The sequence below is a fragment of the Monodelphis domestica genome, chromosome 8 (assembly GCF_027887165.1).
Source record: "Monodelphis domestica isolate mMonDom1 chromosome 8, mMonDom1.pri, whole genome shotgun sequence".
NCBI lineage: Eukaryota > Metazoa > Chordata > Mammalia > Didelphimorphia > Didelphidae > Monodelphis > Monodelphis domestica.
The window spans coordinates 193,948,601-194,010,059 of record NC_077234.1 but is presented as its reverse complement, the minus strand read 5'-3'; the positions used below and the strand labels follow the sequence as shown (position 1 = coordinate 194,010,059).

Below are 61,459 nucleotides of genomic sequence, written 5' to 3'. Positions count from 1 at the left end.
ACTCGCTGCATTTTTCTCAGCTCTGCCTTAGGCGAGTCAGTGCGCCCCCTGCTGGCCAGAAGTGCCACAGCGGAACACTTCAAAAGTTTATTTTGTTCAGTAAGCCGTGTCATATAAAATTAACGACAACCAATAAAATTAGCTTATATGTTTCAACTGTAAAAGTCCAAAACAAAATAAAGCTAGTTTTAGTGGAGCTAGAAAGCTCTGGTTTGGCTTCTTCTCTTTGGCTGAACTAGGGTCCTTTTATCTAAAGCCCAGTGCACAAACATATAGCTTAATGTGACTAGTGTTCTTCCTTTTATTTCTTTCTCTATGGCAACCAATATGTTCTGCTCAGAAATGTTCCCCATCAAGGAAACAAATGATCTTCAGGGAGCAGCTCTATACGGCATCTGTTCCAATGGAGCACACAGAGTTAACCCCAGTCAAAAGAGACGCTGCCGAGCACGTCCACAAGAAAGTGGGAAAACAGCAATTCTTCTCTCCTAAAACTGAACCCTCCACCCTTCCACTTTTACAAGCCATTTTATTGATTTGGACATTGACTGTTTCTGAAGAAGTAACTAATTCTATTAAATTGCAATATGTTTCATGTCCCAAAGGGCAATGGAATATCACTCCCTCCACTCCCCCACCTCGTTCCCCACTCCCATTCCTTAAAATATAGGAACACACTGGCCCGCCAAAGCCTAAAAATTACCTTCTGGCTGTTTTCACTCAGGCCAGGAGTTCACGTGGCATATTTAGCCTACTGATTTCCTTGCATCTTATTTATGGAATTAACTTGAGTCGATAACAGTTTTAAGCCATCAGCTTGTACCTCTCAATTAAAAGGAATTGGGGGTTGAGGGAGAGAGATACGGAAGGCTGTCAAAAATGAAAACAAAGTGAAATCTGGTTTGTAATTCTGAAGCTCCAATCTCCTTTGAGAATAAAATGAAGGGATGTCCTGGTTAGTTTTGATGGATTATACTCTTTCTGATGGACTTTCACTACAGAGCTATAGATGTTATGCTTAACTGTCTGTTCCCTAGATACAGTATTAACCCCATGTGTGCACTGTAGTGCTCTCCTCCTCTTCCTCTTCTCTGTATCCCCCCATAGCCCTTTCTCTCCTGCTATCCCCTCCCCCTCCCCCTACTCTTCTCCCCCTCCAAGACTTAAGCTGCCTCATTTCACTCCCCAGCTCCCAGCAGGAGTCCAGCCCTCCCCTCCTTGCTTTCTAGCTTGGTCACACTATTGCAGTTTACCACCCCAATGCTGGCTAAAGCTGTGATTTCTTCCCCTCTCACACTCATAAGAGATTTTTTCTTATTTCGGAAGAATCGTTTGAAAATAAGAAATATTACCATTTTCCCCACACTTTGAAATCTCTACTATTTTCTGATGCCTTTTCTAAAAAGCCACAATAATGCACAGTGCCCAGAAAAGTAAAGTACTGTACTCAGACTTTCTACCAGGAAAGGGTCCTTTTCTGCCTTGAGCTTTGGAATGAATCCATCCTTTTTATGTAATATTTCACTAAGGTTGTTTCCCACACACACATACACACAGAGACTAGGCCCACTTGTCTTCCAAATAGCTTCTAAAGCATTCCGTCTTTTCCTAAGCAAAGGAAATAATTTCCAAAGACTTGTAAAGGAAATAAATAATTAAAAATAGAAGAAAATTTAAAACACTTACCTAGCAAACTTCTGGGTTAGAATTTTAAGTAGCTTTATTTTAGGTTTTAATAAGGTGACAGGGAAAAAGCATTCTGAACTCCAACGAAACCATCCATCCTTAGACTTTCCTTTACACTGACTCCACTAAGCCTAGCTCTCCACTAGTCTATTATTTTCACCAAAATATATGAAAATTTATGCAAATGAAAATCAGCACTAACTGTTCTCCCCTTGTTATATACTTTGGATTTTTTTCCAGACAAAACAATCACACTCCTCAAAGGGAGGGGGTGGGTGGGGTGGGGGTAGGGTGTATGGGGTGGGGGGAGTTAGGAAGTAAGTAAAAAGAAAGGGATGGGGGGATTCTAACTTAGTATCTTTTTGTTATCTATGAGCACAGCATTTTTAGGGTCACCCTCCCCATACACACACCCTCCTTTATAGGAAAAAAAAAAGGAAAAAAGAAAGAAAAAGAAAGTAGATCTGTTTGCCGAGGCACTATCACGTTTCATCAGGCCACCTGAGACGGCTTTTGAAAGCGTGTACTGTGAAATTCATAGCAGTAATTTAGACAAAATCCTCACTGTATATTAATGAAAGGCGGCCCCATGGCACCGTTCCTATCCTCCCCATTCAGTGTAAACAAAACCACGAGACTCACTCGGTTTTTGAGCCTGATCCAAGCAAAATCGGCTGGAAAGGAAAACATGGGGTTCTGGCACTGACTTATTCAAACGTCTGCACCTGGAGATCTCAGATTTATTCAATGAAATCTGTGTTAGATCTTTCCTATAGACATACATACACACATATATAAAAGGAACCTTTGGAGGACGCGAGGGGATAAAAAAAAAAATCGTTCTGTTTAGGGTTGAGTTACCACTACCCTTCAGATCTGTGTACTTCACATTAATGGTTTAGCTAAACCTACCTAAGATGGTATCTTTCCCGATGGAGCTGGAGCTGGACTAAATTCTACCGGTCTACAGTTATATATCTTCAATCACGAACACTTGCTGTTGGGGTGTAGCTTGTGCTGTAAACTGAGTTCACCTAGCTGTATTCTGCAGCGAAATCATGACGAGGGAGAGAAGGGCACCATGGTTCACATTGTAATGGGAATACACATATGGATTTCTACCTACCTCCAAGCAGCACAGGCACGCACTGTGCACATTTGCCTGCAAAGGAACAGATAGGTCTTGAAGAACACAGAGCACATATTAACATGCCTGGAGTCTGCACCTATGCCCACTATATGGGAGCATGTGGGCATATTCTATGTAGCCCTGGGTATATAGGACGCACCCCATATATACAATCATTAGCAAAGACGTATTCTGTGAATGTCCAAATTGTGTTATTTCATTGGAAATCCCTGAGGAGTGTTCAATTTGCCCTTGTTTTGGTTGCCACTTTCTCTTTTTTCTTGGTTCGCTGAGGTTGACTCTGTGCAGCGTTTCCGCTTGGTCGCACCTCACCCTCTCCTCGACTCTTCTCCCTCCTCCCCTACGCACTCCCCCTCCCATCCCCCTTAACTCTTTCAGCCAGGCTAGGAAATAATAAAACATTAGATCAGACCATTCACACACACACATACACACACATACACCCCCTCCAACTCCAACCACACGTAAAATTGGTTGTGAGGGGTGGAATATTATTCGTGTTGCTAGAAACGATAACCCTAATAATTACAAATATATTCGCCACAAAGTAGAGATTCCTGCTTTTTTGGCTCCATTCCTGTTGGATCGGCAATTTCCGAAGGCCAGTCGAGTTTGATGCACTTACTACTAGTACCTGGGGAAGGTTGGGCTGATTTGGTTTTCAAATACAGTGTATGGTTCACATACGACCCCTCAAAGTTAGAAGAGTAAAATCAACACTCTTTCCCATTCCGGAGGAAGATTTCAGGGAAGAAGAAGGGAGAGAAAGGGAGGGGGGGAGAGGGGGAGAGAGAGAGAGAGACAGACAGACAGAGAGACAGACAGACAGAGAGACAGAGACAGAGACAGAGACAGAGACAGAGACAGAGACAGAGAGACTAGTTGTATAGGCTTCTCTCTTACACAAGCCGGCACATTACTACTACTGAGTAGTAGATTTCCCAAGTCGATGGCAACGGAGAACTAAAACAAAGGGGGTTGCAGACTGCGTGAAGGGGATTGCGGAAAGTTGCAGTGTTTTGATCAGAGAGAAGTGCCATGACCAATGCTTTCGAAAATGCTTACTCCCCAGCCTAAAGGAGGGAGGGTGTGTGTATGGGCTTGGTGAATGGATAGCAAAACTTTGAAACAGCCGAGGATATCTCTCTATAGGTATTTTATATTTCAATGTTGCATACCAAGCAACGCGTTTTACAAATAGCCAGAATTGTACCGACAGAATGGATTATTAAATAGTGTGGGTCACTATTTTTTATTATTTATTTTTCTCACCGTGTTTCCCTCTGCTTCTTCCTCTGAATCACATGCCTTACTCCCTCCTCCATTCCATTCTACTGTCTCCAGATCCTATTCTCGGGTCTCTGCGTTTAAGGAACTCAAACGTGTTTGCTGGACACTAAGAGTTAAGATGTTGTGGACCGGGCGGGCGGGGAGGTGTGGGGGGAGCTTTCAGGAGAAGGGAGGAGAAAGATGGGAGAAGGAGGGAGAATGGTGGGGGAACGACAGATTTCCAGCTTCTACGACACTTTGCCTAAATTAAAAAGCAACCAATCGGAACGGCCGGAAGGGGGGCCGCGCGTCCTAAGCCAGTCATTCTAGGGTTGTCAATCACACAGCGGGTAGCCAATCAGCGGGGGCCCTTGCGCTCGACTTCCTTGTATTTGGGAAAGTGTGGTGGTGGGTGCGCGCTCTCGGCGGAGGGTAAACATTCGGCAGTCCCTGCTCTGTGAGGGAGGGACAGAGGGAGAACTGTCAGATCGGAAAGAGAGAAAAAGGGAGTGAAGGGGAAGAGAGAAAAAGAGAGAGAGAAAGAAAAGATAGTGTGAGAAAGAGAGAGAGAGAGAGAGGAAAGAGAGAGAAAGAGAAACGAGGAGAGAGAGCAAGAGAAAGAGAGGGCGCAAAGCTGCTGCTACAACTCTCCAGCACCACTACCACCACCACCAACAACCACCACCAGTGCACTCAGCAAGCCTTGCAACAACTTCCCCACTGGAGTTACTGTGTATCAAGGATACCCTATATGCACACACACACCTACACCTCTACCAATGCACTCTTCCTCCTCCTTCTCCAGGCAACTGCTGGGATAAAAAATAAAACACCAAACCAAACCATCATCAACAAGGTAACAGAACAACTCAACCTCTTTTTTTTCTCCGCTTCATTTTTTTTCTTGTTACATTTGTTTCCTAATTTCTGCCCAAAAGGAAAGATGTCTCACCAGACTGTGACTGTTGCGAGGAGGATGAAAAAGGACTCTTGTTTCAAAGGCAACAAAGTGCTCCAGCAATAGCAACTTTGAAGAAATGCATCATCGCAGGAAGTTTTCGTAGGACAGCAACAAAACTTGTAAAGAGGAGAAAAAGAGAGAGGACAAGAGGGGGAGACCAGGAGCCACCCTCCCCTCCCCCTAAACCACCAGCAACCAACAGCATCATCCTCACGCCTTAAAGGAAATAAAGTTTTACTATAAGAGGAAAAGAAGTGAAATGAGCTCCTAAAGGAGGGGAAAAAGTGGACAAGTAAAAGAAGAAGGGTTTTTTGTTGAGTTTATACATACATATATATCTATAGATTTTTTTTTTTTAAGGAAGAAAAGAAAACCCTTTTTCTTTGTTGTTTTCTTCGAAGCCGTCACTTAACAGGTGAACTGAGACCACCCGAGCCGGGGCAGAGTTCGCCCTCACCCCCTGGAAAGGGAAAAAGAGGGAGAGAGAGAGAGCCCGCGCAAAAGCCAAGGACCGACGCCGGGCCCCCTCCCCAAGAAAACACTACAGCTGGCGCTAGGAGGGTTTAGGGGGGTGGGGGGGAAAACACGACCATCCCCGAAGGAGGGCAAGGAGTGCGCCCTGATAGCCGAGCCCCTCTCCCTAGGGCGCTGTTGCTGTTGTTGCTGCTGCTGCTGTTGACCAAGGCCCGGCGGCGACCCCCGCACCCTGCGGATCGGCGTTGCAGCTGCAGCCGGGGGCGGCGGCGGCGGAGGCGGAGGAGGAGGAGGAGGAGGAGGAGGAGAAGGCGGCGGGGCCGGCGGGGGCCCGGGGCGGGGGAGGGGGAGGAGGGGGGGGAGGAGGAGGAGGAGGAGGAGGGAGGAGGAGGGGAGGGGGAGAGGCGGCGGCGGCTGCGGCGGCGGCTGCGGCAGCGGCTGCGGCCGCGGCTGCTGCGGCGGCGGCGGTGGTGGCGGCGGTGGGGTGGCGGGAGCGGAGCGGCATGGCTACGGCGGCTTCTAACCCGTACCTCCCCGGGAACAGCCTCCTGTCGGCCGGCTCCATAGTACACTCGGACGCCTCGGGCGGCGGGGGTGGCGGCGGGGGCGGGGGCGGCGGCGGGGGCGGCGGCGGAGGCATGCAGCCCGGGAGCGCCGCTGTGACCTCGGGTGCCTACCGGGGGGACCCGTCCTCTGTCAAGATGGTCCAGAGCGACTTCATGCAAGGGGCCATGGCCGCCAGCAACGGCGGCCATATGCTGAGCCACGCTCACCAGTGGGTCACGGCCCTGCCCCACGCCGCCGCCGCCGCCGCCGCTGCCGCCGCCGCCGCCGTGGAAGCGGGATCGCCCTGGTCCAGCAGCGCCGTGGGCATGGCCGGCAGTCCCCAGCAGCCGCCGCCACCGCCACCACCGCCGCCTCCGCAGGGCCCCGACGTGAAAGGTGGCGCCGGGCGAGACGACCTGCATTCGGGCACAGCGCTGCATCACCGGGGGCCGCCCCACCTCGGTCCCCCGCCGCCGCCGCCCCCCCACCAGGGCCACCCGGGCGGCTGGGGCGCCGCCGCCGCCGCCGCTGCCGCCGCCGCCGCCGCCGCTGCCGCCGCGCACCTCCCGTCCATGGCCGGGGGCCAGCAGCCGCCACCGCAGTCTCTGCTTTACTCGCAGCCCGGGGTTTCACGGTGAACGGGATGCTAAGCGCCCCCCCGGGGCCCGGAGGGGGCGGTGGGGGAGGAGGCGGCGGCCAGAGCCTGGTGCACCCGGGGCTGGTGCGAGGGGACACGCCGGAACTGAGTGAGCACCACCACCACCACCACCACCACCCACACCCGCCGCACCCGTCGCACCCGCACCACCCGCAGGGACCCCCTCACCACGGCGGGGGCGGAGGCGGCGGGGGAGGCCCAGGACTGAACAGCCACGACCCACATTCGGACGAGGACACGCCGACCTCGGACGACCTGGAACAGTTCGCCAAGCAGTTCAAACAGCGGCGGATCAAACTGGGCTTCACACAGGCAGACGTGGGGCTGGCCTTGGGCACCCTATACGGGAACGTGTTCTCGCAGACCACCATCTGCCGCTTCGAGGCCCTTCAGCTGAGCTTCAAAAATATGTGCAAGCTGAAGCCTCTGCTGAACAAGTGGCTGGAGGAGGCCGACTCGTCCACAGGCAGTCCCACCAGCATCGACAAGATCGCCGCCCAGGGCAGAAAGAGGAAGAAACGGACCTCCATCGAGGTGAGCGTCAAAGGGGCCCTGGAGAGCCACTTCCTCAAGTGCCCCAAGCCTTCGGCACAAGAGATCACCAACCTCGCCGACAGTCTGCAGCTAGAGAAGGAGGTGGTGAGGGTCTGGTTCTGCAACCGGCGGCAGAAGGAGAAGAGAATGACACCCCCGGGGATCCAGCAGCAGACGCCCGACGATGTCTACTCGCAGGTCGGCAACGTGAACGCGGACACGCCACCCCCACATCACGGTCTGCAGACGAGCGTGCAGTGAAGATGGAGAGAATGAGAGACGGAGAGAAAGAGAAAGAGGCACCAGCCACCGCAGCAGCCGCCGCCGCCGTCGCCTCCGCAGCTGCTGCCAGCCACCGCCAGCCGCCACCACCACCGCCAGCCACCGCTGCCGCCGCCGCCGCCGCCGCCACAACAGAAAATCAGCAGCAACAACAGCGAGAGGAGAAAACATCCATCCCCCTCTTGCCCCCCACTTCCTCTGCCCCCCATACCTACATATGTGCACACACTTTTGTAAAAATGGAAAAAAAAAAGACAAGAGGATGGAGGAGGAAAACACCAAAATCAAAGAAAATGGGGGCAAAGCAAAAAAGAAGCTTAATAAACACCCAGACTGTTTAGACTGGTTTATATATATACGTATATATACATATATACATATATAAATAATGAAAAAACGTTTGGAGAAAAAAGGGGGAATGATCAAAGAGATCGCGTTTATGCTGTGGTGGTTTTTCATTTTTTATTTAGGGGGTGGAGATGCATACTGCACCAGAACTACAGATATGGGGTTTCTCCCTAAATTATCCCCTGTTGAAGCGGTGGACAAGACAGCACCCACCTCGACACTTCTCTCCTTCTCTCCTCCTTAAAAATATGCCCCCCCTCCCCACTTTGCTCTCCCTCCAAAGGGCTGTCTAATGTGATTCACGGAAACTTTTCCTTTCTTTCACGGGAGCAGTCCAGAAAGGAAGAAGTAAAGGCATCTGGTTTGATCAGAGGATGCCTACCTGCATTCCAAGACCCTGGGCTTTTTTTTTTTTTTTGGGCCATATTCACATAATTCTGGGGCAAACAGACATCTACTCTGAAATGAAAAATATCAGTGCACTTCAGAAAAGGAAGTATGCATACAGCACTAAAATAAGCAGACTGAATAACTGAAGTAAAAAGAAAGAAAATACCCTTAAAGTTGACCCCAAAAGAAAAAGATGGGTGGGGGAGGGGAAGAGGGACAAACACCGGAGAAGAGGGGGAAGAGGAGAGACTCCCAATCCCTGAAAGTTCGAGGTTCTAGGAGGACTTTGCATGAATCAAGGGCAACAGCAAGAGAGAAATGGGAAATAAGTCAAGCCTGTCAAAGTCGTGGTTTTGACGGCCGCCACTCAGCGTGGAAGATTCATAAAAATCCACCGCTAATATTTTTTTTATTAATATTTTTATTTTTATTTCTGGACTGATTCAGATAAAGGGATTTAGAAAGACTGAGTATCTGCAGCTGCACTTATCTGAACTTCTCCTCTCCTAAATACGTTGCCAACTTTGATTGAATGGGTGCTGTGGATGTGATTATATAATACTGCCATTTCCAAGCAGTGTTTTTGGTAGGTTTTAATAAACAGACTTTTCAAAAGACGGCAATATAGAATTGTTAGATCCGTTGTTGATCTAAAAATATTTGCTTTATATTTTCATTAAATGACTTCTTTTAATATTTTATTCAGAATACCTATGAACTGCTGCAAAACGGTAATTTATTTTTCCCCAGATCTTGTATTACGTGTTTTTTTCAGACGAGCACAAATCAAAAATGAAATGAAAATATGGACAGTTGTTAGGTAATAAGGGTATCTTTTGATGTGATAATTTGATTGTAATTTAATTTGAGTAGTGATTCCGTAAGAGCTGATTGAGAAAATAAATTTGTTAGAATGAAATAGTCTGTGTCTGATGCGTAAACATTGTGTCGAAAAAAAAAAAAGTACTCAAAATCTTTTTAGACAATGCAAATCCTTAAGTGATAGAATTAATGAACTATAACCTAAACCACTTAAGGTTCTTGGAAATGCAGAATAAAAGGAAAGGCTTATTCATGCTGTTAGCGTTTTAGGATAGTATTCAGTCTTCATAAATTCATTAACTTCCTAATATTCCTCTCCCTCAATTTCAGTGAACTTTTTTTTAAGGAGAAAGTGGAATAATGTAGCTAGTAAATAACCCTCTTCTTGGAGATACCTGTATTCTTTTAACCTAAGACTACAGTGCCTCACTAAATGTACCAACTGATCATTAATGGTTCATATAGAATGCTCCAAAAAGTTTAGCCTCTCTTTCCCCTTTCCTTCCTACTTCCTCCTCTCTGTATTTCTCTGTCTGGTCTCTTTTCTCAAAACTAACAAATAGTGGAGGATAGTTTTTTAAGCTATAAATGATTTTATACAATGTAATATCTAAATGATGATTGCATTTATCTTTTAAATTTCAATGTATTTTAATGGAATAATATACTTCCAAAATTCTAGTTACAGTCTGTGTAATTGTTGTCTCAGGCTCTTGGTACTCAGTGTTAAGTACTCCAATGTTTTCTTCATTCCCAGCAGTTTCTACTCTTCTTTTTACAAGGGGGTATATTAGTTTGTCAGAGATGCCTTTAGATACATCAGAAAGGATTGTCATACTTATCAACTGAATATATTAATATTTACACATGTATGAAAGTGAAAGTTTTCAATATTTACGGTTGTAAGAACTAGATAAGCAAAAGTATCAGTAGAGTGAAATCCCTAATTAGTATACTTTTCAGAAAATACTTTTTTTGTGATAAAGTTTAAGTGTTCTATAGTCTGATTTTCTACCCCCTTCACTTTCTTTCGGTCACTCTCTTCATCCCTCCCCCATATTTGCCTTCTGTCTCTGTCTCTTTCTGTGTCTCTGTCTCTCTCCTTCCCCTCCCCCCCACTTTCTCTTTCTCTGATTGAAACTGGGGTTAAAAACTGGGGAAATTGTTAGAGAAACAAGAAAGAGTTGTTTCTTTTGGATAGGTCTGGTGTCACTTTCATAAATCAAGGCCAACTAGATAGGCCTATGTTAAGATGCTTTATTTTTAAATGCCATCTTCCGCTAAAAGTAACAATCTTGAATTTATGAAATTTGGGGAGGACCATTACCTAAAAGAAAAAGAGAAGAATATCAAATGAAGGAACCATAATTTTAATTGTTTCTACTGTGTTGTTTTCTTTTCTTTTCTTTTGGTTCAGTAATAGGTGTCCAGCAATTTTATAAACTGGAAGGGAATGGGAATATAGGAGGGAGGGAGAGAAGGACTTCATCAGTTTTACCATCTTCAGGGGATTCAAAGAATGACCATCTAATGTGAAGGTAGAGGGTTGGGTTGGGTTTGTGTTTATGTGGTGGATACTATTAACACGTGAGGTGGAATCCTGTTTTTCACACAGGAAGAGTAGTGGCTGATTAGACAAGGAACAGGTCTATTTCAATTTCTTAGAGGTATTTGGTTACTGGATTTGGATGACAACAAAGGCTAACATTAGGTTTCACACTGTTTTCTATTAAAAGGCAACCTTTGCCGGTTTCTGAGGAAGAAAGGCTGATTTTAGGGTAGCAGAATAACCTTTAGGTTGAAAGACTGGCTAAAATGTGCCCATTTGTGTAATTATTTTGCATAGTGCAGTGAGGTCATTTTGTCCCATAATAATAATAATAGCATTATTATTATTAAACAATCCTTTGAATGTATTTGGAAACTTCAGGGTTGCAAGCACATGGATAACAAAGTGATGGATAGCTATAATGGAGAGGTTTTTGCTAAGGGTTATATTGTTACACATGTAAATAATGAAAATATTGTTATATATCACCAGATCTTTTAATGAATTTAGGCATTGTTTTCATTTACACCATCAGTGTCTCTTGTGCTTAGCAAATGAGTCTCCACTTTTCCTCCATTTTTTGTCCACTCCCAACCCCACCCCACCCTGTTTCGCTACCTAGACTAAAGGAAAGCCAAATGTTTAACAGAGTTATATTTAATCAGTCTGAGTAATCCCAAGATGTGATTATTTAGTTTACAGTTTCTTGTTCCTAAGCCTCAGTCCTCTCACTGACCTCCCGTCCTTTCTCTACAAGCCTATGTGAGAAATCATTTCAAGGTCTATTTAAAATAGTCACCTCACTGTTGTTGATCTACCTTTTCCTCTTTTTTTAGAATTTAGCACAGATCTACTTCTTTGTTTCCAAATACAACCATTCCTAATTGACCTTTAGAGATACCTTATGCTTTTCTGTAGTATCTGGTGTTTGCACATGGCAATGTTCATGACTTGTTCTGTATGAATGGTTTTCAATGGAACGTTCAGAGAATAATTGGTTCTAATATGAAATGCAGTATATACTATTGATAGTTTTATCAATAAGTGTAATATTTTAAATAATTTTAACAATTAAATTTGTTTTTTAAATTATATATTTGTAAAATATTTATCCTGTTGAAAGCAACAATATATTGTTGTATTTATTCGTTTTATTTTTGTAATAAATGATCAACCTCTTCAAGTTAAAGCAAAAATGATACTTTTATATACTTATGCATAAATACATTTTAAGAGATGGATATACTTGCACCAATTTGTATGGTAAACAAATGAGATCCATCAATAAGTTGTTTTCAGAGCTAAATTGTAGGGGAGAAACATTCTCTCCACATGGAGTTTAGTCTGCCTAAGTTCTAGGGTAATTAATCAAACTCTAAAATGGATGCAACAAGTATTGGCACTGGATACAGAGTTGAAATTAATTATTTAGGACCCAGACCTCCCCCCCCCCCCGCAGGCAAGAAGATAGAAATTCTTAGGGAATTTTCTTATTTTGTGGAATACACGTGGCTAGCTAGAAAAAGGAAAATAGATGTAATGTACTCGTGAAAACTCCAATTATTTTCTACTTCAGTTGGAGATACTTAGTTATGTTCAGTCTTGGGGAGAGGAAATGGAGAGTTGAGGAGTTGGGGATACTGGTGAGCCCTAAACAAGATGCTCTAGGGCTGTCTTTCGCTATTTTGAAGGGGGGGGGGAAACAGAACAAAACAATTTAAGGACGTTCAGATGGATACCGAAGAATAGCATATTTTTCTTCCCATCCATTTATTGACAAAAATAAACAAACAATAAAGAGCGATGAGGGGCTGATAACGGATAAAAATGGTTGTTTGGTCTTGACTACCTAGCTCTAACTTTATGCCTGTGGGACACTTGCTTATCCCAGCTCCTTACCTTTCATCTGGAGGTCACTCACGTGATATCGGGATTGCTAATGCTGCACCAAGGCTTGACCTTGACTTCCATAAGGAAATCAGTGGGCTCAGTGTTTTACTCTTTAACTTGCTCTACCTCATAGAAAGAAATACGTGGGGAAGTTAAAGAACTTGGGTGGGGGGAGGAAGAGGGATCTGGTGAGGAGAGGTAGTGGAAGAGAACTATTTAATCATATACTTGGTTTTATTAGATCAGATCATGACCTATTAATTAGATTATTCTTTTTCCTTCTTGGTTTAACATCCGTGCTTGTTCCTGTAGCTTAAAATATGAGTGTGAATGTGGAAAGCATGGACCTATGATGTAACTCTATTTCAGCTACAGGAGACTGGTCTTCTGGCAGACTGGGTGGCTTAATTTCTTTTATGAGTCCGGTTTTCCTAAAGGAAAAATCAGCTCTGGAAGTGACCTCAGATGGGTCTGTGAGCACAGTTAACAGACCGTGCTAATGGCAAAATAGTGGGTGAGTGGATGTGCCTGGTGTTTCTGTTTATTTGTTTGTTTGGAAGTGGGGGAGGACTTGGAGAGTGAGGATGCGGAGCGAATCAGACTCCAGAAGTTTAGGGATGCAGTTGATTTCAGGTGTAGGGATATGACTCAGGTATAAATAGGAGACCCTTTAATAAACAGTCAGGTGAAGTGGACAGGTATGGAATAAAAGGGCGGGTGTGTGTATGTTCGTAAGAAAAGCAACTGAGTGCTGATAGGTGGCAAGTTTTTGTTTATTAGTAGTATTGTTATCTCTACTGTTGTTATTGCCGGACGGACGGCCGTCTCTAACCTGCTTTTTGCTCGTGGGCAATAGGAGACCTGCAGGGAGGGAGCCTCCTGCCCAGGCCCTCCGCCGTAGCCAGCCTGTGCAACTCACCAGTGGCAGCTGCTACGGATCCCACAAGTTGTTTTCCTCGTGGCGACCATTCAGCAAAACGCACGATCCTTTCTCAAAGATTTAAATTTCGCGGATGAATTACCATACACCGGTTGCTTAGCAACTAAATTCAAGCAGGGCTAAGAATATGCAAGCTTTTTGTATTCTCATTAATAAAAATGCCACTCTGACACAGCAACCTGACTTTGGATCACTGCAACTTCTGTTAGAGCCATAGGAGAATACAACCCGTCTCCTCCATTTAATTACAGATCAGAATAGCTTGAAATGTGATGTTTTGTTAATCTATCTTCCTAAAAGCGATGTAAAAAATAACGGCTTTTCAAGAGCAGTATAAAACTCTCTCTCTCTCTCTCTCTCTCTCTCTCTCTCTCTCTCTCTCTCTCTCTCTCTCTCTCTCTCTCTCTTAAATGGAGCTGTCTGTCGATGTTAGTGATAGCTGTAAACCGAAACCTTTTGAAACACATAGTTTTTGCTTCTTTCTTCTCCTATTCCCCACCCCAATTCAATCTAAAAATATCACTGTACTGGGAGCTACAGAGATTAAACTACAGTGGAGTTAAACTAAGAGGAAAGTAGTGGCCACTGGAGAAAACAGGCTACAAGAGAAGAGAAAGTTATTAAAGTTGTTGGAGGAGACTGTTCGGTGGGAGTAAGGAAGGTGCTTGCGAATGCTCGAAAGGCCCTGACCGTGGTGGTTTTGTAGAGAAAGAGAGAAGGGGTGTCTATCTTACTTAGCTCACATCCACTTTTACTGAATTTTTCGTCCCCGAACGGTGGTAGGTATTTCTGTGGGGTTTTTGAGGCTGCAGGGGCTAATGTCTCAGACTTGCCTTCTCTGCTCTCGCTCTCTCTCTGCTTCCAAATGTACTCCCTCTAGTTCAGACTCTCATCAGAGAGAAGCTCCTAAATCGAACGATTGCCGAGGCCACAGCCTCAGTGGTCCCCCTTCTCTGAAAGTGTGATGCAAAATCCAGGGAACAAACAGGATGCTCTGAGTAATAGAAGCTTAAAAAAAACAAACACCTAGTGCTGCAGAAGTTGTTTGAGAGTGAAATGCTTGGGGGCGGAGGAGGGGGGAGGTTGAGCTTTAAATGTAACAATGGGAATAGAAGTTGATTACTCTGGAGAAACATTGTTAAGAAACAAGTGAAGGTTGTTTAGAAAGGTAATACTGTGAAAGATTTGGATAAGGGGCAGTTTCGGTGAAAAGCTGGGCCAGCCTCTGGTTGTTGAATTAAAGGTTTGGTAGTTTTCTGTTGGGTTCAAGGCACTTTCTTAGATATACTGGTTGTGCGCGCGAGTCTCTATGTATGCGCGTGTGTGCGTGTGCGCGCGCGCAGAAGGGAAGAGAGTTTTACTCCCCCAGACTCGATTTCTACTGAATTTAAAATAAAAGCATGTTGCAAACATTTAAATAAGAAAGGCAGAGAAGGGAGTAGCTGCCACGGTGTGAGGACTAGAGCTGATTAAGTTCAACACCACCCAAAATCTTAGCCCCCTGCTTTCTACGGTGATAATGAGATGGATATCAGAGCATAGCTGAGCAGTGGCAAATAAGCAGAAGCTAGGGAGAGGTATGGATAGCTGTGCTACATTCACGCACTTACACACTTTTCCTGGATGCTTAAAGGCTCCCAAATTCAAGCTGTTTTCTTTCTTTCTTTCTTTTTTTAATTAAAAAACTTAGAAGTTGGAAGCTACAGAGATCCTGGTAGCACAGCGGCAGCTGTAAGTATGTCCTAAGTTAAGCAAATGTGTAAGCTAAAAAGAACGTGTCTATTGGTGCCCTTAACTAGTTGAGGAAGCCCAATTTTTACTACTAGATATTGTAATGTTACCTATTTTCATTGGAGAGAGATGAGTGTATAAGGGGTATTGTGAGATCGGGTCTGAGATGGAAGCTTTTCTGTGTTGCTGTGTCACTAGGCTTCATAGTTTTTCAGTGTAAAGTACATAATAAGCAGGAAACCACTTATTTACAAATAAAATTATCCTGGACCAAGCCAGCATTCCATGTATGTAATTAATTAATAGAATTCATTCTTTCTCCTCCCTCTTTGGAAACAGAAATGTTGGACTTTAAAAATAGCTGTATTGTTGAGTTCGGAGGGAGGGAATCATAGCCATGGAAGACATTGGCTATATTAAGTTATTAAGAGAGAGAGAGAGAGAGAGAGAGGAGAGAGAGAGAGAGAGAGAGAGAGAGAGAGAGAGAGAGAGAGAGAGAGAGGGGGGGGGGCATATATACTATTTCTAGTCAATGAGGGTTTTTTTTTTTTAATGTGTGGTACTAGTCTTTTGAGAGAGAACTTATAATATTCACTATTCTGAAGGTAAAACATTGTTTATGTAATTGGGTCCTATCTTTCCTATAGGATTATTAGAAAGTAGATCTATTAGCGTGTATATGTACATGAACATCAAGCTGAAATTTAACCATCTTAAGGTAGTTAGGGATATAAGACTTATAAGTGCAATTGCACACACATGCACACACATTTTTTAGAGTCATTGTAGTTAAGAAATATCTGTTAAAACCTTTCTACCAACCTTCTTCAGTTTTTTCAGCATACAGTTTAATATATAACATAGCACAAAATGAAGATTTTGCTCCACAATCCATAACTTCATATGGAGCTAAAATATTAGAGCTTTCTTTGCCCATATCCCAGAACAGGGTCACTGTCATTCAGAGAGTTTTCTTTAACCTGGGATTCTTTAAATAGAAGAGTGGTCAAAGGGATTGGGTCCAACAGGGTGTGGGAGAAATTGAGTCTGGAACTCATTCTAAGAATTCTGGTGCTAAAGTCAGTATCAAAGATGCAGAAACTCCTTTAAGGTAAATTTGGTGCCTTTGAAGCTCTAAACATTAACATGTTTACAAAGGACATAAAGATCAACTGCTGTCAATTTTGCTAAATCAGAATTACAGAGTTCCGGGCAGAAAAATCAAGCAGGAACATAATTTTACAAATAATTTTTGAGGTGGGGGTGGGTCAAGGCAGATGAAAAACCATGCTGGGAGGCCACAGGTCTGTTTTCTCTTCTGGGACTTTCAGGGAAAGGCTAGCTCATTTAGTTACCTGGGACCTGACTCACTGCAGTCAAATAGATATTCATTTCAAAGAGCTCTCAGTGAGCCAGAGTTGCAATGGGAGATGCCAAACTTGTTCTCTGTCACCCTCATTCAACTCAGGTTGTTACAGGACAGTCTCCGTGTTGGCAAATGCTCTTTTAGATTCTTCTATTCTATAAATCATCTAATATAACTTCCAGTCTTTTGTATACCATGTCTCTATATCTTCTTTCTCCCTCAGATCCCACTGCTGAATCCCTCTGCTTGGTTGTCTGGGCAAGAAGAGGAGGAATGAAAGGGGAGAGAGAGAAATTAAATAAAACATACTCTAATCAGGAATCTTCAAAAAGTACCACTAACACAGTAACAAAGTGAAAATAAATCTATGAATTTTTAGTTCTCCATTTACTCTAGTTTTCAGATTTCCAAGCCAAAGAAGCTTATTTTTTTTCTCAACTTTACAACAACTTTTCAAAGCTCTCTGGTTATGCAGAATTACTATTTAAGATTTCTTCTTAACTGAGTGTTTTTTTTTTTTCAATCATCCTGAAACAAAAGTTGTAACAAGTACTAGAGATGTCCCTGAAGGTTTTTAAAAAGAAGAGAGGGAGAATGGAGTTATCCAGCTTCTCATACATAATCGCAGAGACTGGAGGGCCCTGGTCCTAAGCTTTGCTCAGTGAATAAATGGACCTTAAATCTACCTGGAGAAAGAGCTTTGTTTTTTTGTTTTTATTTCTGAGGTTTGGCTGACTTGAGGTCAGAATTATTTACATATGCAGATGTTCCCCTTAGCTTTCCTTTGGCAGATTCCCTTTATTAATCTGAGGGGGTGGGGGAACAAAGAAGGATATCAATTACCTTTCTCTTTTGTTTCTCAGCCTTGAACTGAAGCTTCTAGGGGAGGAAAAAGCTTAGGAGAGGAGGTACCTACTTGTATTTGTCACCCTGGCATGTCTAACCAAAAACTCTGTTATATAATAATTTTGAGACAAATGAGAAGAAATGACTACAAGGAGACATATTTGTCTGTGTATGTGGCAAATGTAATAGAATGGGGGGTAGGGAGAGAGAGAGACAGAGAGACAGAGAGACAGAGAGAGAGACAGAGAGAGACAGAGAGACAGAGAGAGACAGAGAGAGAGAGACTAAGAGAAAAAGATGGATATTACAGTATTACATATGTCCTCCCATATATCACTGGTAAGGAATGGCCTAAAAATGATTAAAGGAAAGTCAAATAGATTGATATTATCTCAGAGGGTATGGAAAATTGTATATATAATATCTAGTCAATATAAATATATATTTACTTCGTAGTTCACCCATTTTTGAAGTTCCAGAGCGTATCTTAAAGTTATCCTAACCATCTTTGCTCCCCGATCCCACGTGTGTCATATTATAATCCACACTTAAACTTCTGGAAGAATAAAACTTAGATAAGAACAGAGAATTGATTGGTCAGTGGTTAGTAGATGCTAAACTTCTAAAATCAAGCTAGTTTATCGTGCCTTTCTAAATCAGTTTATTTCTAATGTTTGTATGGTATGAGAGTGAGGGGAGGAAAGAAATGTTCAGAAGCAGCACTCAATTGCTGGAGGTTAAATTCATAAACCAAATATGTCAAGGAAAAGCCAACTATTCACATCTAAGAGGTTGAGAGTTAAAATCCAGCTTATTTGCAAGAAGCAACAAAAAGGGAAGACTGTGGTGCATAGTGTACAACTTTCCCATGAAATGTATTTAAAGGAAAACTTCAAAACAACTCAGCCAGGCATTGCTAGAAATGGCAGTTTTGGGGAGAAGAAAAGGATAGGTGGGGGTGGGAGTTGGGGGTTTTGAATACAAGCGAGCTGACAAAGCTGTAACAAAGCCTGCATGCCAAACTAGTAACATGGATCTTTAAAGGATCACACACCTTACAGGCGTGTACCCAATTCCTGAGACACTGAATCCAGTCAATTGTTCCCTTGGGCTCCTAAAACGTGTCTAGGTTTTAAATGGCACTCTGGTGTGACTGTTGGTCGTTAAGAATCTATCCATTTTGGTGAGGCTGTTGGGATATAGGGCCCAGGGTCTGGGCCCTGCTGTTTCCAAATTGACCAAAAGACATGAGGTGGTGACTGGTGGTGGCTTGGCTTGGCTTTCAAGCTAGTTCGAGCAAAGACTTGTTGGATTTGTTTGTTTGTTTGTTTTTTGAGTTAGGCTAGGGGCAGTGGTAGTGCTGTGAGAAGCAACAGGAGCTGAGTTCAATCAGGTAGATGGTTTGGACTTGTTTTAGGTCACAGGCAGGAATATGCCTTCTAGGGACAGCGGTGCCAGACAGAGTGCTTCAGGGATCCCTGACTATCCTAACTGGCCCTGGTACTTTCTTGCCCTACTGAGACTCTTTCACGTCCTGTTTAACTACTTCTAATGACCATGGGTATGGAAAGAGAACAAGAAAGAGAAAGATGGATATGTTAATAATCAAGCCTTGAGGAAGGGGAATGGGTGGTGATGTTTAATTTACAGTGGTCTTTACAAATTAAATAGGCAGGATGCTTTAAATGAGAAATGTGGCCCCAGCTTTCTTCACTAAACGCCCACATGCCCTCAAACATCTGAAGCAGATTCAATAGGGAACCATCTCCTTTTCCCCTCTTCCTGACATCCTGAGGATCCCAAGTTCTCTTTGCAACTTTTTTTTTTAAATTCGAACCTTTTCCTTCTATCTTAAAATCAATATTAATTGATTCCAAGGCAAAAGAGCAGTAAGGGCTAAGCAATGGAAGTTATGACTTGTTCAGGATTACACAACTAGGAAGATTTGAACAGAAGACCTCCTGTCTCTAGGCCTGGCTCTCAATCCATTAAGCCACCTAGCTACCTCCTTTCTTTGCAACTTCTAACCTCCATTATATTTCCCACCCACAATCCAACCTATTTCTACCACTTTAGAAAACAACACAAATATGAGGAACAAGGACAGAGGAGTACTTTTGGCCATGATTTAAATTCCTTTCGTCCCTTAACCCCATATTAGGCTGGTGAGAGAAACAGTGGAATCTCTTAAAAGAAATGCTTGGCTTTACCCTCAAAGATTTTTTTAAGAAACACAAAAGTCTGTCATCTCCTAACTGTCCTTCCAATTTCAGTGCCTTCAGGATTTACAATCCGTTGCCCACCTTTCGATGCAAGAAACCTCACATCCTTATTTTCAGGACTTCCCACTTCTTCTCTGTCTTTTTTTTTTTCCTGAGAAAGTAGGAAAAGTACTTTGAGAATTGGGTCTCAGGTAATAGACTTCTGATAAAGAGAAGAGATAGATTAAGGATAGATTTCAGGAATAGAATTGAAGCCCCAGACAAGGACTGGAGGGTCAACCCTGACCTCCATCTCAAGATCATTCTTTATGAGCTCTAGGGCAAAGTAGGACAGAAGGGGGAGTGTGTTATATCAAGATGTACTGAACAACAAGAACCCATTGATATAAAATTCTTGCCCTTAAGTATATAAAAATCTTTTTTTAATTTAAACTAACAAGTGAAAATATTTCCTACTTTCTAGGGATTTAAAGCTGGATTGCTTTGTATTACCCTTGTCTAACACCCCAAAATTCTCCTAGGAAATGTTTTGGGAACAAGCCTAGAATGAAGTCCTAACACTAGAAGAGTGCCTGGTCAGGGACATCTGCTCAGACCTAAATTATACTGTACTTTCTGAAATCTAAGACAGCTTTTAAAGTGAGTCACCCTCTTCCCTACTCTTCTACTGGGAAAGGGAAGCTAGGTTTCTAAGAGATACTAACTAAATACAATTGTAAATAAGAAGGACTTTTGACTGCTCTCTCCATTGTATTTTGAGCAGCATAATGAAGTATCTATGTCTTGTCAAATTTCTTTGGCCCAAAGAGGGGGAGTAATTTCCTCCCAAACTCTCTAACTAAAATGTCACATTAAGGGAAGTGGTAGGAAGAGTTGCTGGTATAAATTGCATCACACAGTATCCTTTAAAATCCTACCAGCTAGGTAAGTTGGTGTCAGGAAGATCTGAGTTCCAGTCCTGCCTTGGCTACAGACTACCTGTGTGAACCAAGGCAAGTCACATAATCTTACACACAGGCCTTTTTGCTCAACTATAGAATAAGAGATAATAACTGCACCTATCTTGCAGGGTTGTTGTGAGAATTAAATGAGATAACACATGGAAAGCACATTACAGGCCTTAAATTATCATACAAATGCTAGCTATCTTATTAGATACCTTAACTTTTTTTTTAATTGTGAGAAAGGGAGGATACTGAAAAGAATTTCATGAAACTAGACATTAATTCTAGCATAGACAATTTAAGGTTGGAATAAATCTCTTCCTGTCTAGAAATAAACATATGTAAATGTATATATGAAGAATTTATTCCAGAGATGATCTATAGTCATCTTTCAACTAAGTCATTCTTTTTTTTTCTTTATTATCCCCCAAACTGTAATTGATATGTATCAGCTATGTGTCTCAGAAATCGTGGGAGGTTAGAGCTATAGGTATTCTTAAAAGAGATAGTAGAGTCTTTATGTGGAGTTATTATGAGCCAGTTATTAGCTCTCAAATGTAGAATGGAGAGCTTTGCTTACTGTTTATATGCCAATAAAAAAAAAGTTGTAAGATAAGAAAAAAGGCATCTTCAACTCTTGGAAAATGTCAGCACTCAGTTTCTCTGCAAACAGGTCTGTTGAAAACTCCCCAGCTACTGAGCTTGACTCTGTCTGAAGGTTCCTGAGGAAAATTCTGGGCAAGAGTAGCTTTGTAAAAATGACTTGCTAAGGCCTGCGGGAATGGGGATTGGGGGGAGATGCATATCATTGATTAAAGTGATCCCCCCCCCAGTTTCCAATGCTTATATAATTAATAAGAGAGCATTTCAGGTGAAAGAACAAAACAGAAACACAACAAAACCAGACCAAAAGAATATTCTTCCCTCTTTTCCTCTTTGGATATATTCTATTTAGTCAATCTAAGGCTGATTGAAAGAGGGAAAAAATGTATAAAATTTTCCCATGCCTGATTTTAGCAAGTTCATCCCTCTCTCTCCACCTTCTGTGTCCAGGAGTACCCCGAGCTACTCTGAGCTGCATGACATTATAGAGGTGCAAGCTCTGATCCAACTAAAATATGTTTGTGATGATTTTGTGTATTTGAACCAGGTTATCAGATTCTTGTGGCTGTCATCCTGCTTTTGGCTTTATTTGTTGCTTTTTTTTTTTTTAACAGAATGAAGCTATCTTGTTGGGCTTACACTCTGAGGATGAGGTGGCTATACTGTTGAAAGACATAATAATTTTAATTTTCTGATTGGTTATCTCACTTATAGGTATATAAGTAAGGCATAGGCAATAAGTGCATGATCTGGGAGTTCCTGAATACAGAATGCAAATATTCCTTCTTTCCAGGAAGTTTTTTTTTTCCTTTTACCTAACCATCCAATTGTTTGATTGATATCAATATCGGTCCCATTTTCCGAAGAGGGTCTCTTCACTGCCATAATTCTTGGCTTATCTGAACCTAGAAATCCTTTTTTCCTCATTGTTCCAGAACAATTACTAGGCTACACTCAGCAGCCCCATAATATTAAGTTGTACCTTTTTACCATGGAAATGGGGTTACTACTCAGGGCTCTGAAACCGTCAAAACTTTTATACTGCTTGGCAAAAGAGTGCACTTCTTGCAAGCCGTTCATGTTTCTGCCATCTCAGCCTAGGCACTTCCATACCAGCATGGAAATGCATCAGAACCAGATGTCTCCTGCCTTAGCTCCACCAGGCAAGCTGATATGCAGGGGAAGTTGTCTAAAATAAGATAGAATGTAAGTTCATCTCTTTACACACTCAGTGGCCTAAAAGGCTGCCAACAATGGGCTGAGATATGAAGTAAAGAGCAGAGGTGACCTCCACCCTATTGACCCCAGCTTTCTCTGAACGCCCAATTGCCCACAGCCTGCTTCATGGTGACTGGCTGCAGGCCAAGGAAAAAACTGCCCCCTCCCTTCTGGCTCTGGATTCCAGCAGCAATCTATTCTCTCTCTCTCTCTCTCTCTCTCTCTCTCTCTCTCTCTCTCTCTCTCTCTCTCTCTCTCTCTCTCTCTCTCTCTCTCTCTCTCTCTCTCCTCCCTCCCTCCCTCTCTTTCCTCCTCCTCCTCCTCCTCCTCCTCCTCCTCTTTTCCTCTTTTCTTTACCTCTATCTCATTTATCCCCCCCCCCCAACTCAACACAGAGAACTGATTTGGATTTTGGATAAAAATCGGTGTATCACAAAGAACCACCGATATAGAAAAAGGAAAGAGTTAAGAGGGTGACCCACATCATCCTCCAACGGTAGTAAGAGGAAGAATGATGGCAACCACACAAAACATTAAAATATCAGCCTACACACACACACACACACACACACACACACACACACACACACACACACACACACACACACCTTTTTTTGTTTGGTTTTGTTTGAGAGTATTTGCCTTTCAAACAGCTGCAGGGTTTGTGACAGGCCAAATCCATTTTAAGCCATGGAGTAGGGTGAGGTGGAGAGTAAGGGGGCAGCAAGCACTTTTTTCTCCTCTTCTATTCTTTCCTTCCTTTTCCCCACCTCCCAATCTTTCCTAGATTAATTGCTACATTTGAAGCCTTTAATGCTCCTTCATTCCAATCTTCCTAGTTTCCTATGTTACCAAAGGGATAAGAAAGAAGATTCCCCTTGCTTTACCATCCACGGAAGGGATGTTGTAACTTACATCGTCAATTACACGTTTGCGTAACCCGACACTCCAAGGAACTAAGTTTCCATTATTTACACGAAGTAGCAATAAACTTTACCGAAAGTAATAAATCCGGCACTGACCGTGACTGCTGACTGGGGGAAAATGTAAAAACATTCTCCATCATTTATTTCTTTTTGGAAGGGGGAACAAGGGGGTAGATTTGTTTCAATTTCTAGTAACTGTTTAAAAACAAGAACTAACTCTTCTACATGATGTAGTGAATAAAGCATTGGGTTTTTTGAGTCAGAAAAATAAAAATAAAAACAAGAGCTAAAAAAAGTACTTGATTATTCTGGGAAAGTTTAGATTCCTTAACTGTAATTATTGGTAATAAACTCATTAATAGTTATAATTGGCATTTAATTGCTAGATCTGATTGGTGTTTTTTGTATGACCTGATTTAGTTCCACTGCAAAGTACAGGTGGTGTAGAGTTGGTAAAATGATTCCATTTGCATACAACTTTTTTTAAGCATAAGGGAAAGTACTTTTGTTATATTTGCAGACATGTGTCTCACACATTTTTCGCTTTTTGTAAACTATCTAAGAATAAACATTACAGATCTGGGTTTTAATTTCTCCAGATGGAATCATAAAGCACCTAGTGGATTTTTTTTTATATACTATAGAATTGAGGACACATGTCTGCTGTTCACACTGAAAAGTAACTTAATGTGAAAGTAGAAGTTCCAAGCCGCATTTGGAATCAGGCAACAGAGAAAGTTAACTTTATTCATTCGCAGGAAAGGGGTTGGTTAAGGCGCAGCGAAAGTTTCTCCCTCCCATTTGAAGATCCTCTGGGCAAGAAGGCTTCTGACACTCTCCCTCTCCCTCTTCTCTTCTGCGAAGGGTCACTAGATCATTCATAACCGTCTCAATAGTCACGAGGACCCAGCCCCACTTATTTATTAAACTCGGTTTATTTCATAGTCATTTGCGTCCTCTTGGTCTAGGAGTGATCTGGAAGTTTGATACCCTTCTGCCTCATCTCCTCCCTTCTCTCTCCCCCACCCCCATCCCTCCTTCCCCCACTCCCTTCCTTAGCCGCCTAACCCAAGCTTTCGACTTACCCTTGCGGTGTTCTTCCATTCGATACACAGACAGGAAACCGGTCTCATTTTGAGCAAAATATGAAACCACATTTTATCTACACAATCAAAGACAAGAAAGAGTACACACTTAGAGCTCTGAGCTCGGGAGTCTGTTTCTTGCAGAAAAGGGGGATGTTGGGGCAAGAAATCCTGCTTCCAACTGTGATTTCAGCTTTCTTATGGAAATGAACAAAATATCTTACTCATTCCTAAGCTTGGGTTCCCCTGCCCCAGCCCCTTTCCCTTCAACCTCTTCCTCTTTTTAATCCCCCTTCCCCCTCCTCTTTCTTCCTCTCCCAATCTTTTCTTTTCTCTCGTTTGGAATACGTATGTTTAATAGCATTAGCAACTGGATGCCACCAGAACTCATTGCTGTGGGTGCGTTTAGAGGGTGCTGATTTACTCCACTATAATTCAGGACCTGTATGTGAGGCAGGCTCCAGTCGCGTCATCTGGATGCTTCAGACAAACAGCATTAAATATTCATAGGGAACAGTTCATTTCTTAAAGGAGAACTTACCAGAAGGAAAAGTTCACAGCCAAAAGAGAAGGGACAACCCCCCCCCCCCCCCGCCCTATGTTGGGTGCACATTTTTCTAGGTTGGAATCCGTAAATCCAGACGGCCAGAGACGGAACTTTAGGGGTAGATTCCGGTTGTTGAAGAAGTTTAAGGACGTGGCTTGGATCCATGGGTGTGCTGGGGACACTCTTTACAAAACTGCTAAATATTTAGTTTATTTTGCACCGATTTCCCCTCATACCTCGCAGATCTAGGAGGAAAACCTGGAAAGCGGTTTCAGTTCACGGAGATGTCATTACTTTTGTCTCTGTAGCATTGCAGGGTCCTGAATAACTTGAATACACTCCCAGAATACACAGGCGCTTAAAATAAAGAACACTAGCAAAGCAAACTTTTGAAATACACAAAGAAACTAAACTAGTATGTGACACCTGCCCTTTCAAAAATATTTTCTTGAAAAGTCAGTCAGGAGGAGAAAGGCTTTCATGTATTATTGAGATTTGAATTTAAATGGAAGTTCCAGTTCTTTTCCTAGCACTAACCTCTCTTCTCTTTCCCTCCAGAGTTTCTTCCCCTTAACATTAACAGTTAGATGAAGGTAGACTTTCTGAAAACTGCCACTCTGATAGGGCTGGTGTCTCTTAGTGACATTCTTGGGGACATCCGTTTATATATCATTTATTTTTGCTTTGGACAATAGAATTTAGAGTAGGAAAGTTACTCTTTTCTAGGCCTGGCAAGCCCTGATTGCTCCAGTCTTTTACATAGAGTCTCCCTACTCTCTTCCAGGCTTAGAAGAGGAACCAGTCTATAACAATGAGGGGAGTGGGGAACAGGGAGAAAAGAAGGAAGAGAAGGAGAGAGGAAGCAAAGGGAAGAGAGAAAGGAGGAAGGTAAGAAGCAAGAAAAGAAGGAGGGAGAGAGAAAAGAGGGGAGGGGGGTGAGAAAGGAACAGAGCAGAAGAAAGAAAAAGTTATATAACAAACTGAATATGGGCCTTCTCTTGCTTGAGGGCTTCTTTTCTTCCCATACCACTTTAATCATGCTTTTCACAGACAATTTATTGCTATTAATCTTACATGTATGTAGTATGCACCCTCTCCCCCACCCCCTTACCCCCACTTCCTTTCTCCCTTTGTATGCAATTTCTTTTTGTTTCGGACAATAACACATTTTACAAGTAGTTGCAAAGTCTTTAGCGCCATCTAATGGAAGCAGCAAAAAGTCCTTATGCTCCATAGAGGATATGACTAATTAGTAGAAGGGTTATCTCTCTGTTTCCTCCTTTCTTCCCTTCTTCTTTATACTGGCCCTTTCTAAATCATCCTCTGGTGCTCTGGAGTCATCAGAGTGTAGATATTTGTACAATATGAAAATATCCTAGTGGAGTCCTTTTGGAAACTATCTCAAGATCAACTCTGGGACTTTCTCAGTTGTTAACCCTTCTTCTTTTCCCTAAAAAAACACCTGCTTCTACTTTCAGAGCTATCTGAAAATAGAAGATTAACAACAACCTTGCACCTTCTAGAGGAAAATGGGATCAAGTCTTAATGGGATCCTGATGTTAATATGGTTGACTGGGTTGGGATGAAAAATAAACTCTTAACTTTCTGGGTGCATCAGTGTTCCAAAATCTAGCCCGGGCGGGTACATTTTGAAGCTGCTCTTGATATTATCTAATTAATTGTACCCTTTATTACACAAAGGAGAGGGAAATAGAAGGAGGGGAAAGAAGAGACAGAGACAGCAAATTTCATAATTTAATAAAACAAAGATGCCATAGTCTCAGGTAAAGAAAATATAATATGCTTAAGGTTTACAAAAATAATTTTCTCAAATTGCTCTTGTAAAGTAGATACTTCAGATATTATTATCACTACCCCCATTATACAGGTAAAACACTTGAAATAAATAAGTCTTAGATAACTTGTCCAATTTCACAAAGCTAGGAAACATCTGGATCAGGACTCAAATCTAAGTCTCCTTATGTCCAGTTCAGGGTTCTTTCCACAGCAACTCCAATCCCCTCTCTGAAATCCTGAGGACTCTGAGTTCTATCAAACTTGACTATGGCCCTACTGTTTGAAAAAGATTCCAAAATAAAATCCAGAGATTGTGTGGGGTGGTACTAGAATGGAGGTAGGAAGGTAGTCATATGAGTTCAGGAAGCCTAGATTTTTCTTACACCAACCATTTTCTCCTACCTATTTAACTCAGAGAATCATAGAAGGGGGGGTGGGGAGGAAGATGATTTTTTCCCTGAGAGTTTTTGGGTCATTGTGTTTATGGATCATTTTATTTTAGTAAGCTTAAAATCTTGGAGATTTCTTGGCAATTCAGATTTGGTTCATTTTGGTGTCTGGAAAGGAAGACACAGATGCCCCAAGAAAAAAACAAAAGAACTAAAGGAGAAAAAAAAAATTATTCTATCTCAATCCTGGACTCCTGGCCTGCAACCTCCCCATCCTTCCCTTGGTAGGCACTGAAGTTAAAGGGAATGGGGTAATTATGTTGTCCATACTGAGGTTATAGCAGGAAGGAGTTCTTTCCATTGCAATTACTTGTAGAAATTTTACCTGATTGGATAAATTGGTGGTACAGATAGATTCTTTGAAACTATGAGTTTGGATTGTCACAGACAGTAGTAGGTGTCTGTTCCAACTTCTGGTGAATTTTATTCCATTCCTAAGAGCCCAGGACAGGATCAGAAGGAGTTTTGTGCAATTTGGCAGGTGACTAAGCAAATCCTGTAATCTCAGAGCCATTCCTTTTCCTCATCTATAGAATAAGAATAGCAACATTATTTCTATCTACTTCACAGAGTTGTTCTGAGGATCAGATGGAATAATAAACATCAAAGTGCTATAAAACATATATATGGTATAAAAGTGCTACTAAGTCCTTGAGAACTTTAAGGATCTGGAATTTCAAAGAACTCTGCTAGGTGGCACCCTGGTTATGGTTATTCCCTCCACTGATGCTAATGGCAGCCCTTTGTAACTTTGTAGATAATCTTCAAAGCTGATATGACCCCCTCCCCCCAAAAAAACCACCCTTGGATATTGGTAATACAATCAGTCACTGGTCAGTACCCCAAACCTTTTCGTACTGAAAGTCTTGCCAGGAATTGATCTAAATGCACAGTGTGAAAGAATCCTTCCTTGATGCCATCAGTTATTGCATCTTCCTTCCTCATACTTATTTATGTTTTCTTCTTCCCTAACCCACTACTCCTCATATGTTTCTTGAGGACAGGGACCATTTCCTTTTTTGTCTTTATTTACATTCTGTGTGTGTGTGTGTGTGTGTGTGTGTGTGTGTGTGTGTGTGTGTGTGTGATAGTTCAGAGTTGACTCATAGCCAAGAAGCATCTGAGTAGTACTTTAGTGGGGGAGTTATAGAAAGACAGAAAAAGAATAGTATTAATATCCTGTATTATGATAGGCCTTAAAAATGTTCTTGACCCATATATAAACAAGAAGTGAAGGCTTTCTTCTCAATTTATACACTATTTAAGTTCTCCATTCTACTTTGCCTTTGTTGTCCCAATCAAACAATTTGATAATGATTTAAAGTTCGAATGGCATGAGATTTTATAGCAGAACTTCAGGATGAAGATGATAAACGTAGAGTTTAGTGGTTTCTGACTTTAATTTAGAGCTCTTGTTTATAAAAGTTCTTCTTCCTCATGGTGTCAATGGAGAGAGAATTTTCTCAGCTCTACCCTTCCCCAATATTTATCCAGAAAAATACTAGATTTATAAAAAAGTGGGAAACCTGATACAAATAGATAAAGAAATCATATACCCTATGAGACCCTGTCCAATTTGGGCCCAGAGACAAACCCATCAAGAGTGGAGTGTTCCAGTTTTTATTGACCTGGTGATAATAGGTGCATGAGAATTTTCCACTCTCCTCTCAAAGTAGTGTAAGGAAAACAGATCTTCAGAGAGAATTTACAACTACCTTCCTTTACAAAGTAGCTGCTACTTTTCTTAAGGAAAGGAAGGAGGAAGGAAAGAAAGAGAGAGTAGAAAGAGGGGGTGGATTACGAGGGAGAGAAGGAAAAGAGAATGGGAGAGGACAGGAGGGGAGGGAAGGAATGTGTAATCGTCTCTTCTCATTTTTTGCTGGCATAGTACTCAGGTGTTTCTGTTGCCATCAAGTTGTGTGTACAGTGACACCTTGTCAAACGCATAGTTAGGATTCACCTGCATGTAGGTGAGATGCCTTAAGCCCTCTTTTGTAACCTGAAATCTTCAGGTGTTTCCCAGAATTGGAGGGGATGTGGCCTACGGGGTTGGTGGAGGTGAGAAGGTTGATGAGCCACTCTCTGGCTAGGCTAGTTCGACCTGCCCTTCTATATGGCGGGGAGTAGAAAACAGATAGGAAACAGGAACTTCCTCTGCCTTTAATAATAGCAAACCAGGCTCTCTGGGCAGAGACTGAGGAGCGGGAAAGCTGGCAAAGTACAGCGATATGACAAGATCCTCTCTATCAATCCTATCCTCCTCCTCCTCCTCCTCCTTCTCCTCCTCCTCCTCCTGCTGCTGATGCTGCTGCTGAGCCGCCTCCTCCTCCTCTTCCTCCTTAATCCTACCCCTGCACTCAATTCAGTTTTCTCCCTCTCTTCCCAAGCCTCCGCACTTCCGACTTCTCCCGTCCTGCCCCCTCCCCGCCCCGTCTGCCTAGCCCCATTCACGGCTCCCACCACGCACACACAGACACACAGCAACACAGACATAGACTGTACTTCTGACTACTCTGCCCAGCTGGGTCTAGGTCTTTTGCTTTTCGCCTATAGAAAGCATCCAAAATGCCAGGAGGGGGCGAATGGAAAGGGGAGCATGTTTGCAGCTGGGGTATAGCTGTGTATCCCAGAAGAATCTATTTCTGCTTGTGGGCTGGATGTAGCATGGCTTGACATAACATTCTGTGACATCCTAGAGATAGACTGCAATGGAGATAGGAAGTAATTGACTAGACAAGGATATATTTATTATTCCCTAATCAGTGGGGAAATAAATATCATCCTTTAGCCATAGAAACCTATACTACCTGTCTTCAAAGCTCCAAGGGCTAGCCTCCCTTCTCAAAAGGGATATTGGAGGTGAGGGGAGTGTAGGGATGACAAAGATGAAGGTGGAGTGATATTTTTCAGTCTTATCATGAGCAGCATCAAGAACAACTGTCCTCTCCTCTAGGTATCCTTGAGGTCAGGTAAACTGAATCTGATAGTAAGGCCCACCAGGATCCCCATGCAGCTGGAGATCAAAGTGGGAGGCTTGGAACCAGGGAGATTAGGGATACTAGCTGCCAACATCCAAGAGAAGTATCTGCCTCTTTTTCTGCCCCCTGGATAGATAGACTGTTGTTTCCTTAATAATTAATAATAATAATTCCTATTTCCTTGAGTCAATTCTCTCTTCCTTAGGGTTTTGTGGTTCTGCTGCATTTTGAGGCTTCGGAAGCCACACTTTTATGCCCTGTTTGAGTTTGCTGCCTGTTGGTGGAGGTGGGAGGAAAGGTGTGTGTGTTGGGGAGTGGGGGACATGCTTCTTTTATCTTAACAAATTGTATGGATTTAAATTTCTGGTTTTGCCACATTTGGGGTTTAAAACAAAGAAATTGGCAGGTGAAACTGGAAACTTGTTTTGTTATTGATAGTCATGTAATCCTTTAAGATTCAGCAACCAGAATTTGTCTTTGATCCAAAAGACAGGGGACTGTTTTATTTTTTTTTAAACCCTTACCTTCCATCTTGGAGTCAATACCATGTATTGGCTCCAATGCAGAAGAGTGGTAAGGGTAGGCAATGGGGGTCAAGTGACTTGCCCAGGGTCACACAGCTGGGAAGTGTCTGAGGCCAGATTTGAACCTAGGACCTCCCATCTCTAGGCCTGGCTCTCAATCCACTGAGCTACACAGCTGCCCCCATGGGGACTGTTTTTAAGTATGGGTACCTCTTAAAATTACAGAATTATAGAATGTCAGAACTGGAAAGAAGGAATCTTAGATATTACTGTGGGCAATTTTGTCATCTTACAGAGAGATTCATCTCTGGGCCTTCTGTTTCTACTCTGTAAAATAAGGGGCTTGGATCAGAAGATAGCTAAGGGCCCTTCTAGTTTTCAATCAAGTCATCATTTCAAGATGACTTGACCAAGAGCTATGTAGCAGCTGAACACAAGCTAGAATCAAAGTCTTGTGACTGAGTTGGACACTAAAGCCCAGCTGATACCTGCCTCATCAAATATTGGGACAAACGCCTGTTGCTAAGTAGGACCTGGAAATGTCTTTAGGCCTCCTGAGGGCTATAAGATTACCATCTAGTTACAGAGGAAAGAAAACTCCATTTTTCTGCAGTTGGATTCTCTCCATACAAACTTATGCTTGGCAGAAAGGGAGAAGAGCTCCCCAGATGTGGGTAGTCAAGGTGGTTGCTGGAAAAGGAGCTTTTTATGGTGTGTTAAAAGTAAAGTAACAAAATCCCTTCCCTTGGGATTAAGGGGCAAGCAGTAACCAGCATGCAGGTGGGAAGGCTACAGCAATGCCTCAGGCATGCTTTGACCACTCTCTGTTTTAAGTGGTCAGAGAGCCTTGCTGTCCCCCACCCCACAGTCCAATCTCCCTACTGAGTAACACAGAGCAAATTTCATGCTAGCTGCAGTTAGTAGTTCCCTATTCTTTTTTCAGTGTGCTTTATTGTCACTTTGGCTAGCCATTCCTTGCTGTTACCTGGGCAGATGAATTGGTATTGTTATTCCCACTTTTCTGAGGAATGTACTGAAATACAGAAGCGTTAGTAAAAGGTGCAAAGTTACAAATAAGTATTCTACCTAACCAATAGCACAGTGGTATCAAAGCCCTGGTTAGAATTCTTAGTCCTGAATTTGTTACAGAGCCCACCAAACCACACTATTCCTTTCATCTCAAAGAAGAACTGGCATGAAACCAAGTCAAAATGAGAAAATCCAAAGCAACTAGTCTTGGCAGAGACTGTGACTATCCTCCTATGACAAGGCCAGCTTTGCCACTCACTAAAACATTGAAGCCCTCTGGTAGTTCAAATCCTTAGAGCTAAATACAGACAGGGGGAAGTGGATTGAAGAGCTCTTTGGGGAGGATGTTTTTGGACCTGATATCCAGCAGCTCAGCTAAGGGTGGGCTTTGCCTTCCCGTTTAATTTTTGGGTCTGTTTCAACTTAATTCCACGCCATTCAACATTTGTTAAGTTCCTATCATAAGTAAGACATTGTGTTAGGTGGTAGAGATCGAATGATAGAATGATGGATGCCCCATAGACTTTGTGCTCAAGGAGTTTCACATCTAATGGGAAAAATATGGTGGGCTCATCAATAACTGTGATACAGGGTAGACTATGCTAAGGGCAAAGGAGGAGCCTAAACAAAATATATAATAACTTGGGAATTGGAGAGAGCAAAGCATAATAAATTATTCAAAGTGTTTGAGTCTGGGCGACTGAGAAGGTGGTAGTGATATTTAAAAACTGCAATAGAGAAATTGGGAAGAAGTATGGGTTTGGAGGGGAAGGTGATGAGTTCAGTTTTGGACATAATAAATTTGAACTACTGTTGACATATCCCAGTGAAATATCTAGCAAGGCAATGATAATGTTTCTAAGAAAGAAGGCTACATCATGTATGAGAATCCTTATAGCTCAATGGTTCTTTTCTGCTTTAACATTTCTCCCTCCTTCAAAAATATGTATCACTAGCATAATATAAACACAAATACTCTCTCTATTTGGTGCTTATTCCGTGTAAAAGGAGGAAGAGCAAAATTGGCAGTATGCACACATACCTGTGTGTATATTTATATACACATATGTATTCATATACATATGTATTTATGTATATATGCATACATGTATAATGCTTGGATACAAGCCATTTATTCCTGGAGAATATTACTTGAAGGTAGGAGTTTGCTTTTCCATCTGTAATGGCTTATTAAGTATACGCATCACACTTCTCTCTGTTTACTAAGTGATTAGTTCTCCCTCAGAATGACCCTGTCATGGGTTGTAGCCAAAGAATGTACTTACACAGTTAGCCTGTAAAATGTCTTTCAGATAAACACATAGTTCTCAGATTAATTTTGTTACTCATTTGAATTGTTTACAATTTGACTCATCACCTGATGATAAAGGTTACTTACAAACAGATCCCTCATTTATACAGCCTTACATTATACAATGTGCATAGAGAAAAATAAAATTTGGGTTAAACCAAGGTGAATGAAGCTATCATCCTCTGTGGAGATGCTCCACAAAGTCATAGCGACTTAAACAACATAGAGTTGTGAAAAATAGTATCAGAAACCTGGGTTCCAGTCCTGGCTAAGCTATTAATTTCATATTTGAAAACTCACACACAGATGTGATCTCATCAATGTGGATCTTCCCTTCAGTGATACAGATGACAACTCATCAATTCCTGCCAAGTCTTTATCACTCTTTTCTATGTCTTCCCATAAGTTTGCCACAGGGATTTTTGACTCTACAGCTGGGGGCCTTTCTTACTTTCTCGTGATACTGGGAGAATGCAATGGAGCATTTTGGCTCTCCATTTGACATCTCTTACCTTTGCCATGTGACCGTCTCATCTTCTCTTCAATCATACAATTATTTGGTGACATCTTTTACATTTGTTCTTCTTTAGAGTTCCTCATTGGTTATATGTTTCAACCTGTTCCTATTGCCCTCTGTTAATGATGTTAATTTTAATCTTCAAAGACTTTTGTATTCCATGACACTTTGCCTTACAGATCATTGCTATTAAGTAGAAATTAAAATTCAGACAAATCACCTCTCTAGACCTCAGTTTTCACTTCATCCTAAATATACCTTAGTTTCTACATCAGTAAAATAAAAAGGTTGAACTCAGTGTCTTCCAGAAGAATAATTTAATGACAGGACAGGCCCACACTATACCCTGTTTCTCTTCAAGTTCACAAGATGACCTTTTCCTCATAAGAAGTATCCTTTGTCCCCTAAAATACGGCCTTTACTGCCTTGGAATGACCAAGACTAAGAGAAGCCATATTTTCAAGGGAAAATTGACTTCCAGTGCTCAGATGGAGATAGTTTCAGAAAAGATGGCAACTGTTGACCATTAACTAGTTAGTATGTGGTTAGTAATCAGGTGTTTGATCAATTGACTTCATATTATTTGGTGGATCCAAAGGACTGACCAGCTTTATAGGTGGATATAGTCACAATAGACTTGATTCAAAAGGTCAGTAAACATGATTCAATCTAGTCAAACAAATCTGAGTCAAAACAAAAATGTATTGTTGGATTTGCTTTGGCCAGTAAGATCTCTTGAAATAACTATTTGTTTTTACCACCTATTTTTCCATCCATTTCTACCCATGACCTTGTCCTAAGATTAAATCCCTGAAGATGTTTATTCAGACCTGATACATGTAAGTATGTATAATGAGGTATGGCTACTTCATCTTCTTATAATCAGTGGTATCATCTATTTGTTGTACAATGCTACTCATTTTACTTGTGCCTTGCCCCCCCCCCCCCCCCCGGCCCCACACTCTTTTTCCAGTCTAGGACAATAAATTTTACTGCAGTTCTTCCTCCATAAGCATAGGACTCTTTGTTCTCCTGGAAACAGAACAAGTATTGCCTGTTCTGTCAGAGCCTTGTCTCCAGCCTGGAGAGACTGCAACAATGTCAAGTTTTCCTGCATATTCCTTCCTTCAGCTGCCTTCCAAATGAGAGTCTCAGCTTGAACTGAGGTGCTCTCCACCTTGGAAGAGAATCACTCAGCTGTGGCTGGCAGGAGTAGACTATAAAAGTCCATTCGAAACCTGACATTGAGGTACAGGAGCAGTTGGGTGATCCACTGAGTAATGGTGCATGCAGTCCCCCAAGTTCCTTTCTCCTATGATCCCAAAGCAGGTTGTATAGCCACGTCTGCATTTCTTCCTGTGTCATTATGTTCTTCCCTGCTCTGGGTTTACTCTAGCCTATGTTCACTGACCTTTAGGTTGGTAGGTCAAGCTTATTCTGATTGCTTCTCCCTTAGGAAGTACTCCAGTGTGCAGAGGATAGGTGAACTCCATTTCCTCTGCTTGCACATTTCTCCTAAAGTTCAGCTTATGTTCTCCCCATACCAGAAACATAAGGGACAATTTAACAAGGATAAGTGAAAAGTTATGATTCCAAAAATCAATGGCAATCCATGAAGAAAAAATACAGAGAAGTTTTAAGACATTCTAAGATCAATATGAACCAATATGATGATAGAGGACTCCAAAAAAGGAAGTGAAGTTTTAGGCTATCCAAAATGGAAATAAACTGCTTCAGGACATAATGAGCTCCCCATCTCTGGGAGTCTTCAATTGGTGACAGAGTGACAATTTCATGGAGAAGAGAAGTTGACAGGCTGAACTAGATGACTACCAAGATCCCATCCAACTCTGTGATACTATGGTACCCATTCAATGCTTTGGGAGTACAGGACTATGCTTAGCATTTTCCAAAGTGGCAAACCTTACCAATTCTGAGGTCTGTACTGAAAGGAATCATTTTCTTCCTCATCACAGAAATAACAACATATCCAATATGGCCTTGGTTTCACTTTTGGATGGGTGTTATACAGCCAGGCTGTCCAGTTGAAGTTGAGAAAATCAATGCTCAGTCAAATGCTTCATGAGGCATGATTCCAGAGTCTGTACAGCTCCACCCACATGCAAAGCATAAAGCATCTCTGGGCAGAGTAACCCCAGGACCACTTTAATTCCTAGCCTTTTTTTTTCTTGAGGAGCCCTTGTTTCAAAATCCGTGCTTTGGAAGATTGCAACTTCAAGCAATTGAAAGTAGGATTAACCCATGCTATATCTGTGTTTGCAGGATATCTTATCTTATACTTACTTAGAGCTCTACAAGCTGGTCTCCAGTGTTGCCTTTTACAAAGTTCAGAAACACAGTAACAAGAAACCATCTTGTTACGGTGTCCATCACAATCTAGTCTCCTTAATAATGTACAAACGCTCCTTATCTTTCTTGAAATCTCTCACTCAGGGATGTTTCTTATAGTCACATCATATATATGGTACAAACACACAATAATATGAATATGAAATAATATTAAACAGTGTGATTTATGAATAACATGAAACAATACTAAGAGCGGCATAGAAAGTAGTAGAAGAGTAGTTGGCGACTACTGTCTTATTCCCAGTAGAATGCTTACATGGACACAAGACTGCTTATGCTTGTGCCCAGGGTAGGATCCTGGGGGCAGTATGACCACATTTGTTTCGATTTCTTTGCAGATCTGATCTAGTGCATCTCACATTCCTAATTTCATTGTGTAAACCTATAGAAATTTGACTTCAGCTTTGATACATTGTTGGAGATTTTGACTCACTTCTTGCAACAATCTAATTGGGCAAAATAGAGAAAGCAAAGGCTATATTCGTAGCTGGAAAAAAACTTGTCAAGTGTGTATGTTTGTGTGTGTGTGTGTGTGTGTGTGAGAGAGAGAGTTCATTAAACTCATTATATGGCATCAATAGAGTGAAAAAATGACTGAAAAGTTTGTCACTTTTCAACTCGTGTTGGCATTGTATAGGTATAACCTTGAATATGTCCCATTCATATGAGCTGTTTTGATTGAGTTCATTAGATTAAAATAACTAATAAATGTACAAAATAAATTTTCTGATATTTAAGAATTGAGTGTTTCACAAATGAAATAATAGCCACCCCCAAATATAAGAGTAGCTAAATGATTACCACTAACCAGTCTGATGCAGTGTACTTCTTTTGAGCCAACTGGTTCAATGGAATATAAGCAAAGTGACTTTGTGAACCTATGGCAATGTAAAGATGCCCTGGAGATCCCTTCCTTTAGACTCCTCCCTAATGGAATTCACCTCTTGATAATTGTCTGGGCACATGAAGAGAAATCACTTATGTAAGGTCATATAGTAAGCTGCAACAATAGTTTCCTCACCTAAAATTACTTGGATTATATGTTTCCCAAGGTCCATCCCACCTAGCAATTTCAATGGTTGGCCCTAAGTCAGTGTAAGTTTCAAAATGATTTCATGCCTAGCAAGTCCCTTATGGATTTTAACTAGCTGAACAATTGAATTCAATGAAAGGTAATGATGGGTGAATGCATTGTCCTATAGGTATCTCAAATTCAACATTTCCAAAATAGAACTCATTATCTTTCTCCCCCAAATCCATCCTTTCCTACTTCTGTTCAAGATATAAAAGGCCTCGTGTAGAAGGATGCATTTGAATTGAGTCTTAACTGAAGCAAGGATTCTGGGAAGCAAAGGTGAGAAGGAAAGAATTCAAGGCATGAGGGAGAGCCAATGGAAAGAAAAACAGACAGGAGATAGGTCACAGGTGTGGGAAATAAATTGGTTAGTATGATGAGACTGGAAAGTTCATGGAATAGAAGAATATGTGAGAAGAGTGAAAATATAATATAGGGACTAGTTATGAATAGCTTTAAATGCTAAAAACAGAGTTTACAGTGAATCCTTCAGGCAAAAGGAAGCTGCTGAGTAGCAGTCTGAAATGATCTGTCTTCAGCTTGAAAAAAAATCAGTTTTGTAGATGTATGGTGGATAAACTGGAATGAGGAGAGATTTGATACAGAGTGACCAATAAGGACACTACTGTAATCTCCAGACCTACTATATCTCCCCTTAGGATTTCAGAAAGGTGTCCTGAAGGATCAAGGTATGTCTTCTCTACTGCCATCTACTTCAGCCTCTATTGGCTGTGTTCCCTTTCCCACCATTATTAGTGGCCTCTGAATAGCCCCCTACATCCATTTAACCATTTAATGTTAAGTACCTTTTACAAATGGATATTTACTTCACAGTTAGCACAAATAAATGTAAACACATTTCCCTAATACTTCTGAGGGTATACTCTTCCCTATACCACCTCAGTGTCTTGGGAAAAGAGTTCAAAACTTACCTTTTTGTTTCTACATAACATCAGCCCCACCAAGTTCTTATTTAGAGTTATAATTGCTGCTGGATGAGTCCAAATTTCATCCAGCACTGGCTTGAGTCCAGAATGTTATCCTTGGGGACTTGGAGCTTCATTTGATCTGGCTATAAAATCTGACATGGAACCCATGTTCTGAAATGTTGGGATGCCAGAGCACCCTCATAATGACCTTTCAAATTCACTACATCATGAAGCTTCAATCCCTTTCATTTAGAAAGGAAAATAACAAATAAAAGCCCAAGAGCTAAGGCCTTTTTCTCAGAGTCACATTGTCTGATAGGGAAGAAGTCCTCAAGGCTCCTTCTCTTACATCATGGTCTCTCACTGGATGCTATCGATGAAGGAGTTGCTAAATGAAGTGGAGAAGCAAAAAAGAAATCACTAAAGCAGATAGCCTTTTTTTGTTGATGCCTCCAAAGCCAATCAAAGAGCTTCCCATTCATTATCTGGTAAGTGATAGTCCAATTATGGGCTATCTATGGATCTTCCATAGTTTCTTCTTTACTTGTCATCACAGTTTCCCCAGACACAAATTCCTCTATCACCCTCCATATGGAAAGGTTATATCTGTTAGCCCAGTAGATGAAGTCTACACATGCACATGTTCTAGACCATCACTACATATATACATGCCATCTCCCTTCTCAGAATGTAAACTCCTTAAGGTCAAGGACTCCTATTTTTTCTCTGTACCCTGAAGTTCACCATAGTGTCTGTCACACAGTGAGTACTTCATAAATTGACTTGATTATTTAAGTTCAAGTTGTAATGTCTGCAGTGAAATAACTCAGGACTCACATCTTTGTCCTTTTCATCTTAATATTATTGAATGACTTGGATGAAGACATGAATGATGATGTGTCAATCAAATTTACAGTTGACAAGAAATTGATGGAATAGTCATTGTATCAGAAGATAGAATTAAAGATCCAGAAGGAGTTCAATATATATGGAAAATGATTAAAGCCTAGTTATTTGACATTTAATGGAAACAAATATATTTAGATGGAAAAATCAACTACATTGATATAGAATGTAGGTAGATGTGGGTAAATAAATGTAAAAAAAAGATCCAAAGACAAATTCATGTGAACTGGAATGACCTCCAGGAACACATGCAGAGTGAAAGGAGCAAAACCAGGAGAACATTATGCGCAGAGATGGATATACTGTGGCATAATTGAATATAATAGACTTCTCTACTAGCAGCAATGCAATGATCCAGGACAATTCTGAGGGTCTTATGAGAAAGAACACTATCTGCATCCAGAGAAAGAACTGTGGGAGCAGAAACACTGAAGAAAAACACCTGCTTGATCACATGGTTCGATGGGGATAGTGCAAATACTAATTATATGGAAATAGGTTTTGATCAATGACACATGTAAAACCCATGGATTTGCTTATTGGATATGAGAGGAGGATGAGAGGAGGGGAGGGAAAGAACATGATTCATGTAGCTATGGAAAATATGGAAAATAAACTTAAAAAAAGAAATATAAATAAAAAAAGGAAAAGTAAAAAATCCAAAAGATCTAATGGACCATAAGCTTAATGAATCAACTTGGTTATATGACAACCCCTCCCCTCCAAAAGCTTATATTAAATGACTTTAATAAAAGTATAGAACATGGGAGGTGATCATTTTACTCTGCTATGACCAGGCTATATCTAAAATTGTATTCAGCTCCCAGTAACACATTTCTGGGTAAAAAGAGCTGATAAGGGAGTTCCCCAGTCAATTCATTTACCCTATTAGGTAGTGAATTTTTGTCTGAGATTTTTGGAAGTACTTCTCCCTATAGGGTCATGTATCTAAAGCAGCAAAGTACCTCACAGTGTCATCTAAAACAGTCTTCTCATTTCACAGATTCGGAAATCAAGATCTAGGGTGGAGGTGGAGGGTAGTGTTTAAATGACTTGACAATGCTCACACAATTAGTAAATGTTAGAGCAAAGATTCATAATAAAAGTATTGTTACTTCAAGTTTAGTGCTCCAAGTTCTACACACTTTCAGTGTGTCCATTGGCTCATGGGAGCTGTATATATTTAGCCTGAGAAGATATAACACCCTGTCTCCTAGGTAGATAAGGAAGAAAATATTATCCCTGGGGCTTGACTTGCAATACTGTTTGTGAATCCTAAGACCTGACCTTTTGGAGTCCAGATGATATAAAGTGGCATTTGGAGTCTGAGAGGAACTGTTTGGACTCTATGAGAGAATGAGGTTTCAGCAGAATGTCAAAGTTTGCCCACCTGGCACCCCAAATTTAGTTGTCTTCCTATGTTTATGAACTGTTATGATTATATGTTTACTATACCTTTTTATGAGCTCCTATGAATCCATTGCTTCATATAATTCTGTAAAGAGTGAAATAAAGGCCAGTACACATTATTTCCTTGAGCATTCATACAGATGCTGGGGATCTTGTTGATCACATTTGTGGAATCCTAGAAATAAACTGGAGGTGGAGGGTTTGTTGGGAGGAAGCACCTGAGCCAAAGAGAATAGGACATATTAGGTTTGTGAATCAAGTTTGGGGAGAGAATGTATACATGTGACTCTGAGCCACAGATTGCTCTAATAAAGATAATAACAAGTTACAGTGAGTCTTGTAGAAAGTAACAAGGATGATGAAGAGAATTTAAACCATTCCATGTGAGGCTTAGTTGTGGGAGATAGAGAAGAGAAGACAGGACTAGATGTCTGTCTTCAAATATGTCTTCCCAGTCTCAGGAAAAAGGGGCAAGCCTTAGAGAGGTGGGCAAAAGGGGAGGAAGTCAATTTCAGCCCAATGTAAGGAAAAACATTTAGATCTATCCAAAAATGGAACAGTTAGGTTCCATACATTACAAGTACTCGGTCACTGGAGTTCCTTGCACAGAAACTAGATGTTTACTTCTTGGAAATGATGGGGATATGATTCATGTTTTGCCTTGGGGTTGTGTCAAGCCCCTTCTGCCTCTCAGATTCTATGATTCTGGGAGTCTAAGCATTGAGGCCTCTTGTCTCCTATAGCAGTTATTTATCTATATTATGTGGTTGTGCTTTCCTGTTCCCACTCCAATAATACTTGAATGTTGTGATTTAAAATGGAAGGGGGAGGAAAAATGAATAAAATACATATTTCCAACGATGCAATGCACCAAGTTTGTTTTTCCTTATGTAGACATTATCTACTCACCAAGGATTATCAGAGCAGATAAAACTCACTAATCAAGAACAAGTTTCTGAGAAACATAAAGATTCTGAAGGTGAATGTTCTTTTTTTTCTTGCATACCTCATCTGAATTTAAAATTTTGGCTAATAGACTGACTTAATGAATGCAATCTACTGGTGAGAAAACAGATCTGGGAAGTTAATCCCTTTGGGTATGACTTCTAACTCACCTTTTCTTTCTCTCAACCTCACTTTTCTTGTCAATAAACTGGGAAGCCTTGTGTATATCGTGGTAGTATGACCGTGTCTACTGTAATGGAGAAAAGATTTGGGGACAGCCTCTGTCACACTACCTGATACTAATTACATGGGTAAAAACTGAAATACCTAAACAAATTTAATTTCCCCATTTTCATAAAGATGCTTGGACTATCACATCAATGAAGGTTTGAAATGTCAGTAGGCAAAAGCAACTTTGTATTTTTGTATTGTATAAATTTTGTATTGTAGAAATACTTTGAGTTTTAGGCATGGTCTAGGAAAACAGTGCTGGGATTAATCCCTGTCCTATTTTCCTTTTATAGTACAGTCATCTCTGGGATAGAATCTGAAAGCAATGTAAAAGTTTGAAGTAGAAAGTCTGATACAATTTATTAGGATAATAATTGAGCTCTTCTATGATAGCTGATAATGGTAGGTGGAAAAATCAGAAGGTAGATGAGGGACCTGTAAATTCATTTTCTATACTTAGAATAATGTTAAGATAGATATGAAAGAGAATGCACCCATTTGACACCCTAGAGGTATAAGCAACCATCCTGAAGTTAAATTTTAGCAAGCACACAAAAGAGAATAGAGCAAAGGTTCTTAATCTGGAGTCCCAGCTTATGTGTAGTTGTGTATTATATATACTTACATATGCACTTATATGTTGTATGTGTGTACATATAAATATATGTACACATTATGTACATATATATAAAAACATATCCTCACAAACACATAGTGAATACAAAGTAAAATGATGGAGGACAGTGGGATAGAGCATTCACAACTAGGAGTAGCAGCAATAGCCTTATGTGGGAGATAGATTTTAAGGGGGCTAAGGAATCCAGGAGGAAGAGGTAAGGTGGGAAAGAATCTTGACAGAGTCAGCCTGGACAAAAATATCATAGATGGAAGGTGGTATAGTGCCAGAAAGAGAAGTAATACCAAATGTGTCTCCATTTCCAATATAAATAAGCAGTCAAATCATATTCTGAATTCTGTTTTCCTTTACCCTAGTCCTTGTATAAGACAAACCAAAATATAGAGTCCAATTTTCCTGACCACCAAGGCCAGGGACAAGCCATAAGATTAAAAAGTCTCTGATTCTTCTCCCTTAGAATAAAACAAAATGTCCTTCCCAGATCATGTCTGGGATTATGATTCCAATAAAACCATGTGTCTTCTGAATAGAAAATGGCTTCTATTCAGAAGCCCACTTACACCCTAGACATATACCTCAGTGTGCCAACTGATGTTTCTATCTCCCTGGTCTTGTAATGATATACAGAATAAAGTCATTTACTGACTTGTAGCCTAACTTGTAATCAAATGAGTTTTCCTGTAACAACAATGGCATACATTTGACTAAATGGGTTAGTTTGGCTAAAATATAGAGTTTGGGGAGAAGAAATATTAAAGAGCTCTAGAAAAATAGATTGGAGGCCATATTATGAGGAGATTTAAATGCTAAACACAAAGCTTTGTAATTTATGTTAGAGGGGGGGGATAAGAGCCATTAGAACTTCTTAACAGGAAGTTGATATGGTCATACCTTTGCTTTATAAATATCAACTTTGTGGCTATATGGACAATAGATTAGAGAGGGGAAAGAATGATGGCAAGGACAATGAGTAGAAGGTCATTGCCATAGTCCTGGGGAAGGCATGGCCAAACATAGAATGCTGGTCATGTTAGTAAGAGAGAAGGGGAGAGATATGAAAGATATGGTGGAGTGAGAAACCACTAATTTAGGAACCTGGATGCATATGAAGAATATGCATATGAAGAATAAAGAAGAAAAGAAGACAATCTTATGTTGTGAACCTGGGTGACCTGGAAGGAAGATGGTACCCACATCAGAAATAAGGAAGTAAGCAACAAGAAAGTTCTTCAAGTGCAAGGTTATGACTTCTCTTTTTGGACATGTTGAGTGTTAGATGTCTATGGAACATCTAGATAGAGAGGATACAACGGACACAACAGTTAATCACTTGATGATTAATGCCTTAAGCTTAAATCTTGGAGTCATCTACAGAGATATAACTGAATACTTGGGAGACTTTGAGATTGCTGAGAGTGTAGAGAAAGAAGAGGTCTAAAGAGTATACTCATACATAGATGTGGATGATGATTTGTAAAGTGAATTAAGAAAGAGAAGTTACATAGGAGGAGAACAAGGGGAGAGCAGAATCATGAAAACTGAGGGAGAAAAGAGAAGCCAGGAGGAAGGGATAGTCAACAATACCATTTGTTGCATAGAGTTCAAGAGAAATAAAAACCAAGTACAATCCATGGCATTGTGTCATTGAGATTACTGGCCACCTTGGAGAGTGCACTTTTAGTGGAATTAGTTTACAAGGTGTTGAGAAATGAGTGGAAGGTGAGGCAGTGAAAGTAATCAGTGTGGACTACTTTTTCTAGGAGTTTTATGTGAAAAGAATGGGAAATATATGACACTAGTTTAAGAAGATAAAAGATTTTTTAAAAGGGCAGGATCCTGACATGTCTGGAGGCAGAGGGAAAAGGAGCCAGGAGAATGATCAAAAAGGAACAAGCTTCTAGAACAGAAGAAGATAGAATCAGGCACAATTAGGAAGATTGGATGTGGTAAAGAAAAGATTTATTTCTTCCTCTGAAACTAGAGCAGAAGAGGAGAATTTTAAATGTTGAGGGAATTTGAAGTATAGAACTAGGGAGATGTAGGAGCTCATTATAAATGTCCTCAATTTTCTTGGTAAAATATGAAGCAAGTGGTTCTTCAGTAAAAGAGAGGTGAGTGGTTTCTGTTGGTGGCTTGAAGACAGAAAAGTAGATATTGAGTATGATAATCAGGGAAAAGGAAAGGAATTGCCAAGCAACAACGAGGGCCCAGTTGATATTAGAGAGCATACATTTGTGGCAGACTTAAAATGATTATGTAACTTCTTTCAGAGCGGATCAGTAGCACCTGAGTAGGAACAGAAAAGGAAGATGATGAGGATTTCTCAGGATTGGACTTTGGAAAGGTTTGCAATGTAAGACAAAGGAGCAAGTGATCTGAGGGCAGAAGGCAGCTTAAATTTAAACTGATTAACAATAATGTGGAGAATTTAAAAGGACAATAGAGAAACAAAATCATGTGATGGAGTGTTAAAGCAAAAATGGGAAAATGTGTGGAATGAATTCATAATAAGGATAAAGAATAGTAAGGTAAGAAAAATTAATTAAAAAAATTTTAATAATAATGAGACAGAGAGGGATAGGATAAAGAGGTCTGAGAAAATTTTCAGGATTTGGGGACATGAACACTGAATATAGGTATTGGGATTTTTGTTTTGTTATTTATATATTTTTAAGTATTTTTTCATGGTTACATGATACATGTTCTATCCCTCCTCTTTCCTCTCCCCATTCCCAGAGCTAACAAGCAATTTCACCAACTTATGCATGTATTATCACTCAATACCCGTTTTCATTAAATATAGGTAATATTGAGATCAGTGGTATGACTATCCCAAAAGGTAGCTGAAATAGAGGCAAGGTATAGACAATGGGAGATGAGGAAATTGACGAACTTGGAAACCAAAGTGTTTGAAAGGGTACTAATATGTACATTGAAGTGACCAAGATCATATATTTAGAGCCAAAAGGGACCATCTCATCTACCCCCTTATTTTACAGATAAAGAAGCTGAGGTCCATAAAACTAAGATGATTTGCCCAGGTTTGCACAGCTAGTGTCTGAGATGATATTTGGTCATCTGGAAATGACCTGGTAGAGTCCCAGGTCATTCTGACACCAAGTCCATTGTCCTACTGACTATATTTAATTGTGCCTCAAGGAGAACTGCAAGGGTTCAAATGCAGAGAACAACTTTGAGCTATATACTAAACTCCTTTATAAAGGAAGAGAAACTTACTGAGAAGTAGCTAGGTAAAGACAACTAGAATTTGTAGAGGATGATCTACAAGTAAACCTCAAATGAGAAGAGGTGGAGGAATGATGGTGGCAAGGGGATGTGGTGGTTATGGATTTAGAGTCAGTAAATGGGTTCAAATCTGCCTCAAACAATTAATAAATGTTTAACTCTGGGTGGTCAGTGAGCACTTATCAAGAGCCTAATATGTGCCAAGCACTATGCTATGAACTACTATCCTTTTTGAATTTCAGAGTGATGCTCAGTGTTTTGAACAGCATCTGGCACATAGTAGGCACTTAATGAATGCTTAACTAGATGACTGGCTATTGACTGAGGGATGAATAGAAAATACACCTGAGTAACTAAGAGTGGTGAATAGATAACATAATTGAGCATGGTGTAATGATTAGCCTCTATGATGGTGGCTAGTAGGGGTATAGAAATTCTGCTCCCTATGTAACTCCACAAGAACTTTGCAGCACAAATTTACAAGTATCAAATAGATGTCTTTCCTTCTTCAGAGCTTGAGTGGATAACGATCTAATCATAACCAGCAATATAGTATCATGATGCTATTGTTTTTAAGCACTCAGCATTATTAAATGCATAAAGAAGATAGCAGTTAGAAATTATGAGGTACAGCATGTCTCTGACTGGTGACAAGTTCATGCTCCTGAACCCCTACTGGCACAGAAACTCTATCCCAAGAGAAATAAGACATGGCTAAAGGCAATTTAGGATGCAAGAAAATCTCCAATTGAGCAACTCCTGGCTTAATTTGTGTACATATTCTATTGAATTCCACCCTGATCCTAGTAGATTCTCTATGTGCAGAACTTGGCCTCATACATGGACCTGATTATCCTCTTCATGCTTCCCTAGTAAATTTCTGGGACTGGCTTTGGACTTTTACCCTTAGCTAACTGTTTCATCACTTTGCTACCAAGCCCCTTGGACTGCCTTTTGATTTTGATTCCTTATTATCTACTTTCAATCTGGTTTCTAGATTATACTGGTTTCTCATGAACTACATAGGCTATAGCAGGTGAGATCCAATGAGAAGGTTCTATTGATCCACATAATTAGGTACACCAAATGTCAAGGATCTTTAATTCTGTCCTTATTTTTAATAAAGCCCTGCCTGAATCCTATCTTCTTTATGTAGCTTTCCTAACTCTTCTAGCCAATGCTAGTCCATCTCTCATCTATGAGCTCTCATAGCCTGCAGAGTTTGGATGGCATAATCTGACTCTTTGAGAGATTTATCCTGCATTCTCATTCTTCTCTTAATGAATAATATTCCCCTCTCCTCAAAGAAGGACAGGACAGGTATACTCCTCATCTATCTAAAATTTAATAATCTTATTAAATTTTATCTAAAATAACAGTCTTACTGAGTCATCTCATGGATGTTATGTCTTATCCTTGGACAAACCCTTAGTATCAGTCAATAGTGGGATTTAAAACCAAATGATTCCAAGTCCAACCTTTTTTCTCTTATTCAGTCAATCAATGAAAACATATTAAGTACTTACTGTGCCATATACTATGTGAAACACAAGGAATAAAAATACAAGCCAAAAGGATAGACCCACCTCAAGAAACATATTCTAATAAGGGAAGACAATACACAAAAGGAAGATGGGAGATGCCTGGGTTTGGTGCCCTTCTTAAATGGAGGCTTGGGGAAGAGCCCTAAGGAGGGGCCTCAGGGACATAGAGTACTTCCAAGACATGAATTCCAGGGTTGAAGAGATCTTTCAGGTTGAAGAGCTTTCTGGTGAAGTATAGAAAAATCTGGATACTGTCTAATTTAATAGGAGTATAGAAGTTTTCTTTAAAAAATATTCCAGTGGAAAAGGCAGAACAGTGTAGTAGTTCTAAAGATTGTATTGAAACAAGGAGGATTTGAATATTCAAGTCCTGCCTCTGAGACATCTTGGTTGTGTGACCTCAGGCAAATAATTTAAAATTCAAATTTTCAAAATCTTCAAAATTGAATTTCAAAATTCAAATAATTCAAACTCTAGGCAAATCTCTAAGATTAGAAATTGTAGAGAAGATGCTGACTTGTTTCTAAAGAGAAAGTTACTTCATCTGAGGAGTTTCCTATATCAATGAAATCATAGGTTTGATTCCTATCAAAAAAATCAAACCTATGGAGAAAATCTTTTAAAAGCTGGAATTATTATTATTTTGACTGGAAATGATAGGCTGAAAGACCATTTAATATCAATCTTCAATTAGTTTAATCTACCAAATATTTATTTGATACGTTCTATGGGCCACATCAATATTTTTAAGCATAGGTCTTTTCATGTTCAAGAAGCCCTCCTAATCAAGAAGTTTTCCTGGATCCTTATTACATCCAAGATAAGATAGAAACTACTTGCATTTAAAGCACTTCACAGTCTGACTCCAATGTACCTTCCTAGATTTATTTTATATTACTAAACCCTTCTGGTACTCAGTGTTCTAACCAAATTGTCCTACTTACTGATCTCAGGCCACAACATACTATTTCCCATCTTTACACTAGGTGCCTCCATATTTGTAATGTTCTCCTTCCTCACCTCAGCCACTGGGAGTCATTAGCCCCTTCAAGACTCAGTTCAGGTGCTTCTTCCAAGGTGTTAGTGTTCACCCTCCCCACCTCACCCCCACTGCCACCAAACTTTCTTTGTATGTGTTTTGTATCTGTGCAAATGCACATGTACACATGTCATGTATTATTGTACATATAAATACATAGTATGTATAATATGCATATTCTGGGGTACATGGGGGTACTCAGGAGAGACTAGTGCCTCTAGTGTGAGGGCTTGATGAGCCCTCTTCTATAAAACCCTCTCAGCAGATGGGCTAAACCAGGTTGAAGGTAACAATAGACCTCAACCCCATCAGTGAATTAGGGGGAAGTATACCCCACACATGTGAAGACTTCTCCCCCAAATGTGAAGACTTCTCCCCCACCCCTCAGCTCAATAGGAGTCTGAGAACAATTTGTTTCAACAGTCATGGAGGTGGCCGAAGCAGGTATTGGGGAGTGCTTAGAGCTTGGTCAAAGATGCCAGTCAGCCCCTTCATCCCAGACCACACCTGTTACTGGTCTTGGATGACTGGAAGAGAGTGAGACTAATGACTTGCTCCAACTCTGTCTCACTTAAATCCAATTCAGCTCTAGTCAAGATATCATCCCTGATATCGCTGGTCCTCTTTGAAAACTAAGGACAAATAACAACAACATATATGTGTGTAGACATTACTATATGTGTGTGTGTTAATATGTGTGTCTACAAATACTTATAGTGAAAGAGATGTGTATAGAATGTGGCAAAGGAGATGGAGAACTGACTTTGAACCTAGGAAGAACTGAGTTCAAGCCCTGTCTCTGTTATATATTAACTATTATTCCCTTACCTTTTCAGGGCTCTAGGTGAATCACTCCAAATATAAATCCCAAACCCTAGATACTTAGAATGTATTTATTTATATGTTGTCTTTTTTCAGCAGAATGTTAGCTACTTGAGAACAGACTTTTAATCTCTGCTTTGCACCTCCAGTGCCTAGTACAGTGTCTTGTACTAAATAGATGGAATAAAACATGTGTTGAATAAGAATTCTATTCTATGTACTGTTAGAAAGTAGACATAAAATCTACATAGCATGGTGAAATGGGTACTAGATTAAAAGTCAGAAAACCTATTGTTGAGTCCCAAGCTCAAGTTAGTTGTTGTGTGTCCACTTCTCATTCATCTCTCACTTGTGGCTGCAAGAAGGTGTAGTCCAGCATTGGCAAAGGTTTTCCAGTTCACATGCCCAGACTACAATTTCAAGCTGCCTGTGAGGCCCCTCCCCAGTACCCCAAAGAACAGAGGGAAGAAGTGCTTGCTTTGGGCAGCTGGACAGAGGAGTGAAGCATGCATGCAAAAAATGTCCTCAAGCGCTGGGAAGAGGGAGAACAGAGCAGCTCCCTGAATGTCAGTTCTGCACGCTTGCCAATACTTTGCCAGTGCTGCTGTGGTCTTTGAGGATAATCAACAATTTAAGCTCTCAACTTTAGTTTTCTCACCAAAAAAAACCCAAAGATAATATCTCTTAGGTGGTGACATGAGGGAGTAAGTGAAGCGAGGACTGATCTGGGAATTAGGTATACCTGGGTTCAAGTTCTGCCTCTGACACTTATTAGATGTGTGATTGTGGGCCAGTGACAACCTCTCACTGCCTTGGACCCTACATTACAAGATGCTGATGAAGAAATTGAATAGACATTTCTCAACAGGGGTGGGTTACACAGAGAAGCAAAGGATTTTTCTTGAAAATAAAATTTCTAATATAAATCCTAAATGATTTAGATGAAATTCAACTTGGAGATAGGTTGAGCTAAATGAGCCAACTGGCTCTGCTCCATGCCAATATGTCTTCTCTCTCCAACAAGACTACTAGATGGGCAGAGACTATTTAGAATAGTTCTTTGTGTCTCCTACAGTTTCCTACCCAATGCTGTTATATTCTAGATACTTGAGGGAATGCAGTAAAGGGAATGACCTCCCATTCCTAAACCTATACTTGGAGAATCCTACCATTCCAGGGTATTAAGAACTGAATGCTCAGGTATGATGTGTATGCCTACACCCACCCCACCCACGAGCCCTGAAGTCTTTCATGCCACTGAAAGAACAGCACTCAGCTTTTTTTTTTTTTTTTATGAAATAGTATTTCACGTTCAAGCTTTTAAGAGGGCACTATAAACAATGTTGAAAGGGGGAGGGGGAACAATTAAGTCCCATACCCTTTTATTCTGCATAACAATTAGGAATGATTAGATGTTTGATGAAATTTCTGTTTCTCTCGTATAGTGATCATAAATGCTCTCTTCCAGCTTTTCACAGGAATAAAGGGAAAACGCTAACAAAAAGGGAATGTTCTTGTTTCTTATCACTAAAAGGTGCATCCATTCCAGAGATGATAATGTGCATATCATAGTACCATTCTTTAAAAAAAAATAAAGCCTTTCATCTGGAAAGCTAGCACCTCTCCTTTAGCAGCCTGCCCACGTATGCCAAATGGGCATATTTTTACAGCATTTTTGTAGGGGGAGGGGGAGACTATTAAACCTAATTTTCAAAGGTTTAATATCTATTGAAGGAAAGTCTGACAGATGAGCTTCTGTTGTGTAGGGCACCAGGAAGCAAATACAGGTTTTAAATAATAGAAAAAGTGTGAAATGCTACATGGCAAGATGAGAACATTCCTGGATGAAAGGGCAGTCGGGATGCCAAAGCGGCAGCAGGTTTCTGCCATCTCCGTGTTCTTTATTTTGCTGTGATTTGGAGAGTTTTCAGAACCTGGGGAGTACTTCCCCCCCCCCCACCGCCCCCTTGTTCAAGTATTTTTTTTTCATTCTAGAAGGTCTCATTCAGAGGCAAGGAAGATGAAATGTCTTTCAGGGTACAGTTTTGATATCTGTGCTCAAGAAATGCTTATGTAAACCTCACCCTTCTGCTAAGGAAGGAAATATAAAGGCAGTAATAGAACTATCATGAAGCTATCCTTATGCCTTCCTTTCTCACTTCCTTTCCCCAGCCCTGATCCCTACCTTTCTCATAACCTCCCTATCCCCTGTCCTCTCCTTCCTCAGTTTCCCCTTCTCCCCTCTTTTCTGCTTCTCCTTTCTCTCTTCCTATTCCTCTTATCTCAATATCCCTTTCATTCCCCTGCTCCTCACCAGCTTTCTCTCCCTATTTCTCTTTCCTCTTGGTCTAACTTTTTCCCAAAGCATTTTCAAAGAAGTAATGGTTTTTGCAAAGGCATTTTGAAGGTTCAAGAATTTTGGCTTAAATTGTCCTGGTCTTGGTTTTGTTTTAGGAATTTAGGAATTACTGCAGGAAAATTGTTGTTACAAGTTCTTTCTACTGAATAGGACCAATGATATCCCAATATTGGGGACAGGGTACAATGTTTGACTATAGCTTCTCAGTCCAATACAAGCCCAGGAAGCTCTGCCACAATCTGGGCACAAATAGCCCATATGAACATTTGGATTGGACATATCCCTAGATTTATGTATCTCAAATCTCCTTTGTACTATTGAGATTCTTCTTTTCTCATGGAATATAGTGCCTTCTTTTGATTCAGTCTCACTCTTTTAGATAGTCCTGTGCCAGCATCTCCCATGTCTCACAATCACTACTAAAATCTTTCAGAGAGACCTTGAGAATGTCCTTGTACTGCTTCTTCTGATCACTTCATGACCATGAGCCCATTCTCTATCAAACAGTCACTGGGTGATGGGCAGCTGATTGACTCAGTGGATTGAGAGTCAGGCCTAGAGACGGGAGGTCCTGGGTTCAAATCTGGCCTTAGACACTTCCAAGCTGTGTGACCCTGGGCAAGTCACTTAACTCCCATTGCCTAACCCTTACTGCTCTTCAGCCTTGAAACCAATACACAGTATTGACTTGAAAGCGGAAGGTATGGGATATTTTTTATAAGTCGTTCAAAGAAATACTTTTGGCATGCCTGTCATGGGGTCAGCCTGAAGTAGTTGCTCTGTGTGCTGTAGAGTTTGAACACTTGGCAGGTCAGGCTGGGAGAATACTTCACTGCCCAGGACTTTGTCTAGCCAGGTAACTTTAGAATCTTCTGTGGACGATTCGACTGGAAGTAGTTCCATTTTTTGGCATGATACTGTTTTAATTGTTTCACAGGTTTCACAGGTCTGGGTCTAGATTGCATGGGCATTCAACACTGAAGTCAGAACATTAGTACCCTCTTAAAATATGGAGAGTGATTATTCCCATAAAATAAAGGCAATGGAAATTCATTGTTAACAATGTTTGCCATAAAAGAGAATGCAGTATAAGACAGATCATCTTGTACCCTATGCAAGGGCACTTGTGGAAATAATAACAGCAATACAAATAAACAGGTTTGAACAAAAGAATCAGTGAATAACCGTAGCTCTTGTTTATGTAGAACTCCATAAAGTTTGCCACGAGCCTACCAGGGAGCTAATGTAAAGGACTCCTGTCCTCCTTTTAGAAATAGGCATTCTGAGGCTCTTGAGAATGTAAGTAACTTGCCTATGGTCAGACCGCTAATGCTGGTAAGAGCTGTAATTCAAATCAAGTTCCCTGATTCAATATCTACAATAGTAACTCGCCTTTTTATAGTGCCTGAAAAGTCTACAAAGTATTCTGGAGCCATGACTCTGTGATGCAGGTAGCACAAGTGTCATATATCTCCATTCCAGGAGGGAGAGGGGAATATGGTGTTGTATCTATAGTTTCACCGATATAGGGAAGGGAGAGATGAAAGGAGGAGAGGAAGAGACAAAGAGAGACAAAGATAGAAAGACAGAGATAGAACTACCAAAAAAAAAAAAGACAGAGTCAAAGTGATGGAGACTTGCAGACTTCTTGTATCCCATTGCAGGAAGGGCCATTGGTCTCTGGCTGACTGATTCCCTCTCCCTCCCACCCACCCTCCTCAACCTAAAAATCACAGAAAGTAAGCAACAAAATGAAATGTTAAACTAACTGTAATTACCCGGTCACTTTTTCCTTGATTTACTGGGAAGGGCTAGGAAATAATTGTCCATGACCCTTAAAAGATGGAAACTCACTGGCTCTGAGTAGGCTAGGCAAGGAGTGGTTTTGTCGACAAAACCCTCGCACCCACACCATAGAAGTTTAGACCTACAAGGAATTCTAGAACCTCTGAGAGTAGTAGGAAAGAACCCAGAAGGGGTGCTACACTAAGATTACAAATGATGAACACAAACCACAAAATGACTTTTCCCCTTATGTTATGGTTAGGTTATGAAACTAGGGGACTGTTTTTTAAACCCTTATCTTCTGACTTAGAATCACTATCACATATTGATTCTGAAGCAGAAACCCAATGAGGGTTAAGTGACTTGTCCAGGGTCATATGGCTAGGATGATTCTGAGGCTAGATTTGAACCCAGGACTTCCCATCTCTAGATCTGAGTCTCCATTCACTGATCCACCTAGCTACCCACTGGGATTCTTATAGAAACCTCCTCCACCAATGAATATCAATGACTGCTCAGTAACTTTGACTCATAGAGAATTACCTGGTACATTGAGAAATTCACTCACTCATTGTCACCCAATAATAGGTATCAGAAATTGGGCTTGTGCCTCGCAGCCTTTCTGACTCCAAAGCTGGCATTTTAACCACTAAAAAAAAACACTTAAGAACAAAATATTTCACTTCTCTTTTTCACAGATGAGGAACTTGAATACTAGAGAAATTAAGACACTTTCTCGGGATCATATGAGTCGGGAAACCTCAGCCCAAATACTCCTACCCTGATCTCATGACTCTAAGAACAACTCTCTAACCAGTAAACTATGGTACCTCTTATTTATAATAAGGTATCATGGCCTGGACCCCAATTCAGTACTCTCGTTATGGAATGTTCTGCTATTGGTCTTAATTTGTCTAAATTTGGGGGAGTTAATGCCTAGTATAATAGAATAGATGCTCAGAGGTGTGACTGTAAAATTATGAGATTGGTTTTCATGTTGATTTATAGAGGGAACAGGCCTCATTACTTTAGAGTCATACATCAAATGTGTTTTAAGAAAATGACAATATATCCTCTTCCGGTGGTTTGGTCATTACCCCAGCACACTAGGAACCAAAGGGCAAACTTAAAATATGGCATTATTTGCCCCAATACAAATGGGGAAAAGATGGAATTCTTTCTTAGAATTCTCATCTCTCCTTTTGTGGATCATCCATTTAGAGTCTCACCTTCATCTGCCATTCTAGGACTCTACCAATCCCAAGGCTTTTCTTTTAAACTCTTATCTTCTCTCTTAGTATCCATCTGAAAACAGAAAAGTGGCAAACCCAGGCAACTGGGTTTAAGTGATGTCCAAGGTCACACAGTGAGGAAGTGTCTGAGACCAGATTTAAACCCAATTCCAAGCCCTCTGTCCACTGTGCTCCCTAGGTACCCCTGTCCCATGGCTTTTCACATCGACTCTCTCATTGTTTCCCAGACTAATTGTTTCCTCACTACCAAAAAAAGTGCTTATCTATGCTTCCTCTGATTCTCTGAAACCCATTGCATGTTCCTAAAAAAGCTCACCCCGGTAGAGGATATTAAATGAAGTAGTCCATGCATACTGGGCTAAGGGGAGGGAGGAAGACCATATTATTCCTCCAAACTTGATTCTCCTTCCCTTCTTTTTCTCCTTTTCTTTACAAGTAAAACATGCATTTGAACAATGGCTTTCTGAAGAAGATATCCCAGATTTCTTTCTCAGCCCAGTTAAATGAAGCACAAAGTAAGAATTTTAGGCCAAACTGGGAGGAGGATCATCATGGAACACTGATAGGAGACAGATTCTGAGGCATTCTGGGCAACTTCTCATGTTTTATTTCTCGTTCATTTCAGCCCAGTGTAGAAAGACTATTGTGACTAGAGTGGTGGACTTAAAATCAGGAAGAAGCATCTTCTTGGGTTCAAATATACTTCCTAGCTATGTGTCCCCAGGCAAGTCACTTAATCCATTTTCTCATCTTCTTCACCTGTAAAATGAGCTGAAAAGCAAATGGCAAACCAGTATCTTTGCCAAGAGAATCTCAAATAGGGTCATGGAGAATTGGGCACAATTGAAAATTACTAAAGAAAGAGTATTAAGAATTGGATTCAGAAGGCCTAAATTCAAATCCCAGATCTGCCTACACACATTTAATAGGCACATACTGTGTGCCAAGCACTGTGTTAAACTTTGGGTATTCCAAAAAATGCAAAAGCAGATCCTGTTCTCAAGGATCTCACAGTCTAATAGACGAGATTCCATGCAAAGGAGTGGGTACAAACAAGACGTAAACTCAGATTCTTACTAGCTATGTGACTCTGGACAAGTCACCTAACCTTTATTTGCACCAGTTTCCTCATCTTTAAAATGGAAATAGCAATAGCACCTACCTTTCAGGATTGTTGTAAGGACTAGGTATGATAATTACAAAGCCCTTAGCATGGTTCTGGCACAGAGTAAGTGCTAGATAAACGTTGTTCTTGTTCAGTTGTCAGCTAAACAATTTAAAAATCGTATTTCATAGGTCTTGATCAATGACACATGTAAAGCCCAGTGGAATTGCTCATTGGGTGGGGGGGGGGGGGTAGGAAGAGGGGAGGGAAAGCATATGAATTTTGTAACCAAAATGGGAAAATATTTTAAATTAATTAAGTAAATAAACTTAACAAAAAATCTTCTTTCATTTCCTCCTCACAATAATCATGTGACATAGGTGATGCTAGTATCCTCATTTTAAAGTGGAGAAAACTGAGGGAAACATGTTAATTGGCTTTCTCAGGGTCACACAGATAGTAAGTGCCTGAGACTGGATTTAAACTCAGGGCTTTGGGACTGCAAGACTAGTGTTCTATGTGCTCTTTTACAAAGATGCTTCATTGTGATGAAAGCATTTTAATCTCTATATGAAGGAGTAATCCTTTTAGGATTATACAAAGTTCTGAAAAAGAGATTGAGATCCTATGGAAATAGGAGTTTAAGCCATTTCCACTTAAGAGATTAAACCAATTATTGTTGGGAATATCCATACTTTGAGAATAGAAAGTCATCCAGAAAGGGGAGTGACCTCACTGGCCAGATAGATAGATAGATAGATAGATAGATAGATAGATAGATAGATATACAAAATTCATACATGAGAATGTTCTTTCTAAAATGCCTTTTACAATGTTGCCCAGTTTCTATTTGAATATAATTTTATGCCCCATTTCGTGTTTTCTTGGCAAGGATACTGGAATTGTTTCCCATTTTCTTCTTTTGCTAATTTTACAGATGAGGAAACTGAGGCAAACAGGATTAAGTGACTTTTTCGGAATCAAAAAGCTAATAATTGTCTATGGAGGGGTTTGAACTCAAGAAAATGAGTCTTCTTGACTCTAGGGCCAGCACTCTATCCACTGTCCCACTGAACTCCTCTATTTAAATATTAGATAATAATAATTATTATTATTGGGATTATATGGAGTTTATCTCAGAGAGAAGGCTCTAGAATTAAGGAAAGCATCAGAGCTTTACTAGCTAGAAGACTACTTGTAAATCATATAACCTCTTTGTTCTTCAGTTTCTTCATTTGTAAGATAGTGGTATTAATAATGTATTACTGGGCAAGTCACTTAACCCCCTCTGCCTAGCCCTTACCACTCTTACTCTTCTGCCTTAGAACCAATACACAGTATTTATTCTTAGATGGAAGGTAAGGATTTAAAAAAAATGCATTACTGCCTCCCTTACAAGGGATTTGTGGGAAAAAAGTCTTTTGTAAACCTTCTAGAACAATATAAATGTAAGTTATTATTATTTGTAGTGTAAAAGATTTAAAAGGCTAATAATTTTTTGAGTTTTGTATCTTAGGTGAGCCTAAACATCTGCTTTTCAATTTACCTTTTTTTACTTAAAGTTAAATTAATAACAACAAATGTTCAACTGAATTTGAGGACCAATTCAAACATGGCAGATTTCTTTGAAAAAGACTGGAATGTAAGAAGGGTTGAAACTGGATAGGGTCTCAGCACAATTGGCTCTTTAAAAAAAATCTAGTACCATATGTGGTGGCCTTTTGCCTTGGCTAGTGTAGGGTGGGGAAAGCTAGGTAGTGAAGTAGGTAGAGCACTGGACTTGGAATCATTTCCCTGAATTCAAATCTGGCCTCAAACACATCTTAGCTATATGACCCTGAGCAAGTCACTTGACCCTGTTTGCCTCAGTTTCTTATTTGTAAAGTGAGCTGGAGAAGGAAATGACAAACCACTCTGCCCAGGAAAACCCCAAAAACAGTGTCATGAAGAGTCAGACACAACTGAAATGACTGAACAACAAAAGGGTGTACAGAGAGAAAAAGGCACTTTTCTTTAGCCACTAACATTATGATCATAATCACTGGATGGAATATGAATCTAAAACTCTTTAAAAATAATATTAAAATCCCTTAGACTAGTTTCCACAAGATCAGATATATTTCTGAACTGGAAATAAATCAATTACTCAGTTGTTTTTTTTTCACAAATATATAAATACTTGATGCAAAATATCTAGACCATTGACTGAATTTTCAGTTAAGGTGACCCGTGACTCATCTGCCCTCTCCTACATTCTAGGTCTCTCCTTTGTCTGGATGCTCATGCTGCTGGCCCCTGAGCAAGGAGTCAAGAGTTGGAGAAATTCTGTCCTTGACCCAGCTCTGTGAGCAGTGGAGATTATCAAGCTAAGTGCAGGACAAAACATCTCCCACTATAGAGACAAAGTGAGGCAGAGATGAGATCATTTTGACTGGAGCTAAATGGTCCCTGGAATGTAGCAGGTACTTAGTATATATTTATTGAAGGGAATTTCTAGAGGATAATCTTTTTATTTGGAAAGAGAAGATTCTGTGGTAGTCATAATAATAATACTAACAGCTTGCATTTACAAAAAACTTAAAGATTTACAAAGTACTTTATAAACATCTCTAATCCTCACAATAATCCTGAAAGGTAAGTGCTATTATTATCCCATTTTACAGTTGAGGAAACTGAAGTTGGCAAAGATTAAATATCCTGCCAAGGATCATAATTATTAAATCTCTTAAGCCCAAACTTGAACTCATGTCTTTCTGTTTACAGGTGCAGCACTTTAGCCATGAAACCATCTAACTGCCTCTCCATCCTAATTGTATTATTTGATTGTAAATCAAAAATTGTATGCAATTCTTTGGTCTGAATAATCCAAGGAATTAATAAGAATTGGGCCTGGAAATAGCCCTTTGAGATCAATTAATCCAACCTTATTTTATTTATTTATTTGTGAGTCCTGCAGAGATGAAATCACTTTCTTAGGAACATATAGTAGCATTAGCAAAAAAGTAATTTGAATTTGGGCCTTCTGCCTCCAGGTCCAATGCATTTTTCATGTCAGCATGCTGACTTTTTTTTTTAGAATTATCAGTATAATTGCTCTTCTATTCATTTTACTGTGCTAATAATGCCTTACTTTCATATAGTGCTTTTAATTTTTAAAGTGCTTTCACCCACTTACAAATAATTTATCCTCAAAATACCCCTGTGAGATGAGATTTTTTGTGTGCATGAGTATATACACACACTCATGCTCACAGGCATATATACTGAAGGAATGGAAGATGGGAATAGAAAAATATTATCCATTTCACAGATGAGAAAGTTGAGAATTAAAGGCAATAAATTATTTAATCAAGTCACAGAGATAATTCATGACAGAGGTACTCTTTACTACAGTGAGGACTTATAGTCTACTTACCTAATTTCTCCAGGCCTCAGTTTCCATATTTGTTAAATGAGACAATTGGACTTAGGGGATTTCTAAGGTCATTCCTAACCCCATACTTTCTGTCTTAGTATCAATTCTAAGACAGAAGAGTGAAAAGGGCTAGGCAATTGGGGTTAAGTGACTTGACCAGCTAGCAAGTGTCCAAGACAAGATTGAAGCCCAGGTCCTTCTAACTCCAGTCCTAGCACTCTATCCACTGTGCTACCTAGCTCCTGCTCTTAGGTCTTCATCAACTCTAGGATCTGTGATCCTAGGAACTATAATCCATATGAGTTGGTCCCTAGTGCTCTCGACCTTATAGCACCCTACTCTTCTGTTGAGTATGACCACGCAACCAGGCTGTGAAAGAACATTTAGCTGCTTTAGTAGGCCAGTTGCATCTCTACAAATTCAGCTAAAGTATATCTGGAGAGAATGAACACAACAGCCACAGCAGACCACATTTATTGGTTCTCTTATGCCATGGTCTGGTTGTAAGACTGTCCCTACAGTCACATGAAGGCTGGATATGCCTATGAAATTCAGTTTAAAATTTTTCCAATCCATCTACTGAAACTGAGGTTTAGGGTGATTAATTCCTTAGTTACTTCCTCTCTCTGCCTCATTTTTCTCATTTAAAAAATGAGGAAATTGGACTGGATGATCACAAAATTTCCCACCATAGTATCATTGGGAGGAAAGGAAATTATAAACATAAAAGTTCAGTATATATGTACATATGTACAAATATATGTTTAAGTGATGATCATGAAAAAAAATGATCAGAGAATTGTTTCAACTTTACTGATCACTTGCTTGCATTTAATAAATTCTTAAATCAACCAAGCAACAAACATTTATTAAACATCTATTATGTACTAGGAACTGTGTTAATGGCAGGTAATACAAAGACAAAAATAATATAGTCCCTGCCCTCAAGAAGCTTGCCTTCCTTCAGTGAAAATCCCATTCAGAATATCAAATGCTGATAACTGCATGAATCCTATCTAAGCTGCCTCCACAAGCAAGCAGTAAGCCTTTTCCAGGTCCTTGCACCACTACAATCTCAAACAAACAAGCCAAAATGACAGAAATCAACTGAATCTTTTGGTCACTGTAATTTATTGTGCTCACTGGAATGCTATATTGAACTGCAAAGGAAGCTCAACTCTTCCATCACTTTTGCAAATGGTATAAGAGAGGGTGAGGCCGCCATGACTTTTGCTTCCAATTGCTTAATCTATTTAGAGAACTAATCTGGGATTTATTATTCACTTTGTATGTGTTCTTTAAAAAACCTTTTTATCCTTCCTAAGGGACCTTATAGTAAGCTTTTTAAAAAAAATCCTAATAAATTAGATCTACCAGCCTGGAGAAGAGAGTATACCATCATATATGCATTTTCTTTGCTATCTCCTATCCCTCAAGCATCCTACCTAATTTAAATTCAGCTGAACCTTTCTGAATGAGCCATCCATAGAGACCCCTGTGTTGTTTATTTCCCTGCAGGGTCCAGTTTCTAAACCAATCTGACTAGATGGGAAGCTTAGGTTTGTTTTGTTTCTTTAAAAAAAAATAAGACTTCACTACCAATTGGCCACTTTTCCTAAGTAAATAGCATAGTTGGCCAGATCACTGTCAGTTTCTTCCCCTGGATTCCATCACTCAGAAACATATAATTCACAAGGTTCTGCTCCTTCTTACTAGTAGTCTTTTATAAGTAACTTATCAGAAGCTCTTTGAGGAGTAAATTATGTCCACTGGGCCAACTTTGTGATTTTATTAGTCTGAATGTTAAAAACTCAATATTTCTTGAAAATGTCTGAGATACTAGGGAGAAACCACAAATGTAGTAATTAAAATGCAATTCTAAAATATTATTCCAAGATTTATAAATATAGGCAAAAAAGAGCCACAGGAAAAATATTCTACGGTTTAATCCATGCCATTTATTTTCACTACTTCTCCTTATTATATGCTAGCTAAAGGACCTTTTGACCTCACAAATAAACTTCATTCTCTCTGACAAAAAATAAACTATAAAATAAAAAACATAAGGTAGAAAAATTGTTTAACTGATCTTTTTACTAACTTCATAAAAAATGGAGTCCTCATATGGTCTTCTCATCCATAGCTCAGAAGTCAATCTTTGTGTTTTATATGACATTAAACATTTGGATAAAGAATGAGAAACCCAGTTAACCTGATATTTTTTTCTATCTCACCACACATATATGGATACTTGGAGCAACCAGATATTTACGAAAGGGCAGAAATAGCCATTTAAAAAGACAAAATCTTGAATGGCTAAAGTCACTTTGGAGTCTGTGAGAAGACATAGGCTGGAGCAATGTTGGATTTGTTCAAAGAAAAAATAAGTTAGTCATTCATGAGCTGATCATTTCCAAGTTTGTCCAGGAATCGAAACATTTCAAAGGATGCCCCCAAAATTAAGGTATCCAAGGAGAAGAATTGTCTGCATGATTCTCTGTGCAGCTTTCTGTTTCTTCCTGGGTAGATAATTATATTATAATACAAAGAACTCTAGGGGACCAGAAAACCCATTTCTTAAATGACAAAAGAGAACACTCAAACTTCCTTTGAAATTAAGTTCTAAAACATAACCATGGAATATGTTAATTCTGAAGCTGATAATTATTGTATTAAATTGCAACCCCTTCCCCATTTTGTTCTTCTTTACATTCAGTCTACATACACGCATACAGTATACATACATATATACATATACATGTAGAAAGTATGCATGTTTTATGAATTTGGAGTGA

At 40.4% G+C, this 61,459-nt stretch overlaps 1 protein-coding gene and 1 long non-coding RNA gene across 2 annotated transcripts; both read left to right on the top strand.

Moving 5' to 3' along the window:
• Window positions 1-4,191: 4,191 nt before the first annotated feature.
• On the top strand, window positions 4,192-5,182 carry LOC130455927 (uncharacterized). Its single transcript, XR_008914202.1, has 2 exons — window positions 4,192-4,961; window positions 5,044-5,182. It is a non-coding gene; the product is annotated as an uncharacterized LOC130455927 (long non-coding RNA).
• A 796-nt stretch (window positions 5,183-5,978) lies between these two features.
• POU3F3 (POU class 3 homeobox 3) lies at window positions 5,979-11,761 on the top strand. Its single transcript, XM_056808283.1, is given in 2 exon segments — window positions 5,979-6,707; window positions 6,710-11,761. Coding segments are annotated over 2 exon segments (1,494 nt in total). The 5' UTR covers window positions 5,979-6,043; the 3' UTR covers window positions 7,540-11,761.
• The last annotated feature ends 49,698 nt before the right edge of the window (window positions 11,762-61,459 follow it).